Source organism: Arachis stenosperma, chromosome 2 (assembly GCF_014773155.1).
Source record: "Arachis stenosperma cultivar V10309 chromosome 2, arast.V10309.gnm1.PFL2, whole genome shotgun sequence".
NCBI lineage: Eukaryota > Viridiplantae > Streptophyta > Magnoliopsida > Fabales > Fabaceae > Arachis > Arachis stenosperma.
Genome location: NC_080378.1, coordinates 114,772,845 through 114,844,933, shown reverse-complemented (window position 1 = coordinate 114,844,933; position 72,089 = coordinate 114,772,845). Strand labels below are relative to the sequence as shown.

Genomic DNA, 72,089 nt, shown 5'->3' with positions numbered 1-72,089 from the left:
AGTTGAAAGATGTATCTAGGAATTAGTCCTTTCAAAGTAAAATCTCCCTAGATACCCAATATATATGAGATTTTAATTCACAAGTGAACCAATTTAAAAGAGATCTAAAGTTAAGAATTTCTCAATACATAATGTTGCTCTAACACCCAACCAAAAAACTACTGCAGTATCAATAAAAAAATGGTTGTTGATACTGGACGACGAAATGGATTTTGAAATTTATTAACATTCTCCAAAAGGATACTGTTAATAATTCCGCGGGTATCGAAACCATTAAAAAAAGCCCACTAACTTATTGGGTACTGTACGAAATATTTAAAATTAAAAAAAAATTATCATTCTGACAATATTTTCAAAGGATTTCCAAATAGATCCACGGGTTCTTAATTATTGATGATTCTAAAACTGCTAAACCTACGTTACAGGCGATAGTACCTAGAATAACTACAGGTTTGACCATGTGGATTCTCCATAATAATTATGACTCATTTCTTTAGCCAATTTCGCTCTTAATATAAGTCAGAATTTTTTTTGTTATTGAAATAAGTGAATTTTTATTGATCCATCATTTGAAAGAGTCTTTTTTTTTGTTTCTATCATCAAATAGAAAGTATCTATTACTACTATTTTTTTTTACTTGTTATTGAATAACTAATTAATTCAACTCTTTCTTCAATAAAAGGAGGGTAATAACAACCAATTTGGGTTAGTCGAGTAGTCAGCTCATTCGTCTGTTTTAGCAAGTGTCGAAAATTTGAATCCCGCCATATGCATGCAGTAACCCATTAGCCAGTAGTAAATCCTTAAACAAAGTTTAGATTTGCGACAGATTAGTCATCGATTTATTAGGTTTTTATTATTAGATTTTTTTTAATATCTTCCACAATCACTTTTTTTAAGGTTGGCATCTAATTTTTATTATTAGATTTTTTATATTTTTTATATTCATTATCTAAATTATTTGATAATTTCATTCCATATTTAAATTTCTATTAATTTTGACATAAACTAATGTAGAAGAGACTTTCATAGTTATCGATCTTATTAGTGGTTTATATATGTTATTAATTCTTATAAAAATGGTTTACGTAATTTTGGTCTTTTCTTCCGTTTACTTTTTTATTTTTTACACAAAATCTTTTGGTGATCTCTGAATTTTGATTAATATAATACGATTTTAGCCTCTTTTTAACTAAGATTGTTTAATTAGGATATTTATAGGACCAATAAAATATTCTTAAAATAGTTATGCTGTAAGAAGCAAAAATTTATAAAAGACTATAAGTATTTTAAAGATATATATACTAAAATGATACAGTAGATAACAAATACATAATATTGAACAGAAATTAAAAAATAAAAAATAAAAAATTACAAAGACCATGAAATAATACCCTATATATTTACGTCGACTAAACAAAATAATCAAGTTATATATATATGCCACGTTTTCATTTATTTCTTTTGATGTGATATCATGTACACCTGTAATTGTGTTGAACGAAATTAATAATTAAATATTATTAGATAATAATTTAATTAAATTTATTAAATTATTTAATAATTTTTAATTATTAACTTTATCCGAAAACAAACTGCACGAGCTTTCATCATTATTTACAATCAAGACTTCTATTAAAGTAAAAACAATAATTGTATACAATTCACAAAAAATTATAGAAATAGTGGACATACACTAAAGTAATGAGCAGTTTCCACTTACTAATATAAACGCACATATGGAAATTCTATAGGGATGTTATAGTCTACTAATTAGTAGGAAAATGCTATTTATTTAGTTAGAATTTGTTCATATTCTGGTTCATTGTTATGGCTAGGTCTAACTATGATAAAAAGGTTTAAGCTAAAGGTTTAGTCTTTATTATTTGACCGATTCTTTTAAAGAGGTCGGATTTAACATAAGTTAACAGAGTTAAATAAATAATTATTCTCTAAAAATTTTCACTCACTTTTAAAAAAGAGATTTTAACAATTTCAAGATAAAAGAGCGATTATTCATCATCAGAAGTGAAACTACCTCAACGATAGTTATTAGTCTATCACCTATAAATACATTGAAGCACTTAAATAAAACTAGGTCCAATACATTTAAAACCTGTTTAATCCCTTACTAACTTAGACATCGGAGTATCTTTGTAAGTATCATCCTCCATTTGTTCACATACACAACTCGAACAGCAATTTCAGACGTAAACCAAATCAAAAACCACCCTCCTCTAACGCTTGAACCTCACAAACAAGCCCAATCACTATCCGATTTTAGATAAACCCCGAAACAAATCTCATCCTATCATCCAACAATAAATTAATAAAATTTATTTATTAAATATAATTAATATTTATAATAATCTAATAATAACTAAAAATACTAAAAATTACTATCCCAATAATTTCTCACAGTAGGAACCTTTTAGGAGCAGACTTCTACATCTTACAAGTACTTCCGGCAAAATTTACCTTAATAATAAATGGCATGGAAGAAAAATAAATAAAGAAATAAAGAAATAATGTTTCTTTTTAATTTGTTAAAGGGTCTTTATCTATGATACAAGGACATTGGTACGAACATAATACGACATGAAATACATCGACACACGAATTTTAAAATTTTATAAGACACGAGGATATGCATATACAACAACAACAATAATAATAAAGTCTTATCCTATTAAGTGGGATCAGCTACATGAATCAAACGATGTTATTGTGCTCTGTCATGTATCATGTCTACAAAGAGACCGTTTACATGTAGATCTCGTTTGACCACCTCATAGATGGTCTTCTTAGGTCTTTCTCTGCCTTTCGCCCTTTGTCTATCTTCCATCCTATCCACCATCCTGACTGGATGTTCTATCGGTCTTCTTCTCACATGTCCAAACCACCTGAAATGCGATTCAACCATCTTTTCTACAATTGGTGCTACTCCAACTCTCTCCCTTATATCTTCGTTCCTTATTTTATCCAATCGCGTATGACTACTCATCCATATCAACATCTTCATCTCTACCACACTCAACTTATGTTCGTGTTCCCCTTTAGCCGCCCAACACTCTGTACCATACAGCATAGCCGGTCTTATAGCGGTGCGATAGAATTTACCTTTAAGTTTTAGATGCACTTTTTTGTCGCAAATAAAATCAGATGCACTCTGCCATTTTGACCAACCTGCTTGGATCCTATGATTTGTATCATGTTCAATCTCTTCATTATCCTGTATGATGTACCCAAGATACTTAAAACTTTTAACTTTTCGTAGGATATATATATATATGAAGTATTTTTTAGATAAATCGTAATGATATTTTAATATTTTTTAGATAAATTGCATATATATATATATATATATATATATATATATATATATCAAGTATTTTTTAGATAAATCGTAATGATATTTTAATATTTTATTAATATTAAAATATAAATTAATTTTTTAATTATATAAAGTATTTAAAATATTTTTTATTTTAATAAATAACAATATATATTATTTTTAAATTTATTTCAAGAATACATGTTAACAATAAGAAAAGACACGTTGATACATACACGATGGTATTTAGATGTGTTTAAGTGTATCCAGCGAATTTTTTTTATTTTTTATTATTAAGACACAGTTAAACACAACAAACACGCGTATCAGACAAATATCAATAAATATAGTGTCCGAAATATATCTGACACGCAAACACCGTAACTCAGCAAAATGTCCATACTTTATATTTAGGTTTTTACCATGAAACTTCTTCAAACTCTAGTAACAACAACATTAATTAATTGAATGTTATTGATGGAGAAATTGATGTGGATTATTTACTTCTTTATAAGTTTGAGTTTGTTGATGATGGGTGTGCCGGCAGAGATAAAGGGTGGGCATGTCACGTCGATGAGCATGATAAGGAAATTGTTATGCACTTATATCACACAGCACGTGACTATGGCTTCCATTGGGGGGCAACCCCTTTGAACCTTCAAAGTTAGTTGTTTCATTTGCATTGAATCATTGTGTTTGTTGTGGAAAAGCATCTTGTGTTTTCTGTCTTCTCAACATCATCAATTCATCAATGTTTCGATCAATTGAATCTGTAGCCATAACTTAATTTTCACTCCACACATTCATTTGACCCTCAAACTTATCTTCCTAATTGATGGGATTTTTTTTTAAAAAAAAAGAAGTTTTTTTGAAGTTATTTTAATGATTTTATCATTGAACATGTTTATAATATAGTTTATTTATTTTTGTTTTCAGAAAATACAAAGTTAAAATGATGATAAACATTCTCTCTATATATATATGGGAGATTGATATATAATATGAATATACGATTTTGTCATGTTCATTTTGAATATGAGAGGTTCAAAATTTTTCGTAAAGTTATAAAGAGATATGTTATGTGTATGTGGAGAAAATATGTCGAATAAATAGACAGAAGATTATTTTTGGATGCATGTGTATTGTCCTATACAAATCTACTAGATAGTTTTGTCCAAGTCTACGTGCTAGTGTTATACACAAATGTATGTATGATATTAATTATTTAATTATCACAAACTCAGTGTCTATTTATACCAATAAAATTTAATGGTAATTAAATAATTAAAGAAATTTTGTTAGAGTAGTGGAATTACAAAAAAATAATCTAATGGCAATAGAATGATCTAGCCATAGATGTAGCTTCTATTAACCAACATATCTATAATCTATTATCTATCTATTATTATATCATATCGTATCATCTATCTTCTATTATATAAAAAAAATATAAAAATAAATTAATATCAGAATTATCTTTTTAAAATATTATTTATTATATATATTTATAAAATAAAACATTTGAATAATTTTAAATTTTTTATTATTATCGGCCTATTAATACACTATCTATATATAACAAGGATTGAAAAAATTATAATACACAAATTTATATTCTTGAAATGTCATTTGTATAACCATATATATATATATATATAACTTAAGATTTTTTTAGTTTGAATTAAAGTATTTACTATCTTGACTAACCTAACATTTGTTATTATTTAATTTTACATATTCAATAGACAAAAAAAGGATTAATATGTCTATTAGGTTAATAGTCTGTTGATCACATTATTGTTTAAATTTGTTTTTTTTTTTAATTAAAGAAATAAAAGGAATTGAAACGTCATATGGAGTTTTAGGTCATTTAGTGTCTTGTAGGTGTGTAAAGGAATTTATGTAACATGACAAAGGGAAATGTCCAAAATCTCCGAGCATCGTGTACATGAGTCAGCTTTCTTCCAATCAGAATAATGTTGGAAGTTTTGTCATGTGATTTATATCAAACCATAACTTCATTCTTGAACTTTCATCATAGTAGAAACTAGAAACTAGAAACCCACTTTCTCCCTAAAAAATGCCACATGTTATTGAAGCTATAGCTCCATTTAGAATTTGTTTTTCAGATTATATTATAAATTTATTTTGATACACTATGAGTATAAAATAATTTTATACGTATATTTAATAACATAATATTAAATTAGTAAAAATAATTATTTTTTATATTGATTGTGTGAATAATCATAAAAAAAACAAATATAATTATATAATTATATAAAACATTTCACATTCTCTGTGTATAAAAAGTAAACTCTTATATTATCATATGATAATGATTATTATTTAGTTCATTTATCCACCTTTTGGTTTGCTATTATTTTATTTGGTCTATAACTAATCACCAATATGATTAGACCCTTTTGCATAACTACCATTACTCCATTAGGATATGTCTTTATTAGCAACCAACTTATGATAATTTTAAACAATGTATACTATTATACATTATCACTTTATTATTGGGCTATTTATTTTTAGTTAAGACGTCCTTTGGTGTATTGATCTAGTCATACTAGAGAGAGAGAAAGGGGGCGGGGGAGAAATATTATAAAAAAATTGTGTTGTTAGAAAGTGATAAACTTTGTTAGAATCTGGTTGATTTTCGTTAAAGACTTTATATATATATATATATATATATATACCTCATTTTTAAAAAAATGAGTGGATTCATAGTTTAATTTTACCCTAAAACTTAGTTTAAAAACTAAAAGTTACTTAACATTTCTAAAGACTATTATGATCATACATTCATACTCTCTAACGATATAAAACTTTTAATAAACTTATAATTAAGAAATTCAATTATTAAACAAATTAAGATTTAATACTAATTTACAATCATATATAGTTTATTATTGTCATTTTTATATCTTGACTACTAATAAAAAATATCACTATGTATTTATATATATTTCGTATTATAACATGTATTTATATTGATAATTGATTTAATGATTTTTTTTTGTGCACAGAGCATATTGGGCTTCAATAATACATATTAAGATTACTTAACAAATGAAGAGAATAGAAAATGGAAGATAAAGATGTATAAAAATAGAAAAATAGGCATAAAAAATGGATAGCATTAAGAATGGTGGAGGAAACAAGGGTAAGGCCCTTAATCAGTAGTAGTGGATGACAAGTCACTCTCAAAGGCGTGTTTGGCAAAGGGGACAACCTTCATGCCTGTGACTTTGTCATCTTAGGTGGACAATGGGACATGTCCAATTTCTCCAAACCATTTGGGCCCCACAACAACAATCTCACACACCACAAATTTTCTTCCTTTATTCATCATATCATATCTTCAACTCTCTTCTTAGTTCCCACTATTATAAATACATTGCCCTAGTACAATTATTATTCATACCATACATACATTATAGCTTCTTCACTCATTCATTCATTCATTCAACTTCTCTCATTTTCTTCACAAAACCAACAATTCAAACAATGGCAGCTAATGTATACTCTGTTAGAAGCTCCAAGATTCGTTCATGGGAGAGGTGTTCCAAACAAGTTAGGCAACAAAGGACAAGGCTTTACATAATTTGGAGATGCACTGTCTTGCTCTTGTGTTGGCATGACTAAACTCTCCCAATCTCGCCGGCTCTGCTCGCGGAATGTCAAGTCCCACATCGGTTAAGTTTGGACTAAGAAAAGAGTACATATTTTAGAATATCTATAATTTTATTCTCTTAGAAATTTAGATCAAGATGTAGAGGTGGATCTATTGATTTAGAATTCTTCAATTTGTGGTGAAGCTGAATTTGGGGTTCCAATTTGTGATTACTAACCATATACTTTGAGATAAGTAGTAGTGATGAAATTGTATTGTTGTATTATTGTACCTTATGGAAATTAAGTATAAGTTTTGGGGGTGGTAGTACTAGTAAGATAATCAATACTAACAAGGTTTTATATATGTTAGGTTGTAGGGTAGGTAAAGAAATTAAAGTAGGAGCTTAAGAGCAAGATTCATAGTGAAATGTGTAAGCTATGAACAAGCATTGTATTGTAAATAATTCAAAATTGAAGATGAAGATTATATTCCTTTATATTATGACTTCATCAACTAAGCCCTTGATTCTCAGTTTTGTTTAGTATTTTTTGTTTAATATTAGCTTTTAATTATTGCTATTGAATCAATAGTTGCAATGTGCAAATTTGGTGGACAAATATGATTGAAATTTGGTGATTTTTCTTTCAAGTTAACAAAGAGTTTGCTCTTAATATATAATTATCTTAATGAAATTAAAGAAACAAAAAAATGAAAACAAAAACCAGTTCCGGAATCAACCATGCATTATTATAAGCAACCTCCAAATTCCAAAGTGAGAGTTTAAAAATTTTAAATCAATGGATCACCAACCATTTCCTGACACTAAAAGTTAAGATATTGGATTGAAGTGCATTTTATCTTACTTCTGGATAGCATGGAATCTTCATTTTGTTGTGTTAAAATTTCAATGTGGCAATGAAAAAGAACAAAAACCATATATTATACAAGCTTTTCAATTCCAAAATGAAGCTAAGAATAGGGCATCACTTTTTCTAGGGTGGGGGGGGGGGGGGGGGGGTAGTTAATGTTAATATTGGTTTACACTTTACAACATATGATGATGCTAACATAATGGGTTTTCAGTCATGTTCCAATTAGGTTCCACAAGTGGGCAGTGTCATTCATTCACTTGGAATATGATGGCATCCAAACATGACATAAAGTAACAATAATAGGAAGACAATAACATTCATCAATGCCTTTGAAAACACCTTCTTGTTCTTTGGACACACAAATCACTTGTAGGGGTCCTTTATTTGGATTAGAGATAATACTAAATTAAATTATTTAGACTCAATATTAATTTGTTTGATTGAACTACATTAATGATAATTCACATTCCTAATAATTCTTATCTTTAGGTATTAATCTGTGTTATCCAATTCAAACTCCTTTAAAGGGAGAAAATGAAAATCTAATTATCTTTAAATTAAATATATAAAATTTATACATGATAAAAATTATAAATTAAACAGTGATTAATTTTTTTTATTACTTTACATATCTCTGAATTTTCCCTAATATCCTACAGAGCATGATGGCATTGAGACTGTTACATCAAGCATCCCAAATTCTACAAAAAAGTTTATTTAGAAAGTGATAATCTTTTGAACACTACAATATATTATAACACTACTCATAATATAAAAAGTGATGATATTTATAGAGGTACCTACATTACTAGCAATCTCATTATTATACAATTTATCAGATGCACTCATGATTACTTCTAATCAAAGATGTTTTAATGTTCATTTACCAAGAAATGTATTGTTATTGACCAATTACATTTCACTATGTTGTTTTGGGGGGAAAAAAAAAAACCGCATCAAGTTTTCCTTTTCCTTTTTAATTAGTATTAATTCGATAGTTAAAATTTTTCAATTCCTGCAATAATATATGTTCAATAAGATAGTAAACAAAAAAATATAAAATTATTGCACATCTGATAAGTGATAACCAAAAGTAAGAAACCGGGTATAAGAAAAATTCACCTAATTATGTTTTCTGTACAAAATTGCAGAAAGATTAAAGAGTTGAACTTTTCAAGTTACTAGCTATTTACTACTACCTACCACCGCTACTCATATTTGAAATAGAAGATATAAGCAAAATACCTAACATAACTACCACTCAAAAATATCCCACCCATCATCAACAAGATCCTTGTTGTCATCATTAGCTTTGAATTTTTCCATCTCCCTCTCCTTCAACTTCAACTTCAGTTTCTCCTTTAACTTTTCATGTTCCTTTTCCTTCTCCATATCCACCTTCTCCTCCTCCTCCTTCTTCCCCTCATCATCATGCCAACTTTTCTTAGAAGAAAGGCTTGCAACTGAGGCAGCTGGACTAGTCTTCAGTAGTTCAGTCGAATCACTGAGCACAGAACCAGCTTCCGATGCCGCCGAGGTTTTGTGGGATGAACCTGAAGATGCTAAGATGCAACTGGTCTCCTTTGAGGTGAAGGATTGGCTCAAAGGAAGATTTGCATCAAATTTCTCTTTTAGAAGCCTAATGTCCTGACAAATAACAGATATTTCTCCTCTGCAGAGTAAACAAGTAAAAGATAAAATAACATCAGGATAGGAAGTTTTTAAGAAAATCATAATTAACAAAGTCAAGAATATGCACACATACCATTGGTTTGAAAATTATCAACTCATAACCAAAACTAAAACAATGTAGAAAAGGTTAACAACCATTTCTAGCATTTTTTTAAAAAAACCAACAGCAAGTTTTTGAGATTAATTGATAATTGACAGCAAAGAGAATAAGATAACGGAAACAAGCAGGAAAATACAAATTTAAAAAAGAAGCCTGAAAACACTTACTGCAAGACATCAACGACCCGCCCACGGTCCATCAGGAACTCCCGTAACTGCCAAGAAGAAAAAGCAAGAAACGAAACACTATAAAGATTAGAAATATATTCCTCAATGAAATAATGAAATAAATGGTATAGCAGGGAAAGCACAAACCTTTGAATTCTCCTCTGCCTCCTTTTGTAGCCTTAAGGACTCCAGTGCTACCTTATTCATCTCCTCTTCCTGTTCAGCAAGAAGCTTTCTTGCAGATTCCTCCTTTTGCAGCTTTTCATGCTCAGCTGCTTTCCTCAATTCCTCTGCTGCAGCTAGTCGTGATTCAAGATTTTGGCACATCTGGAAGCACACCGAGGAGATGAACCAAAATAAGAAGCTAGTAATTTTATTCCTTTGATATCAAGTAAAGTAATCCAATCGATTATTGCATGGACATATGGGGAAAATGTTTGAAGAACAATTTTCAACTAAACAAGTTAAATTGTAAACAACCTCATCAAGAATGGCAAGAGACTTGTCCCTCTCTTCAGACAAACCGAGCAGACGAGATTGAAGTTCCCTAAGTTCAGTTGCAAGAATTGCCTTTTCTCCATAAACTTCTCCTGCATGCTGCAAAAAGAATACTTGGGGTAAAAAATGTGTTAATTAACACAGCAGCATCAAACATTTAGTAACTTTTTAGATCAACAATTATTCTTATTGTGTACAACCATGTCATTTGCTTCTTTGGCATGTTCCAGCATTGTTTGATATTCTTCCACCCTAGCAAGAATATCGCAGCCTCCTGTAGCAGCTTCCATATTCGCCTCCTTTGCAGATTTCTCCTGAAGCTCCACTTCTCTCATTAAGTTCATAAGAGATTCCATTGATGAAAACAAAGTTTTCTGCATCATTATCAATGTCAAATAAAATATTAATATAAAGTAAGAAGTTCTTAACAGATTTCATCTAGCAAATTGTTATTACATTATTCTAAACTCTTAATATTCACATATTACCATATAACTAAACCTTCCATTTAACAATTATAAATTGCTAGACGTCATTCGGTGTAGCAATGACATTACTTTCACAATCCAAGCCATTTATCTTTATGAAGCTACTAGCAATGACTATAACATTCAATATAATATGCAGCGGTTAAAATACCTTGTTAGTTTTTGCTTCATCAATTATCTCCTCAAGCACATCAATCCTGCATATTTGACTAGATTGGACAGTTTTATTATTCTGATGAATTTCATCAACAGCACCATTACTTTCAATTGCAAGAAAATCTTGCTTTGAAGATGCAGAAACATTCTCTAGATCATCATTAACTGTATCTCCTTGAACATGACAAACAGCTTGACCCTCAGCATCTTTGTCAATCAAGGCAGTTTCACATTTGTCCAGCAAGAGGTTTTCAGTAGAAATAGTAGCAGCACTACTAACAAAACCCATCAATTCTCCAGTCAGAATGTTCGCATTTGCATTACCATTATCATCCAAGGAAACTGACTCCTTGATAACGTCACGTTCAATCTGTTGACACACCCCAGCAGAAATCAGATTTTCGCTGTCAGCATCTACATCAACTTGTCCCCACTCCCAATTTTCATAAGCATCCTGCCTAAAACCATTTGATGTATCCTTCTTAGCTGTCTTACTTGAGGTCTCTCCAGTAAAGTTATCTTCACCATTCCAAAGAACATTTAGATCCAGAATTTGATTTCGCCCAAGAACTCTAGCAGTACCATCATTTGAATTGCTGACAACATCCAGAGACACATTCAGATCTGGTGTACTAGAACAATCAACAGTTTTAGTAATTTGTATGGGCATCAATTGTGGAGCAGAAGAAAACCCTGCATCATTAACACAAACATAGTTTCCAGCCGTATTGGTTATTTCTACAGGTATAGAAGGTGAAGCAAAAGAAGGCCCAACATCTTTAACATCAACACGCCGACGATGTTTCAACTTATTCCCTTCCTCCTCCCGTTCAACTGCAAATTGAGCACATCATAAGAAGTTTATTAGGAAACCAGTTCAACTATAGAGAAATGAATGCACATAACAAGTAAATGCACCTTGCAAATTTATTGGCACTCCAGGGCCATTATCCTGTGGAGGAGTAGCAGGAGGGTTGTTGCTTTTTGGAATAAAAGGAATAATTTCAGTAAGAACAATTTCAGCAGCTTGATCGGCATCCTTTGGATGTTCAATAGCCACAGCCCTCAGTATTCTGGAATCAACCTGCATATTGCAAAATGATGAAACAGAACATTCATTTTGGAATCAGGAGAGAGTGATGCTTACATGCTGATCGCATACGGATATTAATACACACAAAAATACTCTGGAATTTGGTAAGTATAGTCTCAAAAAATGCTTTCAAGCTTGTTCTCATGTATATGGAAACTACCAGTGTTGGTTTCTGAAAATTTGAAGACTATATACTTTTTTACCAATCACATAGTGTTAAATAACTAAATATCCGAAATTGTTCAGGTGAAATTAGTAGTGTCCTCTAAGGATTTTTAGGTGAAAACCACAGCATATAACGCTATTCATTCATCCGAAAACACGCAGCTATTTTGTGTTTAATACTCAGCTAGAATCTCCAACACTGAATAATCTTTCTTTTTTTAATTAATTAAATATTTGAATATCGATTCAATCCCACAATTCAAAATTCTCATCTAGAATACAATATAATAACACCAGATCACAGGGTGGCGATTATTATACTTAAATTAAACAATAGATTATCATAATTCAATTACATTCTCAACTTTTAAAAAGGTAAAGAGCAAATACCTGTGGAAATATATCCTGCAAGCTCCTATAGACCGAATTGAAACCCATGATCAACAGATATTATCTGCAAGTTCATGTTATCAGAAAAAGGGGGTTAATAAACACAATGAATAGGATGATCATTTTAAAAACGATAATACACAATTATCTGATCATGCAATTACAGATACAGAAACACAACAAAATATGCGATCAAAACCCCAAACAGCTGCAAGATTACAATTCATGAATTATTCAAATAATCCAGTTGCAAAATTCACTCATAAACCCTAAAAGAATCTCTTCGTCACCCAAAAAACGAACATGTAGACAGAAAAAGCGGCAATCAAATTGAAAAAAAAAAGAGAGAATCTTTTTCCGCCTAAATTGGAAAGTTTTCTTTTTCTCTCTAATTTTTATTTTCAGCTGAACAAAATCGCGTGGCAAAAGTGAAAAAAACCCTTCAATTTTTCATCCATAAGCTCAAATCATAATCCTATAAGCATAATTTAGAACAAAAAACAGAAACAGATTGAAATAAACAAGAATTGAGTGCAAAAAAGGTGAGAATTGAGAAAAAAAAAATAGATAGAGAAATTGGTGAAGAAAACAATGAAGAAGAAGAAGTGACCTAAGAGCAATGGAGAGTGTGAAAGTGAAAAGAAAAAACACGAATTTGGACGATTATTATTGTTACGACGCTTTGTTTCGTAATACGTATTTGTATTTGTAGCTTTATTTTTTTTTAAATGTTTAAAAAAAAAAGGGAAAATTGAAAATGAGGACCCATGCTTGCTTAATGGCTAAGGCCTTCACACTTCATGGTTGACGGCTCTCTTTAGAAGATCAAAAATCAAATTTAATTTAAATTTTGAATTCTTAAATAATTAATATGATTCAATAGTAATACAAAAAAAAAAAACATGATTCAATAGTCACGGAAAAAAAATTAATATGATTCAATATAAAATTAAATTTAATTTAAATTTTGAAATTTTTAAATAATTAATATGATTCAATAGTCACAAAAAAAATTAATATGATTCAATATCCAAATCATAAATAATAATTTTTAATATTTTTTAAAATTATTAGAGGTATACAAATCGAATTTTTTGATTTGTGTTTAAAAAATTAAAAAAATTGAAATACACAAATCATATCCTCTGATTTGTGTTTAAAAAATAAAAAAAATTGGAGTACATAAATCAAATTCTATTTTTTTTAATTTTTAAATACAAATTGAAAACTCTGAGTACATAAGTCAGAGAGTCCAATTTCTGTGACTCTTAGAAATTGGACCGTTCAATTTTTACTTCTTGAACTAAATCATCCCACATTTTAAAAAAAAATCACAACAATTAAAAATAAAAAAAACCATTATTAATCTAATATTAAAAATAAAAAATGTTAATTTAAACATAATTAATTATTATTTTAATATATTATTAATTCTCTTATTTTAAAAAAATTATATCTTTATCATTTAAAGAGAAAAAAATCACTATTTTCTAAAAAAAATCAGTTACTTATCTATACTAGCCAATAACAAACAATTTTCAAGTTTAAAATTTTGTTTTATATTTATTTATTATTTTTCAAACATTATTTGTTTTAGAAAAGTTATATATATTTTAAAAAATTATTAGATGAACAGGTTATTTTTTTTAAACTAAATTCAATCAATTTTTTAACTAAATTTTTTTATTGATTCTTACGTTATTAGACCAACTTAGTTATCAGAGTAATTTAATCGTATAATATTATTAGTCATAAAAAAAAATCATATAATATTATTGATATAATAATCATTATTTTACATTTGCTATTTTTTTTAAACGAGGTTGATTTAGTAAAAAATATAAAGACTGTGTATGTTATATTTTGATATAGAATTTATATAAATATTTTTTTGTGTGTGTAAAACTGTACATACTAAATATATCATATTTGTTTTGAAATGATCATAGCCTACAATGGCATGTTGTTCTGCATTAGGAACGTTCCTTTCTTGTCACTAATGTCTCTTTCTATGTGTACTGCTCTTTGTGAGTGCCTAGCATCTTCTTTTTGGATACAACAATTGAAATCATGAAAGTATATACTTTTAGAGTGTCAAAATTATATCATTCCTCTCTGCTTAGTAGAACATTTTTCCTATAAGTTTTTGGTGTTTTGAAATAGATATTTGATTGCACCAGTATCTTAGCGAAACCTCAAAGGTAGATAATTATGTTCCATATACATAAAAAAAACCCTACTATTTATATACTTAAACATTAGCTTAGATTGATCACCTCATCAATTAAATTATAATGCCATGATGTGTGGTTTAATCATTTTGTTATAAACCATTAATCAATGGTCTGCATTAAAATTATTTATTAAAGTTAGTTATTAATATAAAATATATATTAAATATAAAATATAATAAAATAAATTAAACAATATATATTTATATATAAATATATAATTAATGTTGATAAATATATATTATTTTTTATATTTATTTACCTGATAGAAAACCAACAAGATATAACTCAAATAACATAATCTCCCTATATTTAATTAGAGGTTATGAGTTCGAGTCTTCCTATCTTTGATAAAAAAATATAGAAAATACAATTTAATTCATTATTATATATTTTTATTAATTTAAAATATTAATTTTTTTTAAACTAAGTTGACAATTTTATTTTTCAAAAATGATTTTAACCGTTAATTCAATTTAAAAAAAAACACAGACTTTTTTTTTTGTCGGTGGATTGGACAACCCCCAATCCTAAGTATCCTAATAGATTAGACAACCTCCAATCCTAGGTACACAACACACCCACACACTCCTCACATATTTATCACATTTTTTTCTCAATTGCATCTTCTAAGGTTTGAACCCTAGACCTTGAGGTGGGGAGAGGGGAGAAATGCCACTAGAGTCAAGGCTCATTGGCAAAAAAAAGTAAAAAACACAGACTTTACAACATAGTCTGTCACTATGGGCTACTTTAGTGGACAAAACTTTAACAAAAGCCCATTATCTTTACAGGCCCAATTAAATTTTCTCTTTTTCTTCTTTTGCTGCTGCTTCTCTGCAACTCAGTGCAACAGAGTGAGCAGTGTCACACACCTGAAAGCAATGCTCTTCAAACCCCACACCATCTCTTCCCACATCCTCAGCAACCACCTCAACCAACTAAGATCCATTTCGAGCCTCAAAGTCGTTTGGCGCAAAGACCCAGAACTCGACCGTGCAATCGAAAACGACAAGCGTTTCAAGCTATGCGCCCGCGTCGTTCGCGAAGTCCTCAACGAACCCCGCCACGTCATCCCCCTTCGCTACCTCGAAAAGCGTCGCCAAAGAATGCACCTCAAAGTCAAAATCGAAACCTTCCTCAACCATAACCCTGGTTTGTTCGACGTCTACTTGGACCGCATTAAGCCCAAAACCGAACCTGTCCGGTTCATCCGGTTCAGTGCAAAGCTCCAGAACTTTCTAGAAGAACAAAAGAGAATCTTCCAGAAGAACGAGGACTTGATCGTTGCGAAACTCTGTAAGCTTTTGATGATGTCTAAGAATAAAGTTGTTAGTGCTGATAAGTTGCTTCATGTCAAGAAGGAATTCGGTTTTCCTGATGACTTTTTAGTTGATTTGGTACCTAGGTATTCGAATTATTTTAGGTTAATTGGATCACCTGGTGAAGGGCAATCGTTCCTTGAATTGGTTAACTGGGAACCTAAATTTGCGAAATCTGTGATTGAGCATAGGGCTGAGGAGGAGAGTGAGAGGATTGGGATTAGGGTTAGGCCTAATTTTAGAGTTCAACTTCCTAGTGGTTTTGTGCTGAAGAAGGATATGAGGGACTGGGTTAGGGATTGGATGGAGCTTGATTATGTTTCGCCTTACGCGGATGTTTCGCATTTGGAGCAGAATTCGAGGGAAATGGAGAAGAGGATGGTTGGTGTGTTTCATGAATTGTTGTCACTTTCACTGTATAAGAGGATTCCGGTGCCCATTTTGGGGAAGTTCTGTGATGAGTATAGATTTTCGAATGCCTTTTCGAGTGTTTTTACAAGGCATTCAGGGATATTTTATATGTCACTGAAAGGAGGGATCGAGACGGCGGTGCTAAGAGAAGCATACGAGGGTGATAAGTTGGTTGATTTGGATCCACTGCTGGAGATAAAGGACAAGTTTGTTGAGTTGTTGGAGGAAGGTTGGCGGCAGAGGGCGGAGGAGTTGAGGTTGAAACAAGAGAAGCTTAGGAGGGATATGGAAAATTCGGCCACCAAAGTTGACCAAATGAGTGTGAAAGAGACCAATGTGGATGGTCGAAGACATGTGGACAATGGAAGACGGAGAGCTTTCAAGGTGAGGAGAAAATATTGACCATTGTTGGCCAGAATGTTGCTCCTTAGTTCCCATAACTTCCCTTGAAATGCATGTGTTGTTATTTTATAAAAATTGAATGCTTACATGTCAACAAGTGCCATGTTGAAAGATGGTTTAGTAACATGTTGAGATATGGTTTAGTAAGCTTTTTGGCTTACTAGTTGAGACTTCAGACTAATTTCTTGAATGTAAGGTAGAGATTAGAGAAATCTTTCTTCTTCCATAGTGTTCACTTTCACTAGTTGTGGGGTTAAGTTTTAACCTAGTTTTGAAATGACAGAAATCAATGTATTACTCCATTCCTTGCAAATATTTTAGTTCGCATTGCATAATCTGGCTATCTAACAGTGCATCATATTATTGAACTTAACTATAAGAAAGGGGCTGTGGAAATTGGAAATCTATGATGCATGATAACTTCTGAAATTAAATTATCAAAAAAGGAGGTTCTAATTGAAATTAAGTTAGTGTTTCTCTAACTGATTGTCCTTTGGCATTTAGGATTTCAGTGAAACAGTGCTACAAGAAAATCTTTGTTTTGGTCCCGCACGAAGCCTGCAATATATTGGAGTTGGCGAGCAGTATATTTAAGTTCACAACTTATGAAAAATTCTTAATTTCTGCCAGACATCTGATGTGAGATTTCCTATTATAGTTCCAAGCGAAGGATACACTTTAACATATCTGCTAAGGATGGAAGAAATGAATTGCAATCTTGGATTTTATTAGCAATTTCTGCTACCAAATAACTTTCTCAGAGTAGCAATGAAGTAATTTATATCCTTTCAGGAACAGCTGGAAGTAAGGCGAAAAGGTGTGAAGAACTTAACTTTTGTCATGTTATTATGGTATCATGCATGTTATCTTCAGAGAATTGTCCCCAATTAATAATATCAGATCACCTTGGTTGAGGGATTTATAAATATATATATATATATTTTTTTTTTTTATGTTAATGAGCTGTTAGTATTAGGCTATTAGCACTTTTGTTTTCAAGTCAAGATTGAGTTAGAAGTATTCTTACCTGTCTTTTGGTCTATCTTTGTTATGGTTATGATTATGATTAGATTGTAGTATGAAAAGAAATATTGCTGAGATCATATGGAATCAATGAAAATTTTGAATAGGCTGTGACTTTGATTAAATATTTTATTTCTACCCCTCAATAATATCTCCTTGGTTTGCACTTCATGAGTTCTGCATGCTATTAATTTGCATTATCTCACACACCCAACTTGTCACCATTGTGAGATGAATTGAATAAAATACTGATCAAGAATAAGGTGGGTGGTTTGAACTCCCACTTAGAATAGTATTTGTTGTCACCTACAAAGTCATCACACAATATTGATGAGAAATAGTAACCATTAACCAAAACTCTACCAACATTTATGAATTTGCAAGTATTTAAGCATGTTTACTTAGGGGCCACATGAACATCAAAACATTTCTGGGTTCTTGATGGAGAGAGTCAAGATTCTAAATCTAATTACATTGGCTCTTACATTTTTGGCATTGGTGCCAAAGATGGAGAGCCAGATGAGGTCACCAATTTTTCCACTGCCTGCACTGCCTTCACCACCACAATCTCCTCCACTCCGTCCACTTTGTGCATCGCAATTTGCACTAGCAAACTATGCTTGTGGACAATTGCGTACCCAACCAACACTTCCATCGCTGCCGAATTCATTGCTCCCTGATCGTGATGAAGACGACGATGGGAGTCACCAAAGACACAGCCACAGGCATGGCCATTCACACCGGCACCGGCACGAACTCACTGCTTCGGAGCGGAACTGTTGCCGTTGGGCTAGGGAAATGGACAGCCAATGTGTGTGTGAAGTTCTACTTAGGTTGCCTCTTTCCCTTAGTAGACCTCGGCATAGGTTCACAGTCAGCATTGGAGAATCTTGTGATGTCACTTACACTTGTGGGGGGACACGATGATTGTTATACTTAGGTTTGTGATGCTGGGAAAAGGTTGAGTAGTGAAAAATAACCCAATGCTGCTCTTGGTCTTAAGGTTTAAAACTTGAAATTATATTTATAGTTTATTGTTCTTAGTCTTCTACTTCTTATTCTGTTAATGGTTGCTTTCAATTTACTCTAACATTGTTGGATGCGAAAAAGTTGAGGTTAAGAAAATTAACACTCATCAAAGTTAGTGGTTTGTATGATGATAAAACATAAAAGCATTCATGTAACTTTAATTACTTGCATTTTTATTTGGCTAGTATCATTCTCAAGTTTCAACATACATAATATATTGGCCAGTTGTGCCTATATGATATGCAACTTATGATTTCATTTTGAGAAACTTAGGATAATAATAGTAATATAATAGCACACGGTTGCTAATAGTAATAATTTTGGGTGGTAAAAGCTTGGTTTAACACGCGAAGATGGTGACTCTATATATGATGGAAGCCGCTTTCATCACATAATAATGGCTATTATCTTTCATGGGATGCCAAGACATACATGTGCAAGTCATCTTCGTGTTTTTGTAACTCCTTGCCTATTCACTCTATCTTTTATTTTTTATTATTTATGCCTATGTTTTTTTTTTTTCAAGATTGTTACACAACACACACAATTTGCATTGGATGTCTCATCTTGATTTACACAACTAAAATAGAAAAATCCTAGCCAGCTATAATGCTCTTCCCATTGTGGCATTTGTGTACTCCTTTCACATACTATAGTGACAAGAAGGAAGAAGATATTCACTTGAAAATTGAAATACTTGAGCACTACCTATAGGCTATACTTGGAAATAATTAAATAAATACTTCAAAACGAGAAGATTGGTAAAGTAACAAGACCAGTTAATTATTATTTATCATATTTGAGTTGAGTAATGCTAAATAATCAACCTTTTTCAGTCAGAATTGGTCAATTTTTTTAAAAAATTATTTTATTTATTTTAAATTTTAGATTCTAAATTATAAACTATTAATCATGCATCTTAAATTAATTCTTAAATCTAAATCTTAAAGTTAATTAGTGTTGATTAATGAAAAGTTAGTTCTATACTATGTAATTTTTTATTTGAGATCTACTACTATAATTTTAAAAAAATTAACCCTTTAATTTCTTACTTTAGCAACCTCTTTACTATAGAATATCTTGATTTGTCACACTTCCATTCAATGTGATAATTTCCTACATTCTACCTTAATTGAATATTGTCCTCTGGCTATTCTATTTCTAAGAGCTCCTCACTCTATCAAATAGAGAGAAACATATGAGTTTAATTTTTATACAATATTGATAAGTTTTATAATAATATTTAACTAGGAGATATTATATAAATTAAAGTGATAAACTGTTTTTTTTTAATATCTTATATGACAGTACCTAATTAGATATTAGTATTAAATTTGTTTACAATAGTGAGTGCTAGAAGATCAATAAATTTTGATCAACAATCGATCAATACACCAAGTTTTGACATTAATTTTTATATCTACATGTATGTACATATAAACTAATATAATTTGTATTTAAATTATCTAATGTCTACGTATACATAATTAACAAAAAAAATATATGCATATTTAAATAGAGTTTAAATTAAAGATTAATGTATTACGAATATGAGTTATATTTAAGAGTTAGTTGCTAGCTGACTACTCAATCAACCTAAATCGATTAAAAATATGTATATTTAAATCATTATATCTTACACCCTTTTACATATATTGGCTACATGTTTTGAAAAAAGAAAAAAAAAAGTGTATTCTAAGGGGCTTTTATATTTGTTGTAAAATGTCAACATCAATCGGACAACATATATAGCTTTGAAGATTTTGGGACTCAAATATATATATGCTTTTGACCATATATGCTGAGTTAAGGACGAATGCTGTGAGAATCCGTCCTAACAAAGGACAATGTCCTTTGAGGAAATGGACCATGTTTATTCAATGATGAAAAGTTCCAAAAACCCTTTATAAAAAAATTGGAATCTATGTAATAAGGCATCACTTCTCTCCTTTGGCACACACAAAAAGCCATTGCAAATTCTTCATTGCAAACTTTTGAACCAAACTTAATGGTTGCAAGGCTTTGTAGCAGTGATCCGCAGAAAGTGACATTAGAGTATTAGACAATGTATCCCAAGGTTCTTATGTTAGGACTTAGGAGAATATATAAGAGATGTACTCAATATTAAAAAAGCTATTTTATTTTAAATAATTATCTAGAATTTCAAGCAATATGTTTATTTAAGAAAAAAATTGATGATGTCTAATTGTCTATAGTGTTCCACAATTTCTATTGTTTGTGACAATTTCCGTTTATGTCTATAATTTTATGTTATTTATGAGTTAACTACTAATTTAGCATCTTAAAATTTTTGACAAAAAAAATTATGAAAGATGTTATCGATAAAATAATATTTGAATGTTAAAAATACAATAAAAATAACCACTAAATAGTATATTTTTTATAGGTGAAAAAAATTCATATTTAGCAAATAATTTATTCATTTTGATTCGATGTGGCAATATTTGAATAAATATTTAAAAGATGCACAAAAAAATTAGAGCAACATTTGGTTTCTAATTTTTTTTTTAAAATGTGATCATTCACAATTTTTTTTTTTTAAATCACTTGACATAAAAATACTAAAATTTAAAAGTAAAAAGATATTTTTTTAATAATACTTGCAAAAAATTCTATCAAAATTTGATCTTTAAAGTCATTTTCTAGAATATATATTTAATATTTAGTTTTTTTGTCACATTAAAAAGATGTTAATATTCAATTTGGTCCTTGAACTTGCACGTGAACCTCAATTTAGTTCCTGAAATTTCAATTGCCTTTTTTTTAATTTCCAAACTTTGCAAACGTGACTCACATTAGTTCCTGAAACAATTTCTGGCATAAAAATATTAATGAAGTACTGACATGCACAACAAAATGCCATACTGAAACTTGTAAAAGGACGTTGTTGTTATGGTTTTGGTGTTTAAATAGTCTAAAAATGTCGCTGAATCACTTATTTTAGGAGAAAAGATTTCAATAAATACTACTTGTGATATTTTTTTGAACTATTGGAGTGCTAAAACAAAAACATCGTCATTTTACAGAGTCAACGTGGCATTTGACTGTCCACCTTAGCATTCTGTCAACGTTTGTGCGTCGAAAATTAGCCTAAGGACTAATGTAAGTCATATTTGCAAAATTTGGAGACTAAATAGAGACAATTGAAACTTCATGAATTAAATTGAGGCTCGTATGCAAGTTGAGGAACCAAATTGGGTATTATCTCCGTTTTTAAATATGCCGAAAGTTTATTTGTCGTTAACATCTTTTAAAATTATTTTTGTCAATAATATAAAATTTTGGATATCATTTCACTCTATTTATTCTCTAAGTACCATATTGATTATCCAATTTGTTCGGTAAGGCGGTTACCGGACGGTTCGGGTTGGAATCCTGAGTAGGCATCCATGAAGCTCAGATATCGGTACCCCGTCATTTACGCCAGACGCGAGAGACGGCGTACCACAGACCACAGGGAGGAGGACACTCGTCGGGAGAACGACGAGGGGAGAACAACGGGAACAAGAGTACCCGTCATAATGGGGGCAACCCCGTTCCACCGTTCCATACTCGAGGTCCGGCTGCCGAAGCACTTCGACAAGCCAACGGACATGAGGTACGATGGAACACAAGACCCGCTCGAACACCTAACGGCCTTTGAAACCAGGATGAATCTAGAAGGAGTGAGAGACGAGGTAAAGTGTCGCGCCTTCCCGATCACCCTTGTGGGACCTGCAATACGGTGGTTCAACAACCTCCCGCAGGGCTCGGTGACCCAATTCTTCGACATTAGCCACGCCTTCTTGGCTCAGTTCACGACCAGAATCGCCAAAGCCAAGCACCCGATCAATTTGCTGGGGGTGACCCAAAAAGCCGGGGAGCCGACTAGGAAATACCTAGATCGTTTCAACGACGAATGCCTGAAAATTGACGGGCTGACGGACTCGGTAGCGAGCTTGTGCTTGACGAATGGGCTCCTGAATGAGGATTTTAGAAAGCACCTTACCACAAAGGCGGTATGGACAATGCAGGAGATCCAGTGCGTGGCTAAGGAGTACATCAATGATGAGGAAGTCAGCCGGGCCGTGGCTGCCAATAAACGGCAACCCCCGTACAACCAAACCCGACACTATGAGGGTGGAGAAAGACAAAGGGAACACGCCAGGGACGGCGGCCCGAGCAAGGCACCAAAGCCATTCCCCCTAGTCGGGAAGTTCACCAACTACACCCCCCTCATGGCACCAATCACAGAAGTCTACCAACAGATAGCCGAGAAGGGAATACTGTCAAAGCCGCGACCCCTAAAAGAACGAACAGGGGGGAACAAAAACCTTTACTGCGAATACCACAAGGGATACGGGTACAAGACCCAAGATTGCTTCGACCTAAAGGACGCCCTGGAACAAGCAATCAGGGACGGAAAACTCGCCGATTTCTCCCACCTCATAAGGGAACCGAAGAGACGAAATCGGGATCACGAGGGTGAGGACAGGTTCTGGGCGACAAGACAACGCCAAGAACCAGAGGGAGACGACCACGGCCTCACGGTGGTGAACGTAGTAACTGCAAGGAATTCGGCTCCGAGATCAAAGTTGGCACAGAAGAAAGACGCCAAGGTGATGACAGTCTCCTCCTCATCCACCAGAAGTTCCCGGGGACTCCCATCCATCTCCTTCGGCCCCGAGGACCAATGGTTCGACGAGGTATCGGAAAGTCCTCCCATGGTCATCACGGCCAGAGTCGAAACCGGCCTCATCAAACGGATCCTGGTGGACACAGGCGCGGACTCGAACATCATGTTTCGCAACGTTTTCGATGCCTTGGGGCTGCGCGATGCCGACCTGGCGACCCACCAGCACGGTGTGGTAGGGTTGGGAGACCACTTCATCAAACCAGATGTGATCATTTCGCTCATAACCTCATTAGGACAAGGAGAAAGGCGAAGGACAGTGATGGCCGAGTTTGTTGTCCTACAAGATTCCACGGCTTACAACATCATCCTGGGGAAAAAAACCATCAACGACCTTGGGGCAGCAATTAGTACGAAATTACTCGTGATGAAGTTTGTTACTGACGACGGATCCATAGGGTCTATCAGAGGAGACCTAGAAACGGCAGTCGCTTGCGACCACGCCAGTCTCTCTCTCAGGAAAAAGTCCAAAGAAGCATCGGGGGTTTTTCTTGCCGACCTGGACGCCAGAATAGATGACAAACCCAGACCTGAGCCAGAAGGGGACTTGGAAAAGTTTAGAGTCGGTGAGGGGGAGGAGAAATTCACGTTCATAAACAGAAACCTCCCCCATGAGTTAAAGGAGCCCTTGATGGAGATGATTAGGGCCAATGCTGACCTCTTCGCCTGGACACCAACCGACATGCCAGGGATAGATCCCCAACTCATGTCACACTGTCTAGCCGTCAATCCCGAAGCAAAGCCGGTGGCCCAGAGGAGGAGAAAGATGTCACAGGAAAGGGCGGAGGAAGTGGCCAGGCAGACGGCCAGCCTCCTTGAAGCGGGGTTCATCAGAGAACTGGATTACTCGACGTGGCTGTCAAATGTAGTCTTGGTAAAAAAAGCACAATGGGAGGTGGAGAATGTGTGTAGACTACTCCGACCTCAACAGGGCGTGCCCCAAAGAATGCTATCCCCTTCCCAACATAGACGCACTCATCGACGCGGCGGCGGGGTACCGATATCTGAGCTTCATGGATGCCTACTCAGGATTCCAACCCCAACCGTCTGGTAACCGCCTTACCGAACATTGGCGCCGTTTGTGGGGACACTCGTCCATGGACTTCGTGCTAGTCGAAACCGAGACAGGCCGCGAGGCCACCCCCGGGGGGAACGCCGCTGCGACGGAAGCCCGACAGCACCCGAAGTCACCCCCGAGAAACACAACGCACTCGCGCGAAGGACGCCCCTTTGGGGGAACTGGCGACAACCACGCCATAATAATGCAAGAGTTACGCCATAGAATGCAAGACCTGAAGCGCCGATTAGCAGATAGGGAGCGCGACCAACAGAACTCAGAGCAGAGTCACTCCCGTTCTCGCTCCAGGAGTCACTCCAGACGCACGCCTAGCCCCCAAGCCGAGTCCGAAAGCACCGGAGGGAGGGCGCGAGAAGACGTCACATGTCATATCACCCTTTCCCACCTGCACATTTACTGACAAGAGCGTCGGAGTGTCTTTGCAGGTGGCACCCCCTTCTCCCACACGAAGTGCTCGGGACCTCGCACCTCCTTTGCCGGCAGTCCACGACTTGACGAGCCCCTACCATCTCTCAGGATTCCAACCCGAACCGTCCGATAACCGTCTTACCGAACACAATTTAATTTTAATGTACTGTTTGGTATAAAAATAGTTTTACACGTATATCTAATTAATAACATCCCATCAACAAAACTAATTGTACATCTTTGTAAAATATTTTATACTAAAAATACATTAAAATTAAAGTCTTGATTATCATGATGAACAATTCCACCATGGTCAAGTTCCGAAGACAAAAATTTGTGCCTCCAAAAAAAAAGTTGGATCTGAAATTGATATTGAAATGAAAAATTAATACAAGTTGTGTTTGGATCTGAAAACGTATGATTGATACAAAATATCTTATGGAGAAATGTTTAATTTGTTCGTTTAAAAAATAGTAATTTGCACAAATAAATTAAAGTACTCCTTTTATAAAAAAAAAAAAAAAAAAGGTTTCTAATAATGCTCTATCTTGTGTAATATGTTATATTATTATATATAGCAGGGGAGTGGTGCAACTTGTTCCACGCCCTCACCTTCTATGTTATCTTCTGCATAAGTGATAAACTTCTTATCATGGAATATATATGCAATATAAATATATGTATAGTTGTGTTATGATGTGATTATAATTTCAATAACAATGGCGATCGAGTTCATTACTGTAAGACATTGATGATGCCGGCAATAGGGTGTGGTAGTGCTACAACAAATATAATAAATATATATAAACATTAGTATTTTATTTTTGAAAGAAATAATAATATAGAGTGCGCATGCATGATGCATCACATATATATATATATATATATATATAATGCCCATTATCTTTGAAAAACACTAGATAATTCTTTTCTTAAAAAAATTAAAACCTCCATAAAAAAAATTTCATAAAATTATTGACCATCTAATAACATATCTCAAAAAAAAAAAATTTATGATAAATGTCAAAAATTGAAAGAGTCATTTTCATTTCTATAATTTCTTCCCATTATTAGCACCCTATGTAGTGCTTATTAATTGAATAAAATTTTCCTACTATATTTAATAAATAATCAACCATTTTCATCATATAAATTTATAATTATAAAATGTGTATACTAAATAAATTAATTATCAAATCAGTATCTTTATTGAATATATGTTAAAAATATATAAAATAACATATACATAAATATATAATAACTAACTTAATTTTTTATTTTTTATGTATATATAACATTTTTTAAAAACCTTATTATATATAAATTTTATTATATTTAACTAAGAGATACTAATCATGAATTGTCATTATCAGGGAAGAAGCTGGGACAGCATGGCTTTGGAGATAGTGGGATTCATTCTTTGACTTTAAAGCTTAGTTACGGACGAATAATATGAGAATCCAACCCATAAAAAAAGAGGGGCAATGTAAAAAAAAAAAAAGAAAGAAAAAGAAGAAGAAGAAAGATTATCTTGGTCCTTTTGTTCCATTGTATAACAAACAAAAATCATATCTCACACAGTATATAATTATTAATATAATCAGCCAAATGGAGTGGTCAAAGACTCACACAATAGAGGCTGGATTCCAATTTTTTCATATATAAAAAGAAAAAAAAATCAAAATAATTGTTCATTAATTAGCTTAATGAATATGATTTTCGTTTATAGATTAAATGTGAAATTTAAGCATTACATTTGCAAATAGTTTTATATTTAAGTTTTGGTGAGTATAAAAAGAATATCATTTAAATTATCTCCAATTAAAAAATATTTACAATTTTACTAATTTGAGTTGGTCGAGTAATTAACTCACTTGTCTGTTTAAATAAGTGTCGAAAATTTAAATTTCACCTTATGTATATAATAATTCATTAACTAATCATAAATTTTTAAATGAAGTTTTGATCTGTAATAAATTAATATTTGATTTTCCAAAGACGTGAAAAAAAAAAACAAAAGAATATCCATGATTTTATAAATATATGAGCCCTTAGATATCACATTAAATTAAATATTTTCTAGTTTTCTATGTTGAATATACTATAAACTTCCCTTAAATTAAACCTGCTATTTGCCGTTATTAATTACTACTAACCTAATAATAGTTACAAGAATGAGTTTTTTTCCATCAGTTTAATTTCATGTATAATTTTCTAAATTCATGAGACCTGCCTAACAGATAAATTTTTAAAATTTTTTTAGAAAATTTTCTAATCTTTTTAATTAAAGGTGGTGAGGGCACTTTATAAATGGTAGGACCAATTGACCACAATGCAAATGCAATGGGCATCTTGTACGGAAAACACTGTTATGTTGCTCTTTGCACTCTGCACCTTTTAAGGATCATCCCTTCTCACTTCCCATGGAATCTTTTCCAATTGGTGTATTAATTTAAAAGATTTATATTAATCATATTTAGTGGTTTAGTGGCTCATCACTTAATTTCTTAATTAAGTAGTTGAGCATGTAAATGCTATCTTAACTAATAACTAATTACTTGGTTTTTCAACTAAGTTAAGCATGTAAAATCTATCTTAACTAATAATTCATTATTTAGTTTTTTTTTTTTTAACTAAGTTGAGCGTGTGAATTCTATCTTAATTAATAATTCATTCCATATGTATATTTTTATTAATGAAACTTTGAAATTTGTTATGAGAAGTCTAAATAAAAAATAAATGAAGAATATAATAATGTGTCATTTCCAATTTTTTCTTCCTTTTTTTGCTTGTACCAAATATGTCAATAAGTCTCATCGAATAAAGGAAATAAAGGTTATTTGAGATATAAATTTAATACATAAATTATCATTTAAAATTATATTTAAAGAAATTATGAACTCATCATACACATGAAAAAATACTGTCTATCAATATACTAATTGATAATTTTGTTTTACCAAATATATTATCTATTATCTATTATTTATTTCATAACATTTTTCTTTAATTTGTTATTGTTCAATTATTGTTTTCCCTTATGTAAAATACCCTTTTTTCATATATTAAAATATCATAAAGTATTTTTCTTCTCTAAGACTTTAAACGAAAAGTCAAGACCATTGATTAAGAACTTAAAATATAATTTAGATGTTAACCAATATAACAATTATTGTTAGTAGTATTATTATTATTGTTGTTGTTGTTGAATAAAAAATAGATTAATAGACACAATTAATCTACTAATTAATAATGATAATAATAACCATGGGCAAGATCTTAGGCACGTCTAGTGCATATTATTCTACTAATAACAATGATATTAACGGTTAATAATCATGAGAACTAATTAAGATTTAATTAAGATAGTTATTGTAAAAGTTATATATGATTGCTTCCAGTTCTTTAATATTGTATGTGAATGATTAGATGTTTCATCAGATTTAAATTTTTATAAAAGTAAAGGTGATTGTGGGAACTCTAAAACCTCTTCTAAAATATCTGAAGGTTGACTTAATTAAATTTCTAATAATATATAGGATCCAATAATTTGATTAACTAGTTATTTAAAGAAAAAATCCAAATTAAAATATTTTTATTTGAAGCGAGTACCGGTTAAGAATAGAAAGAAAGAAATCTGGAATATAATGCCTATGTCTATTGTGCCTAGCATGGTTAGAGAGTGATGGAAGAATAATTATTTCTTTCGGAAAAAAGAAAAAAAATTCCTTAATACCCAATATAATAGGTCTATTTTTACATGGTCATTTAATTTAATTTTAATATATCAATGTGTGGTTATATTAAACATGCGCATATTTGTCTTTCTTTTTTTTTTTTGGATAAGATAAGATGGACACATTTTTTATCTATATTATTCAAGTTAAGTGAATGCAGATATAAATTAAACAAATGCATTCTCCCAAAAATATTCTTTACTCATCCTAAAGAATAAACTTACATGTTGATTCTAATTCAGTACGGGGTATAAAAATTGGAGGTCCATCTTAATAATACAAATTAATTTAATTTGAAATAATAAAACCCACTAAAAGAAGGTGAAAAACGAAAGTCTAGAAAGCATTATTCACTAACATGATGCTGCCACACCAACTTGGGTAAGTTGATTTTGACTTATTGTCCTTATTTTACTTAATAATAATGGATGCACTAAAAGTTTATTAATAAAATTATTCAAAGGAATGGTGTTTTTGGGAGGTTAGCCTCATAAATTCTGATAAAAAGAGAAGAGAATAATAAACTCAAGAAATACTACGCTAGAAAAAGGATCTCTCTAGTTATACTATTAGTAAGTAGAGTTCAACTCAAATATTAAGGAAGTTTTTATAGCTTCAAGATATTGAATTATATAGGTTAATTTCAATATTGTTGAATAAAATAATTATGTAATTAATTAAGTTTGTAGAACAATTTGATATTATTTTTCAAGTTGTTCATAGGAATATTTATGCTTTCGCATGTCGCAGTAGTATGAGAGATAATAAATTTGTACACTTATAATTATTGTGTACTTTATTAGTATTTTTGACAAATATTTAAGTCAGTTAAAAATAGATCATTAAATAATAGAAAAATAATTTTTTTATAGCAAAATATTATATATTCACATATATGAAGTCAAAAATTAAAATTAGAGATCATTTAATATTTATATTCTGACTTTGTTGGATGTCAAGACAATTTTGATCCATTGTAAATATATTTACATGTTTATTGAAAAAGTTTTTTAAAGATCAGCAATGTTGAGAAAATATTTATTACTCTTTCTACTAAAGCACTTGAATATAAAACACATTTTAAAGATATCTAATTAAGTGACAAACACGTCACAAATTATATATAGATATATATTTGAAAGATCACTTGAGTTATTTTGTAATAACGTGTTAGTAGTATAATATTTTAAATTGATATTAAATAAGAGAGTTTAGAGTGTTTAAGTATCTAATGAGTAAATTAACACAATTGCACAAATTCCATAAATATATGTGTATTTAGTTTATAAAAAACAAATATTCAAGATCTTTTGTCTGGATATTATTTATTTATTTATATAGGTGTCATATTATTTTATGATATATTATTTCAGTAGGAGTGTGCATTTAGATGCTCATATAATTTAGATAAATTTATGAATATGGATATTTCTGTCAAAATAAAGTATTTAGTTTTGTTTTTACTCTAATTCATGATCTCATAAAGTTTATTAAAGTTGGACCAGTTGAAAATAGACATTCATATATAAGATCATTTTCACATATAATTTCTAAATTTTCTCATCTAAATTTGATCAGTGTCGTTGAGTATATTAATATAGTAATCTTCGTGGTAACATCACGACACTGATGTGATTAAAGTTGTGATAATTCCATAATTGATATATGAGATGGAGCAGATTATTAAAGTAATCAAGGAAATAACATTCAAATGTGCGCATAAAGTTTATAAGATGTGATTAACTCAAGAAAATATATATATATATATATATATATATACATAATCCAAGTAAAAAATTGTTAGAAAATTATAATTTTCTAATCTATTTATGGACAATACATATAATTGATCATAACTAAATTAGTTATTTCATATTATATGACTTATATAAGTAATTTTATTTACTGTTATAAATACTAATAAAATAAATTATTATTATTTTTTTATTTGAAATTAAATGAGAATAAAACTAAAGATATTATTTTGTTTAGGTTTTAGGATTTAATTGGTGCTGCACTCAAATATAAATAGTGACTTTAGAATTTTAGTTTTTAACATATCAAAACTGCATTTGTAGCTCTTTTTTTCATAAAAAAGTTTTGATTCAGCCTTATTAAAAATACAGAAGATTTTAATTGAAAAAAATAAAAAAACAAACTCTTCTAATCATGTTGACAAATTTAAATACACTTTCCTATTCAAATATTTTTTTTTCTTAATAATTTGACATGAATGATCTTAGAATTAAGAAATTCTAAAAAAATTTCAACATATAAAACATGACATGTGATTATCGATATATTACGAGAGATTATAATAGTTAAAGATCACATGCTTATCAAGTAAAAAATAAAAATAAGATCGAGGATCAATTTTATGTATGCACCTCTATATATACTAAATGATCTCATTTCATTTTTAGAAAAAAATTATTTGAATCTGTGAAGCCACACATTTAATTAATATTTAGTGATTATTGTTAAAATATGTATTACTTTCCTTCTTAAATAATTCATGTATCTAGACATATATATATAAAACTAGTTTTTATATATGCCACCTAAACTCTTATTACATCATACAATAATGGTCGATTAAAATTAAATTTGTATCATAATATTGTCAAAATTATACAATATACATGCAAACTCCTCAAATTAAATGGAAGGGTATGTACTATATGCAATGATTTCATTCACATGTCATAGTGTATATAAAATATATGATCTATCACAAGTAATAGGAGGTAAACTTTTTGTGTTATTATTATATTATTCTCTCAAAACTCTCTTAATTTTCATCTGTGGCTACAACAATTCCTTTCACCCAAAATGAAAAAAAATAAAATGAACTTTGAAGAAAATCATGATGATCACACACATACAACACTCTCTGATGAAGCTGGAACACTACTACTAAATCCAGAAACAACTCTATTATTGGAAGTGATGGATGATGATGATGATGATGATGAGTTGTTATTATATAAAAACTTTGCAATAATCATAGCACTAGGCTCCAACACAAACTTGTTCCATGCCTTATTTGCTTCTTGTCCATGTTTTTGAAAAACAGGTGTTGCATCCAACCTATGAATCTTCCATCTCTTAACATTCCTTAGCCTTTGGATTTTTCCAAATTGTTTCCTAGCCAAGTTGCAAGTGTTGACCTTGATTTCATTGATTGCTTCATCAAGCAACCTTTGCTTTGTTTCTTCATCAACAACACGTTCTCTTCTAAAATACTCATCAAATTCAGGCACCCCAATTGCTTTTCTAATCCCAATTGAGTAGTCCTTATTATTGGGATTGAAAAAGGGTCTAAGCTCATTGACCATACCATTTAGGTACATTTGGTCAACCCTTTTTTGCACATATGAATCAAGAACATCCATTTTCACATCCACCCAAAGGCAACAAAAATCATACCTTGATCTGAATTTGTAATCATCATCATCAATTAGGGCTTCAAGGTATGAATTGGATCCACCAACTATGATTGGAAGCTGTTCCCTCCTAGTGATTGAGTCAATGGCACCTAGTGACATGTCACAAAAATCATAGGATGTGAAATCAATGTTGGGATTTTGTGTCCCTAGTAAGTGATGTGGCACCCCTTTTTGCTCTTCTTTGGAGATTTTGTTTGTGACTATGTCAAGTCCTTCATACACTTGGATTTTGTCTGAGTTGATGATTTCTGAAGGAAAACATGTTGCAAGGTCAACAGAAAGCTTTGACTTTCCAGCTCCTGTGGCTCCCATGATCAAAACTACTTTCTCTTTCTGAATTTGCCTCACATTCAATTTTGGGACATTGCTAGTAGGAACATTTATTAAGGGTTGTGTTAATCTAGACATGAACATTGAAATAGTGGTGGTCATGGTTTAATTTGAACAAACAAAGATTTGGGTCTAATGGGATAGATATATAATAAGATAGAAGAAGTTTTGGAAGGGTGAGAAAAAAAAAAATTAAACTTTGGGGTTTAATTAGGAAGTGTGACACATTGACACATTTAATTTGTTCAAAGGTTGTCACATACACAAGATAGAGAGAAGTGTATAATTAGTAAATTGATGATGAGAAAAATGGGTTGTTGAATATTTATAGGCTAAGGGAAAGTAGAAAGAGGTCAAAAGTGTCACAATCTGCCTCTCTGTTCAAGAATATGTTATTGGAAAATGAATTATTTAATTGTCAACTATAATGGAAGCTAGTGGATGGCCTTGACAAATATTCCTCCAATATTTATATTAACTTTATGCCATATACAAAAATAATGTTTGATGCATGGTCCACTGTGTAGGCTCAAGGAAGGTCCTTTTATTAAGGTCCCATGTTGTTTTATGAGAAACCAATGGGCACTACAGTGGGTTTTGGCTTTGATTTGAGAGTGCCAAATTGCATCAAGAATAATAATATTGATATATGATGATGATAAGGTCATTCTCAATTCTTATTATTCCTTTTTTGGTTTTTTGTTTCTTATGAATTTTGTCTATATATAAAATATATTATATTATTTTATATTCTAATGCTTAGTTTTGAAATTAGTGATTAAAACAGCTTTCCCACTAATCCTACATCACTAGATAGGGTAAAATATTCTTTAACTTTATATAATTAATGAGAAATAATTTAAATGAAAGAAAACAAAAAAAAGCCTTATTAAGTGGATTAGTATACAAGAAGGTCAAATTATATTTAAATGGAAGACCTCATCTTTTTTATTTTTTTATATGTACTAATCATACATATATTTTTATAGTCTCTAGCTAATTAATTAAGTATATATGTTAATTAAATTCTCTTAGTTAATTTGAGTGTGGGTTCTACTAGCTAGCAGTACCAAACAGCATCAACAAAAACGTATAGGTTCTATGCATGTTGAATAATGGGCACCTTCTTTGCTTCTTACAAATGTTGGGCCAGAATTTAATTAATAGAAGATTAGTGTATAAAGAAATGCCAATTAATTATTAATTGTTACTTACTTGAACTTTGACAACTACTTTGTTAATAGTCCTATATATATTGCTTTCTTAACATTAATTGTCTAGTTTGTATGCTTACTTAGACTCTTTAAACCATCATTAAGCAGCTAATTAAGTGATGAATAACAAATTAAATCTCCTTAATATTTTCAATAAATTATGAGCAACAATGCAAGGGGTTGACTTAATTATTAGGGTTAGACAGGGTCTCATAATTTGAGATTTTACTTATTTAATTTCTTTAAACTTAAAATAAATTTTTAGTCTTTCGGAAGGCATTTTCTACTTGGGTTCCGATTAAAATACCATGCTGTCACCATTGATTTTTGTTTATGAAAAAAAAAATATGTTATAGGTATTATATATTTATAACAAGGGAAATTGCATCAGGTAATTAATATCAATATATAATAATAATAATCGGTGGGTTGTTGTTGTACTTATATTATCAACTTATCTTTAAGAGAAAAAAAAAATCATATTTTGTAATATTATTGGAAGTATGAGTATGTTATTGGGTTGTTTAAATTCAAAATTTTGTTTAAGACTAAGCTAATCGAATCAACGAACAAAGTGTTAGCAAAACTTTACCAATTCTAAAATATAACAATGTTACACTAATTAACAATTTTTAAGATTAAGCTAGTTGAATCTTACTTTATGTATATAGTAATTTATTGCATAAACGATAAATTTTTAAACAAATCTTAAATTTGCGATCAATCCGTCCTTAACTTATCGAATTAAAAGATACAGTAAAAAAAATGCAATGCAAATTAAAAATTTTAGCGTTCATTCTTTTAAAATATCACTTTATATATAACTTTTGATAATAAAACAAAAAGTTATTTTTTATATATAATTTTATATAAATAATTAATCGCATATTATTTAAAAAAATATTTTTAAAAATAATTATTTTTAAATTTATTATTTAATCAATTATCTAAACATATCAATTTAATCAGATAATTTTATAAATTGTTTTATATTTTTAATTAATACATTAAAATTAAACTCGTAACACAAGATGAACGATGATGGGTAAATTATAATTTTATAATTTAACCAAAAGAAAGCCACTAATTATACAATGATTGCCATTAAATCTTGTTTCCTTCATGCGCACGTGCATCCCACACAGTGAGAATTGACCAAGTTGCATTGGTTCATTATTAGTGCGGCCATTGGCCATTGCCACCAATTAAATCTTCCAAAAAGCATAGAATTAATGATGGTATAAACGACAATATTTGTGTGAAAAAAGGAACAACCATGACGTAAGGAACACAGCATTTGTTCTCATGAAACAATTAAATTTTCTTTATTAGGGTTTGACAGTGACTCAATCTTGTTCTTAATTTCATGCATGATAACGAAGGTTTTCTATGGCAATACATCTTATTATTATAGAGTATAGATTCTTATGTGATAAACACATATGTGTAATTGATCCTTGTTCGAATTCATCTAACTTAATAGTATATATGTGAATATGAATGAAAAGTCATTTTCCCTACCGTTAATTTTTTCCCCTCAAATCCAACAAGTTGCAATTCAATTTTATGTGCACTACAATTTAAATTCATCTTATTTAATTTGTCCAGTAATATATATCAATAAAAATTTAACTTTAATGTATTAATAATATAAACAATAATTTTATTTATATATGTCACTAATAATTATATATTATGTTAAAAAATATTTTTTTTTATATTAACCGTGTGAATTATAATAAAAAATGGATAGAATTTAAGGACTATTTGATACGGTTAGTATATCAAAAAGTTCAATATATGAGGTTGACATTGATAGAGTAATCTTCCAATAAGAAAATAGATAGCTTATGGTAAGTTTGGAAAATAACATGCATGATTTGAGATTCTTATTGTTGATTGATAAAAACTCGGTTATGAAAGGTACTTTCTTTTATCATCAGGCATTATATTGATTCCTTCACTCAATATATATATATATATATATATATATATATATATATATATATATATATATATATATATATGGTAAATTCTAGCCTACTCTTCTCATAATAACATGTAATTTATCCTCTGTGACATGTCATCTTTTAATTCGTTACTATGTTAACTATGGTTAAATTATTAGTAATTAAATTATAGCAATTATGTAATTAAATACCTCCAAATTTAATTTCAATGCCATCCAGAAATCCCATATCATCATCACCATCACTATCATTATCATCATCATCATCATTATTTTCATCTTCTTTTTCGTCTTCCCCTTCTACACTATCATCATAAAAAGCCATCATAATCGATTTCACGTTCGCAAACTAAACTTAGTCTCACCTGGGCTAGGTTCACAAAACAAAAGCAGTTTTTATAACTAAACACAAAGAACACAAAACACAGAACACGACCTTACTTGAACAGGATCTGTTCTATAGGCTCGTACATCTGTATCCTTGAGTTCTAAGAAGACAGGAACCAAAGTCTGGCGGATGAACTATGACCGTGAGGTCAGAGTGTGATTAATTGTTCCAAAGCGCATGCCATCTGAACGGTGGAGGATCGTTTGCGCTACAACCTTGTGGTCGAGATGGTCTTACAGTGTTCTGACAGACTCAAATCTTTTTTCCTTAGTCATTTAATTAGTTATTTTCTCTAAATACTTATTTCCCGGTTCATCAAAATATGAAACACCCAATGAGTTGATTTTTTCTTTCAATTTCAGAGAGAAATGGGACCGGGGTAAATTGAATTTCTACACAATAATAAAAATATAACTTTATTTTTAATGTTTATAGAAATTATATATTTATCCCTCTTATAAAAATATTTAATTATAAAAGTACCCTACTTTAGTTAACATATTAACTCTTATTGAGTTAAATTAACTCAAACTAAAACTAAGCATCCAATTAAAGCATGTCACGTTACCAGGGGGTAGGGGTGGAAAAAGGCCAGGCGGCCTGCCAGGGGCCTGCAGCCTGGCCTGTGTTTGGCCTGGCCTGGCCTGGCCTGGCCTGTTATAAAATAGGTACAGGCCCAGGCTCTTTTAAAAGCCTTAATACATTAATAGGCCAGGCTCAGGCTTACTAATTAGCCTTATAGGCCTGTCAGGCCTGCCTGGGCCTGTTAAAATATAATTAAATATATAAATAAATAATTATTATTAATAAAATTATGAGATATTTTAAATTTATTATATTTTATTATAAATATTTTTGTATATTTTAAATATGTTAGAAGTTTAAAATTTTTTATAAATATTAAATATATGACATATTATATATAACAATTTTTATTAAAAAATAATTTTTTTAAATTATATTTTTATTTTGTAAAAAAAAAATTATCAGGCCTTTTAACAGGCTTCAGGCCAGGCTACGCCTAGTACTTTATAAAGAGCCTATAACAGGCTGCAGGCCAGGCTCAGGCCAATCAACTGTATGACAGGCCATGCCTGTTAAGAGCAAAGCCTGGCCTAGCCTGGCCTGTTTCCACCTCTACCAGGGGGTAATTTACATGTTGAAATAGAGGGGGTAATATATATTAGAGTGAGACTCGCATAATATCTGAAAAAATAAATTATTTATATTATTATTATTATTATATATTTATTGTATTTAATTTATATTTTATATTTAAATTGAATAATAATAAATAAGAGGTTTTTGTTTTAATTTTTTAAAAATAAATTGTTAAAAATGATTAGTTGATTTTTATCTTTTATAAAGTTATTAGAATTACTGACATAACATTGTTAACAAAAAAAATGACTTAAACTCATAATAAAAGAAAGTTAGTATTAATTTTTATATGTTATAGATAAATAAATAAATAGATGTGCTACTATATGATTTCAAATTCAATATGACTTATTTCTTTAAAACTTGATTATTCGTAAATATGCTGTTATCCTCGCCAAAATAAAGAAACCCAAAAGTATAGTTGTAAAAGAAAAAAAATTAATAAATGAAATTTAACTTTGTATTAAAACTAAGACTTCTTCTTATTGGAAACATAAAAGACATTTGGTTTATTTTTCCAACGTTTGAGACATCTTGTCCTAAAAGATTTTAAATATAATGAATATAATGTGAACATTATTATCAATTTAAATCCTATTATCTTCAAATATGAACATTATTATCTTTTTCATTTCCTCTAAAATTACAATATTAAAACATTTACACATTAAAAGAGGAGAAGATTAGTTAGCTAATAAACGTTATTGCCATTTATCCACATTATAACAACGTTAATTAAATATTTCACACATATTTAACCGTGAGACAATATTAATTTTATTTGAAAATAAAAATAAGATGTTTCAAATATTAAAATATAAGCTAAAAATTAGATCAAATGTTAGGGGGGGGGGGGGGGGACTAAAATGTACTTAAAAAAAATGTTTGGGTTATGTTTATATTTGAGAAATGAAATTAGCATTCATCTTAAAAGTAAAGAAAACGAGTGTTCCACTAATTGTGGTTTAGCTTGTAACGGAGGCACCTTCAACCATAAGGGATATATATATAATTGATGTTCTTCTCCATTAGTGCGATATAACGTTGGAATAGTACATATTCTATCACCAAATTGCCAACGTTATTGAATATAAATGTATTTAGCATGTATCTTTTTAATCTAGTATTCTAAATTATATTTTTAAAATATCTTTATATGATCATTTATAGTAGCTGATAGAATAACTAAAATGATTAAGAGTGTGTTTATAAAGCTTTTAAAGTGAGGAAAAAAAAATTCTATTTCTATTAAAAAGTGAAGTTTAATTCTATTTTAAAATTTAAATTCATAGTTTGGAACAACTAATTGCATCAATAAAATGAATTGTTTTTTACTATTTTATCCTTTTGGTTTCTTTATTTATCTTCTTTTATGATGGAGTTGAAATATTTCTTTAAAAAAAACCTATAAAATCTAAATCTTTACATGGAAAGTAAAGAAAGAAGTGTTTCAAATTTTCACTGGAGGAATGGTAGATTAACAAAAGAAACAAGGAAGAAATAAAGGAAGAGAAAGAAAAGAACTAAGTTAGGGTAAATGTATATTTGGAAAATCAAGTTTTTGATAGAAACAATTTTGATATTTTATTCTTAAATGTTAATTTAATAGTAATAGAATTATACATCAGACCTATTTTAGTGTGTTTTAGTTTGAATTTAATGTGAGAATTATTATTTTTTTTTTTTAAGAATTGAAAACTTACTTTTATTTATGTTGCAAACCAAATAACTCTTTTTTGTGAAAATTTTATTCTCAAGGTGTTTCAAATACACTAAAAAAAAATCAAAATCTACGTATCAATAATCTAACTTAATATGTTTGATCTATGTAATCAACTTCACCTAATAGGATAAGACTTTGTTATTGTTGTATTTTAAACACACTCTAATATAATATGTTAATATTTAATTAAGTAGATAACATTGTACAGAAATATTTATAGTTTTAAAATAAACTAAAATTATATCCTATAAAATATACAATTTTACACTACTCCAAATAATAAAATAACAGAAACCATGGGTGTAAGAAAAATTGACAACATCGCTTGAGAAAAAGAATTGAATTATCCATCATTTCTGTAATAGAAGTGCTTTAGCGGTTGGATACCTGGAATTTCCACTCTCAGTTGTTGAGCAGATGATCAAGTTCATATATCCAATTTCTGTGTTTCAAATGCTATTATGTTTCAATTTTCTCCATTCATAATCTAATTCCTTTCTTTTTTTTGTTCTCATAATTGTGTAGGATGTATGATTTTGATAGGAATGGTACTATGAGCTTTGAAGGTATATGCCAATCCCATTGCACTCTATGCTTAACCCACTATGCTCTAAAAAGAAGCTGAGATTTACATCAATAATCAAATACTATCTTGAAATTTGGAAAGTAGTGTTCTTTCATATATGGGACTTTATTTGTTGGAGTTTGTTTATAGTAGAATTGAAACATGTTCTACCTCACTCTAACTTACTCGTAAATGGTTTGCTCTAGAATTTGTTGCACTCAACAAGTTCCTTATTAAGGTTAGTGTTTCTCTATTATGCATTTGATATGTGAGGTTATTGTCATTAACCTATATTTGATATTAAGTACTTTGATTGTAATAACCACTATAAATGGCTCTTCAGGTTCAACATGCATTTTCTGATCTTGAGAGGTGATTGTTTTATTTATATGCTTTTGTTCCATTCTGTTTATTTGTTTTCAGAACTTCATCTTGCATGTAGTTTCGAGTGATATTATTGTAGGCAATTACATTGTGAATGATCTTATAGGAAAGAAACTAATAACATGAAAGGTTTATAATCAATTAGTTCATGCTTATTTTGGATCGATATTACTGTGGCCTATAGCTTGTTATGTCTAAACTCTAGCTTGTCAGTATAATTGTGCGGTCATATCGCCTTGGATGATCACTTGATTCTGCATTATAACACTTCTTGTTCGGTTCATTGATGCAGGGGTCGTGGCTTTCTTGTCCTTGATGACGTTTTTGAGGTATATTTTAAGAATGATTTCAAAGATGTTCTGTTTATCATGTCACTGGTTTTGCTTAGCCAGACGAGCTTATGGTTCTTATTAGTACTTCCCAAGCTGTATGAAAAAAATGTTGAGTTCCTTAGTTTATGTGTAATGTTGGATGCAACTCTAAATAACTTTGCCGAATCTGTTTCCAGGCATTGGTAAGGATTGGCTTCACGCTGGATTCTCCTGCATTTTACTCTGCCTGTGCGGTAAGACATCTTCGTAGTTTAATTTGTAGTAAATCATCCTGGAGAAGTTGTACATCACATTGACGACTAGTGGTTAAGGCAAAACTATCTCAATTCTCAATGTTTTTTTACACTACTATTATCCATGCCTTAATTTCTGTATGCTCCTTTCTTGGGATAATAAGTTGAAAATGCTTTATTAGTCAGATGGAAAAAGAAATAATGCAATGTGTTTAGCATGTAAATTTATTTAGTCCTTGTTTGATTGCTTTCAACTGCATAGTAGGCCTCTCATCTATGCAATATTGCCATTTAGAAGGCCATGCTCAAATGTTTCTCTTTGATTATTCTCAGAGCTTTGATCAAAGTAAAAGTGGAAAGTTTAGACTGGATGTCTTCATATCACTTTGTATATTCTTACAATCAGCAAGGTATATATATTCAAAGAAAAGCCAGAAAGCAATATTTTTCACGCAATTTTTATTTGACCTAGTGTTGAACTTTCATTTCACTGATAAGGACCTTTTATTATGTCTTTCAGGAATCTGTTTAATTCATTTGATACTGCAAAACAAGGAAGAATTACTCTTGATCTGAACCAGTTTGTATATTGTAGTAAGTACACACTTTGATTGAACGGTGTACTTTATTTTGATTCTGGCTTTCTCGCTCTTAGATATGTTCTACTTCCTTTTCAGCTTCCAATTGTAGAATATGATTCAACTCTAAGAGGACGTATTCTGAAGATGATTATGTATGCTGCACTTTGTAAAATTTCTCAAATGCGTTTCTATAGCCAAGTTAACTTTGTCCTGTATACGCTGAGATAATCATTTTTGAGGTTTAGATATTTCTCCCATTTACATGGAAATTGCTGTAAAATTTTTAATGTTCTTTCTAATGTTATAATCTTAGTTTTACATGATGTCTTGTGAGATGGTCCAGAGGTTGATGACGTAGAATGTACTATACCTTTTATTATGTCTTTCTAATGTTATAATCTTAGTTTTACATGATGTCTTAGGTGGATTAAACAAGTTGTTATATATCAAACACTGCTCTATGCAGCTGAAGATGGGAAAATATGGAATAGGATAGGAGTCCTTAACTGGATATTACTTGCTAAAAGTTAAAGGCAGAACCATTTAAAAGATTCAAAATGGGTATACAATTTTTAGCTAACCTCACCAAGTGTTACAAAACCTAATAAATTGACTATTAACATTACTAGCACCAACTATCCAGTGGTTGATGAACGTAGATGCTCCGAATTCCAACGATTTCCACACTATTTATGTAAGCATTTCCTTTTCCAGTGAAGAAGAGAGGCTACAACCTAAGACCTATCACAATTGATCAAACTTCTTGTTCTGGGGAAGCAAACATGAGACCAAGTCCAACTGTCCAAGACAGCAAGAACTCCCTGTAATGAACACTATAAAAAAAGGTGGATTAGGTGAACCAACAACTACTTCAAGACCATAATAAGAAATATAAAGTAGATACATAAAAGGCAAGCATGTATAACTATGCACAAGTGTTAGTGGCTATATGACTTACATTTTCCTCAGTGTGACTACTTTGTGAATATATATCACTTCCAATGTTCACTCTTCAATTGAGTAAGATGAACAGCATGTTGAGAGTCACAGTTCAAAATGACAACTAACTGCAGAATAAGAGCTGCTCCATTCAAATACATCACCATCCAAAAATTTACAATCAACATAAGTAATTAATAGACATAAAAACTAATTGAAAAGAGACAGTTCTGGTAATAGATTAGCAAGATTACCTTAATTGCTTTAAAGAAAAGTATGAATCAAGTTAAAAAGCATAAATGACTACATTGCCAACAACCATCGGAAGGACTTGCCCCTTACATCCACCAATAGTAAAATCTGAAGCAACATGAATAACAACAGAAGAAGACTGAAGTAGTAATTTCTCGTCCTTCACTGACCCCCAAAATTTACCACATTAGCACATTTATCAGTATGGCATGCTATCAGTGTTGCTAGAATAAAGTTTGTTAAAGTTGAGTGGAGGTGCCAAAATTGTGTATTTTATTAACTGATACTAGCATCAAAGGCAATCAAACATTGTATAGAATTTCCTATTCAATTTAGAATGAAATGCGCCTTACACTTGTTTCAATACCTATCCAATTGTATAGCCTTTGGACGATGATTCCTCTTCGTCTTCTTCGGACGATGATTCTTCTTTTCTTCTTCTTCTTTCTTCGGATTAAAGATCTACCAATTTTCAACCCGGAAGAATCTACAACTGAGCTCATGCTGAAATAAACAGTTGAATCACTCTCATTGAAGTCATCATTAGGCATCATCTTCAACATGATATCAGTTGCAGATTCTCCCAGATTGAAAATTGGTAGATCTTTATATGGAAGAGGTTCAAGTCCTTCCACCATCTCCATCCGCACACAGCTAGAATCTGCCAACAAAATTTCTAGCCAGTTAAGAATTTTTGTTCAACTTGAAATCAACACATTTATATAAACATGTTTAATTCATAAATATACACTTATTACTAGTTGCTTATAATTTCATTGCTAATAAATATTTCAAAAATATTTACAAGAGATTATTGTGCTGACGGAGAATGGTGGTAGTGGCGGAGGCGGTAGAGGGAGGTGGAAGGGGTGCGCCACCACCTTGCCAGTACTTGAGCAAACTAAAAGCTTCCATGGTTGGGAGAGCCAGTCCTACACTATCTCTCTGTGTCTGGGCTTGCTTCTTTAGACTCAAAAAAAGAAAAGAAAAGAAGAGAATGGAATGGTTGGGTGTGTTAAAAGGGGCGAAAAAGAAGAGAGAAAAAATTTCCCAAAGGATGGTTTGGTTTTTGCTTTTGGTTAATGGAGGTTGCAGTTAAAAGAGTGATGAGAGATAGCTGAAGAGAAGAACTTAATTATTACCTTTAAAGAACGGAGGAAAGGGAAGTTGAAGAGAAAGAAGAAGAGGAGAAAATAAAGTGACAAAAGGTGTAAGGGGAATGGTTTGGTTTGGTTTATTTATAACGTCATGGTAAATCTTTGAGCTTGTCTACAAATTAAGCCTAAAGCACTAACCAACTGTTAATTTACGATTAAGATTAGTTTAATTCAAAGTACATAATAAAGTGTGGGAACCATAGAAGACATAGAAGATGCGTGCTAGTTTATGATGATGTTTTTTTTAGCAGAGCATCATCACTTTCAACGAGTGGGGGGACCCTTTTATCCACGTTGCTCATTATTATGATTTCCACTTTTTTGGCTTTTTCATACAAATTATTATTAAGATTGGATCATGGTATTATAATTCGTCGGTTCGCGTCTTAGTATTCTAATATCCACCGAATTAAATTACAAATTGAAACCTTTTAAGGTTTATTATTAGGCAATGATCTTCTAAAATCAATAATCAGCAAATAAATAGTTTTCCTCCATCTAACTCATCAATTCAACTATTACTACTTAGGAACTAACTGAACATACATGCGAACTAATTTGAAGAAGAAAAAGGTTAGGACTTCATGTTATCATTATTATATATAATTGATGTTCTTAGTTTAGGTAATACATGTTAGTTTATTGAGATTATATTATTATTGATGGATCACGTGAATTTGGCTTAGTTAATCTTATATCTTTCACTTTATCTCTATAACTATCTATAAGCAAACGTGACAACAATGGGGATGTGAAATCTTCTAGTGTCTTTATTAAATAAGTTACTTTGAGTGAAACAATATTCAAAACAAATCTCTTTAAACATGATGATTTAATTTTCAGATGTGGACAAAGACAAAAGGCTGAACAAGAGAGCTATAATAAAGGGAAGGGTCCACTTGGAAGAATGACGTGCTCCCTCACACACATGATAAACATGAAAGTGAAACCCTATTCATTATTCAATTCATTATTCAATTATTCAATTCATTTCTGTATCTCTATCCGTACATCTTTCAATCAATAGTCTCTCATTCATTATAATATTGTTATTGACTTGATGTAAAATGATATATGTGCATTGTTCCGAGAATTTATTTACATAAAAGTTTAGAAAAATAACTATGATGGTAGATGTACTAATAAAAATAAAAGTTAAAAGGACCTGTTGACTCTGTAATACTGTCTAATATTACGTAGCTGATGGTGAGTGGGACTAAGTTGAAAACTTGAGAAAGGTGATGAAGGAGAAAAATGTTCATAAGAGTTCTGATTTTAGTTGGCTTGAAAAAATAGGTGAGACTCTTGTCATGTAATATAATATAATAATTTATTGAAATAAAATTGAATTTTATTAAAATAATCTTGATAATTAAATACATTAATACATTATTTGTAAAGTTTTAGATTCATTATAAAGAGAACTAAATATATTTTATGTAAGTGTAAATATTTTTTTATAGATGTATTTTGATAGAATGAATAATTTTTATCTCTTCTTAAAAAAAAGGATGGTGGCATTTTTATAGGCCAAACTTTTGCACTATAGCACCAATTTTATAGAGTGCCAAATTGTTTTTTCTTTCAGTGCCAACTCTTGTTGGTATTATAAAGCCATTAAATTTGACCAATGTGACAAATAGGAAGTCAATAACCATCTAATTCAATCACTAATAAAATGGAAAGATTATATATAAAGAATACACAAAGATAATAAAATTGTAAAAAAATAACGAAAAAAATGAAATTTTAATTTTTATTGTTACAATGCTTATAATAATATTAAGAAAGATATGTGTTAATTAAATTTTTAAATACTATTTTAAAATTGTAATTTTGAAAAATTTAATAAATTTTTTTATACTAATCTTTCACACACCCCCAAAAAATACTAATAATTTAACACGTGCGTTCAATGTATAATTAATTGAGCCTGCCGAAGAGGGACAAATAATGTTTAAACTTTGAAGTGTAGTATTTTTTTTTACGAATTAGAAGGTATGTAAGGACTGATTTATAGATGTCTATGCATCTTTTTTCTAGTTCTTTCTCAACTGCTCTTATAGTCTTACTTATAACAACTTATGATAACGTTGAAAAAGATATATAATAGTTAATAAATAATAATAAATCTAATATTCAACTTAATCGTTGTAATCGTTTATAAAACCAAATCTATATATAATACAACTAAATTCTTTTCATGTATGGACATGCACTTGGGCAATTACAAATTTGGGTTGACTAATTTGTTGAATCAGCCAAAATAAAAAGGTGTTTGTTATGGTGCCTAAAAAATATTGCTTAATTATTAAAATAGGTAAAATAATTAATTTTAAATTTAAAAATATAAAAATTAAAAAATTTTAAATATTTTAAAATTACTATAAAAAATAACTTAGACAAAAATTAAGTACCAAACAAAAAGCACCATAAAATTAGCCAAATAAAAAATGAGTGGGTACCATTTATATCATCACTTTATGAAAACGCACATGGTTGAACCACGCCGAGTGATGATTAATACCAAATATCGTTACTGAAAAAAAAAAAGGGATAATTACTATGTCTTGACAATTGTGGAAAGTATGAGTATGTTATATTTACTTTCTCTCTTTACATGTGAAAATAATTTCTGATCTGAGACTATTGAGCAGATTTAAATAATCAGTTATATATTATTCAAAATTATTATTTGTAAATTTATTTGTAACGTTACTAAATTATTTTAGATCATTTTTTGGAAAGATCTATCATTTCATAAACTAAAAGTGAATAGTTACGATACAAATACAATAATTGTCCTCGACTTTTACATCACTAGCTCAGATACAATCAGGTTGCCATACAAATACAATAATACTCCTACTCCTATTTCTTGTCTTTTTTAAATAGAAATTTGCAAATAATAGAGTTTTTAACTTGTAAAAGATTAAATAGATGCCACACAACAAAGAAAAAGAAGAAAGATATATAATTACAAGAAAAAAATGATATTAACGATTGATAAAAAAGGAACTTCATATTAATAAGAAAAATAATTAATCATATTAAAATTATTATGAAACATCAAATAAAATGCATTTGAGAGAAGGACTATACATCAATTTCGTTAACCGACAATGATACTATTATGATAAAGTAAATTAAGCGTTCGATTTATGATAAAGTAAATTTAAATTTAAGAAAAAATAAGACTGGACATTCGATTTGTGCAGGATAATTTTTTTTATTTTAAAGAAAAAGTCAATTAGTGGATAGGTTTTGTAAAAAAAAAAAATTTAAAAATTCAAAAAATCCAAATCTAAGAGTAGGTTTTGCGAAAAAAATTTTAAAAAAATTCAAAAAATCTAAATTTAAGAGTAGATTTTGTGAAAAAAAAAATTAGAAAACTTAAATATGAGAGTTTGATTTGTGATTTTCTAAATCTTGACATTTTGATTTGTTTGTAGTCATCTTCTACACCTAAGAATAACACACTTAGCTCTAATATTGGTGAAAAACACCATTCCGTCTCTAATACGAAAATTAAAAACTGGAACTATTTTTTTATACATATTATGTATACATTTTTTTTTACATTTTTATTTGTTATTTTTTATTATCTATACATTATTATTATCACAAAATAATCTATTTTTTCCACCAACCATCTCAAACAATAATATCCCATATTTGTATATAGATATTTACTATAGTCTCTAAAAATTTAGTGTTTAATAAACAAAAAAATAAATAATCTAAATTTAAATTCTGAATTTTGATGAAAATGTCCATTGTAATATACTGGGTTGAAGATAATAATAGTTAACTACAACAATGAACTTTAAAGACGTTTCTTTTCATCTTTATTGGAGAAAAAAGAAGGACACACAACAAAACTAAAAAGAAATGATGGAGGGAGAGGATAAGAACTTCTTACTTTAAGAAAGCGAATTAAACAAAGGTTAAATATTTAATTATATTTTTTATTGATTTTATTTTCAACACGCTAAACAAATTAATTATGTTGTGTGTATAAAGAAAGTAATTATTATTTATATAAAATATATATAAAAACGTAAAATATATATTAAAAATATACTAAATAATATATATTTATATATAAATATATAATAATTAATTTAATAATTAATTTTTAATATAGATATCATTTTCTTAAATCAATATATGGTTGTACGTCACACAAAAAGTAATTGAGGACAGTATTAATTAGAGTGAGAACTGAAAAGTGCGAACAATAATTTAACCGACCAAAAAAAGTAGGAAGAGACCTGTCAAACCAGGACCTATGCATGAGAGAATCCCAGAAAGAGAAGATTAGAGGAATAAAGGTAATTACATTGAGATTAACACTTTGTTCGGATGTGGCAAAGAAAATATATAGAAGGAAAGAAAATAAGAGGAAAGGAAAAAAGGGAAAAGAAAATAGAAGGAAAAGTTGAGTTATTTGTATATTGTTTGGATGAATAGAAAATAGATAGAAAGAAAATAGAGAGAAAATTTTTTTTTTGTTTAGATGAAAAGAAAAAGAAGAAGAAAGAAAATCATAATAATATAAAATTACATTAATACCATTATCATAAAATAAAGTATAAATATTTTTATTTATTTATATTTTATTATATTTTATAAATATTATAAAATATTATAATTTTATATATTTAATTTAAATTATTTATCTAATACATATAATGTTTAAATATAAATTTCTATTATAATAATATATTAAAATTAAATTTATATTAATATTTGTCAATAATAATATAACTAAAGGTAGTATTGAAAAAATAAAATTTTAGCACTTTTCTTCTTATTTTTTTGCTTGTGATGAAAAGAAAATTTTTTTAGTAAGACCCACACAAAAATTTTCTTTATTTTTTATTTTTTTTGATAACCAAACAAAGAAAAATATCATTTTTCATCCATTTTCTTTCTATTTATTTTTTTTTTCATTCATTTTCCATCAAACCAAACATAGTGTAAGAGAGTGACATGTGGCACATTTTGGTTATAAAATTAGTAAGAAAGAGATAAGAATTCCTTAATTTTTGAGGAAAAAATTTAATTTTAATTGCAATAAAAAAGTGACGTGTCGTACATTTTTGTTATAAAATTAGAAATAAATAATAGTTTTTGACAAAAAATTTAATAGATAATTTTTTTTAATATGAAAATAAATACAATTTTTCAATGAAGATATATATATATACTTTTATATATTTTCTAAAAATATTAGTAGGAACACTTACCCAATCTTTAAGGTAAATTCGTCATGTGAATTAAGTTAATAATATTAGTTAAAACCATGTAAAATAAGTCTTTTTAGAATGAAAAATGTTGTGTTATATTACTTTAGCTTATAGGAGCATAAAACTTAAGAAATAAGAATCCACAAAATAACAAAGCTTGAGAAAACTAAATAAAAGATGAATATTGTAATATATATAATAGAATTTACATTAATAGTTTATTTCAATTTCAAAATACACTATATCATAATATTGGTTAAAGAGAAAAAGAAAGGCTTGGAGGTCTTCACCACGCTATTAAATATAAGAATTTGCTTAAATTGATTTGTTTAATGTTTTGCAACCAAAGCTAATTTAGTCTTTTCTCAGATACTAGCAGACAAATTAGTATCAGACTACATATTCGTATACGAAACACTATATTCTACTATTTCAGAGTAAAATACGTGATAATTTTCCTATACTATATACTAGTGTACTAGACATCAAATACATTGATGCGTATCAAAATCTTTTTATATTATTAGAAAACGTGCACATTGTAACGGATGAGTCGTATATTGTTGAAAAATAATAATTAATTAATGGTTGTACTATTTTTTATCTCAACAACTCATTGAACAAAATTATAATCAAACAAGCTTGTACAAAGAAAAAGTAAATTTAATATTTTTGGTTACAAATTAATGCAAAATTAATTATTAATAAATAGAAATAAAGTTAAGGGAACAGAGCATGCAAAGCTTGTCGTGCAGTACTTAAGGTAGGACGGAAATATAATTGTACGATGAGATGCTTTGTTTTTCGATCAAATATATATGCCCCCACTTCGTTAATTGCTGTAACTTCTTGTTGGAGTTTTAAATAAAAAAACTTGTACCAGCTCGTACAAAGAGCAATTAACTCTGATCTTAACGTAATTAAATTTAATAATTATTATTATAATTATATCACTTAAGAAGATAAGCGTGTTTAGTATTATACTAATTGAATTGCTGTATAGCATTCATTTGAGAAAGCCCCATATGAGGCTAATGTTAATATGATAAAGTCACTCTCAAGCCAGAGTTGTGTACTGCAACCAAGGAATTAAATGCTTGCATTATCTTACTGCTAAACTTGTCAAAGTTTAGTATTTTTTCTCTTTCTTTAGCCACTTACATTATTAATAATTCTTATTGCTCTCTTGTCTGAGTCAAATTCCATTTGAATACACAAAAATACAAAATAATTAGTAAAAAGAGAATAATAATAATAATAATAATAATAATAATAATAATAATAATAATAATAATAATAATAATGAGGGTGGCACGTACCCACGTGGCATTGCTTGTAGCCACATAAATAAAAGGAAGGGTACAATAACATGTGGGGGCATACTGCATTGTGTCCGAAGCATGCGCAGCATTTAGAAATTAGAACGACCATGCATATAATTACTAATTTTATAAGTTATTACACATGTATGTAGCATTGAATTATATTATAGAAGCATGTAATAACTAATAATACAAAATTTATTCATAATTCATCAATCATATGCATTTTTAAAATTTTTCTTTTATTTGAGTTTCTGCTGTATTAAATTATTTGAGAGAAGCAAGTTTCACATGTGCCAAGTCAGACATACCTAAAGAAGGAAAAAGTTCTTTTTTATATGTTTGGCTCCTTTGGGATATTTGGTTGGTCTAGAGTCTAGACTAGATATTTTTCTCAATTGTGCAGATAATAATAGTGAGTGTTTTAAGCTCGGTTCATTGCATTGTAATATATGATAGATTCTATTATATCTCTGATTAAATATGGTTAAAATTAAAAGAATATTTTTTTAGCAATACTTTTAAAATATCATAGTTACTATAACTATTATAGTATAAACATACTAAAATACATCTATCAATATATATCATGATCTTTTTGACTAATTTATTAATACCTAAACTTAGACCTAGATATACATATTCATAAAACAAAATATTAGGAACTATATGTCATTTAGTAACTATGTAATGACCAAATAACCCTAACTGAACTGTTAATTTTTTTAAAATAACAAACTAAAACACATGATTATTGGCTTGAAGAGTTATGTAGCAAACTAGCAATTCTTTATTTTCTGGGCCACAAACTTACATTCAATATATTGATTTATTTATATTTTTAACATATTAAATATAAAAAAAATAAAAAAATTAGTATTACTACTTAGGAACTAACTGAACATACATGCGAACTAATTTGAAGAAGAAAAGGTTAGGACTTCATGTTATCATTATTGTACATAATTGATGTTCTTAGTTTAGGTAATACACCAATATCAACTAAGTGGTACCTTTTATTATAACTCATCATGTATGTCAATATGGCCAAGTTAGAGAAGGTATATTCACTGTCACGCTAGAAATTAATTTGTATTAAAAATGGAATGAAATATATGCAGAAGAAGAACACACTTAATGTATCATAATAATATAGCTAGAGCTAGCCAGTTCTAAAGCTAAGTGTTTGTAGAGAATATGCAGAATACAGTTATGTTCCATGTGAAATTGTTTCTCTCTTTTTTTAAAATAAATAAATAAATGTGTTTATACTCATGTGCTAAGATACTGTAGTAGCATATACATGTCTTGATTGCATCCTTTGCTTTCGCAACAAGCATTCTATTCTGCCTTCTTAGTTCTCAGGAATTGAGCCTAGATCTTAATTGAGGGAGACAATTATAGAAGTTTAATTTCACATATAAAATTGAAAAATAATTGACTTGCTCCTTTCTTTGATAGTACCTACTCTCTTGCATGTATCATGTATGCATATCTACTCTGATCCCCTTCTTCCTCCATTTCTATAATTCTCAATTATTGAAGGCCCACTTGATTAATTAGGGGAACAAGAAAAAATATATAGTAGGTAATACTTGGCAGTGGCACTTTAGAAGAAAGGGAGAAAAATATCTGTGTGTCTTAGATGTTAGTTTATTGAGATTATATTATTATTGATGGATCACGTGAATTTGGCTTAGTTAATCTTATATCTTTCACTTTATCTCTATAACTATAAGCAAACGTGACAACAATGGGGATGTGAAATCTTCTAGTGTCTTTATTAAATAAGTTACTTTGAGTGAAACAATATTCAAAACAAATCTCTTTAAACATGATGATAGCTCCGGCTTTAATTTTCAGATGTGGACAAAAATAAAAGGCTGAACAAGAGAGCTACAATAAAGGGAAGGGTTACAAAATTTGATCTTTCTGAAAAAATTATGAAAATACATATATTCCAAAAAAAAAAGGGTGTTAAAGCAAAAATTGGGCATGATGCCCAAACTGACCTGAGAACTAAAAAAAGAGAGTACTCCTTTATAAACTTTTCCAAATCCTCATGTGCCAATTACATTGCTTTTGCGGAAATTTTTAGTCGCGTGTTGCAGTTCACGCCATGAAAATCATCTCAGTTGCCAAAAGAAAATTTGGCTCTCATCTTCACCTGCAAATTTCACAAGGTACTTAACTTCTGTTACAAGTTTTTTAGATGCCATCACATTTATGATGCTTTGAAGGTATCTAAAATCATTCATATACATATATGTGCACAAATGTTTTTTTGCATTTTAATTAATAATTAACAGAGGCATGTTATAGGCTGACAATTTAGTTAACAAAATTTTAGTATGTGAAAATTTCATTTCTAATAATGTGGATATGTGAAATTTTACAAAGTGGTGCCTTTCAAGTATCATGTGCTTGTTTCATTCTTTCAGGACGAAATTATCAGCATTTCAAACTTTATTAGCAGATAAATTTGTGGTTTACTTGTTATTAATGTGTGCTATTAGAAAAGAAACTTGCATTGAAGGGAATGCTTTTTTTTTTTCCTTACCTGAAACATCAAAAAAGACATCAGTTTTATGTCTATGCATGTGATTGTATCTATATACAGAGATAGCCCCAAGAATTATCAGTGCAAATAAACCACAACTTGCAAAACCAACAATCTTTACAAATTTTGGTTTGTTGGTTGAACCTGCAATAAGAGGGAAAAATATAAGCATCTCTTCTTCTTTCTTAAACATTAGTTAAAGCTATGTGGACAAAACATAGCAGTTTATGCAAACATTAGTTTATTCTTTTTTTTAAATAAGTATTAAATATTTAAGTTTTGTTTTATGTATATAATAATTTATTGTTTAGTGATGCATATATAATTTTTTTTTGTCATTCAAAAATCAATCAGACAAAAAAAAAATTTAAGATATTCCATACCCTATAATTGCACGGTGGTTACTCCAATGAAGATTTAATGATTGTCATCATGTGAAGATACATTATTTTGATCATTGGATAATAGATTGTATGACTTGATTTTTATTTAAAGTAAAAGTGTTATTTTTATTTAAACTGTTGCTAAACAAATAAGTTATCCTTTTTAAACAAGAATTATCATAAAAAGACATTTTTGATATCTTCACGTAAATAGTTGCCTAATTGTATAATCGATTTTTCCTTGACTATCCTACATATATAATATTTTTTTTTATTGCATGTTAGTATGGTATTAGTGTCGATATCATCATTCTGCTTCCAAAAAAATATAGCAAATGTAATACTGACAAAGTCAAAAAGAAATCAATTAATAAATGACACAACCCAAAGCATAATATATACCCTATATATGCATAGAAAATATAGAAATTCAAAAAGGGGTTTATTCTGTGTATCAGGTTGTAATAAATAAAATAACAAATAATCAACAAAAATATAAAATACAAGATAGCAAGATAACCACTAAATTAAAGATTGTGTGATATAATTTGGGCAAAAAATTAAAGTTATTATTAGTTTAATGTGAAAATTGATTGATAAATTACAGCGGTGCTGTGAATGATTACATAGAAAGAGCCTAAGGAGTAGCATGTGAGATTCTTGATCTTGTGGTAGAGAATTTGGGGGTCCAAGACAAATTTGCACTTAGCACTTGGGAACTCTCGGCTTGACCAGTTTAAGGTTCACCATGACACCCCTTATTAACTGCTTGCTTCTCCATCAAATTTGAAGTAGCACATGGGTCCATGTCCCAATCCCAAGTACTTTGTTTAATTTTGTTCATGCTGGGAGGGTAGTGATTGATCCTCAGCACCGAGTCACTTTGCACGTCTTTGATTAGTTTGCTAAGTGTAAACTTGTCTTGGACTCTCAAACCCTCTATCACAAGATCAAGAATCTCACATGCTATTCTTTTGACTTCTTCTATGTAATCATTCATAGCATCGCTGCAATTTATTAATCAATTTTCACATTAAACCAATAATAACTTTGACTTTTTATCCAAATTATATCACACAACTTTTAATTTAGTGATTATCTTGCTATTTTGTATTTTATATTTTTGTTGGTTATTTGTTACTTTATTTATTACAACGTGAGAGACTGAATAACCCTTTTTGAATTTCTATATTTTCTATGCATATATAATGTATATATTTTGCTTTAGGTTATGTCGTTTATTAATTGATTTCTTCTTAACTTTGTCAGTCCTACATTTGTTCTATTTTTTCGGAAGCAGAATGATGATATCGACACTGATACCATACTAGCATGCAATTAAAAAAATATTATATATGTAGGATAGTCAAGAAGAAATCGATTATGCAATTAGACAACTACTCACGTAAAGATACCAAAAACATTTTTTTATGATAATTCTTGTTTAAAAAGTATAACTTATTTGTTTAGCAATACTTTAAATAAAAATAACACTTTTAATTTAAATAAAAATCAAGTCCTACAATCTATCATCCAAAACACAGAAAAAACACAGAAACACAGATCCAAAACATCTGAAGTGCTTCTCTCTTTAGTCTTCACTCTCTCTCTCTCCTGAAATTTAAACAGAGATAAAAAGGAGAACGTACATGAAAAAAAATACAAACTTTTTGTCCACCAAGATAAGAATAAAATAAAGAGAGAAAGAGCATCTAATCTAATCTAAGTGGCTAACTGGAAGAAAATAAGTAGGAACAAAATATAGGATTCAAATTTCAAATATTTCACTAATTTTCACTAACCTGAATGAGATCCACTTCTTTGAAGAACGAATGAATTCACGTGATTACAAGCATGAAAGCTAATTCCATGAACCCGTTTACTTGTGCAAATACTGCAACAAAGTAAAGCACAAATTTGAAGTTCAAACTTGAGAGAAAGAAAGAGAAGAGTACAAAAAGTGAGGTTTCCCACTATAGAAAAATACGTGAAGAGATAAAATGAAAAAGCACAAAAAAGCAGAAAAGGACGAAATACAGTTAGGAAAAGTCTAGAATGTTAGCAATTTTGTTAAATTTTGGCCAGCATGTAATTAGTAGAAAAAGATGAGTTATTGGATAAAATCTCACACCAATTTCATATCATTAAATTATTATTAATGACTATTTGATGACCACCAATTACAAAAGTTGTTGGTCCTCTAACGTTGCTCATAAAGTTATCATCTTGTCAACAATGAACAAAAAAAAGAGCATAGTGTAGCGTAGGGGCATCAAGTAATTATCATTACCGAATAAAATATTAATTATTAATTAGTAATGTAACAAAAATTAAATAAATATAACTGAAGTAGTTGAAGGTGGTTACTCCATGAAGAGACATCTCGGTGTGAACTGTGAAGTTAATATTATAAATTATTAGATAATTTGACATATTTTTCTGTATATATTTGACTAAATTATTTAATTATTTATAATATTATCTTCGAGTAACTACCGTATCGTAGCTGAAAGCCTAACACATAATGCAAGTAGAAACATTTCACAACTAAAAAAATATAAGAAAGTAAATATAAGAATAAAAAAAATAGTTGTGAGAAAGAAGAGAAACATACACAACATGCAAATCTGCAATTAGCAATGGTGCTAAAAGAGAGGAAAGAAAAAGATGCTAGTGTTAAATGAAGGCAGTTGCAACATTAACCACCAAATTAACCAAGTAAAGAAATGTGTTGAGGAAAAAGAGGAATGGTAACCTTAGATGCAGGGAAAGTGCTATTATATGGATAGCTGCTGCTATAGTAGGAGTAGCTATATGTATGTATGTTGTTGGAGGAAAATTAAGAGTATAGTGCTATTATATGGATAATCGAGATAGCTCTGGTGATCAGAAGGGATTTAAAAAAGAATAATAAAAAAAATTGGTTTGAGTAGAAGGTGATTGATGAAAATTGTGAGTAGCTAACTGGAGTTTAGTTTCTGGAATGGGGCTATCCGGCTATGGCAGCATATGCACCCTCACCTTCCTCTATTTATACACTCACCTTCTATGGCCCACCATATATATATAATTATAATTATATAATAGTAATAATAAGAAAAAAATTGACAAAAATTGGAAATTCATATTAGTGTCTGTGTTTGGAGAAGGCACTACCATATATATATAATTTAAAATCATATTAAGTTGGTTAGGCAATTAATTTGGATCTAAAAAGTTAGATGATTGATTTTTGTTAGAATATAATTAGAATCGATTAGAATCAATTAGAGAGTTTATGCATTTTTTTTTCTTTATTTAGTTGTTTTAAATAAGTTTTAAACTCAAGTTGTTGAGGAGATGTTAGAATATAATTAGAATCAATTATGATCAATTAGTATTATTTAGTATATCTGAATATTTATTATAGGAGATTACATTTTTATTATTACAATTCTCTTAGTACATATAAATATCTTTTTATATTGTATCATTCCAGACAACTTAAATACATTCAATAATACACAAATTCTTTTTTTAGTTTAATCTCTTGTTTCCAGCAATTTTATAATCCTGGTCCTGTAACTCTGTAAACACCCGGTGAGAATATTCGAAATTAATGGTCTTTTTGTATTGGTATGATGAAGCTTTCTATAGGAGACTCTGTCCTAATATTTTTTATATTAGTGCTGAGTTGGCTTTGTTAATTATAAATGACGTTGGATTAGATAAATGATCTCTTATTTAGGCTTCTATTTAAAAATGAACTGAGATGAGACTGGGACACTGGATAAGTGGGTATAACAAAATTGGAAAAGACCAATATAGTTGGTTTTATGAGATAGAGAAAGTCCAATATTAATACTTTGTTTGATTGAGATAGATTTTATGGACATAACATAGTATTAAACCTTTTTAGAGTAGATATTGAGTCGTATATCACATACAGATGACAATAATATGAATAAGTTTTGACATAAAATAATAATGAATATAACAATAATATTAATAATTCAATAATAATGAATAACTCTAAACCCTAGTAACATGTTTGGCTTGCATGAACCCTCTTTGATTGAAATAGAATTATCAATGTAAGGCTCCAAATAAGTTATTATAATTAGTATAAATTTATATGATTTATAGATTAGATATATAATTAGCTATATGTATTTAACTATTTAAAAATTTGAAATAAATAATTCTATTACATAATATTATTTTATATTTACCTAATGAGATTACTTGGATTAGGTCTAATTATAAGAATAAAATTAATTTTAAGTATAAATAGGATAAATAAGAATAAAAACTAGTGTAATAGATTATTCAATATATAAAATGTCAATATGATTTTTGTGACAAATACTAATAGTGCTCAAATGCAAATTAATGTTACTACTACATAAAAAGTGCTATTTAAATTATAAAATTGTGCGTCATTAATCAATGAAAGGAGCTATTTTAATTATAATTCACTTATGCAATGTAATTTTAATTTGGAATTAGATATATTAAAAAAGTCAAAAAAATAAAAAAACTGGGAGATAAATTAGATATATAAATATAATAGAAATTTATTTATGTACAGGGTGAAATGGTCATTTAAATGGTCAAAGGAGTCAAATGTGGTGTGCCACATGTGCAAATGAGCAAAAACATGCTCCCTAATTTTAGATCAATTTCGCTACGTTACCAACATCGTTTCTGTCAACATCTGTCAATTCTTATTTATAATTATGTTTAATGAAAATATATTTGTGGATGTGTCTAATAAAAATATTTTTTTTATAACTGTGTTTTAATAGAAGTGTCTCTATAAATATATTTTTAGATGTGTCTCTTTATATATGTGTTTAAAATATAATAACTAATCATTATTGACAATAAATTGGCAGATAATATGTTGGTACCCTATACTTTTCCATTTTAGATTGATTTAATATCAAATGAGCCTCAAATATAAAAAAAAAATTGCCTTAATGATCCTGGTTCTTTAAAGACCTTAATAATCTTTCACCATTATAAAACTCTCCTTTCTTAAAGACATAAAGTATCTTCTTAATTTCTTTTTGCCCCGAATATCATTAACAAATTAAAAGATACATGTATTCATACAGGATAATCTCAAGAAATGGAAAATGCACAAAACCCTATAAAAAAAAGTTTTACCAAATAACCATATGGATAATACAAGATATCAAAACGAGAGGTTCTACACTGTCATTTTTAGTACTGACAATACTATATATGCAAGAACGCAATTTATAAAAATTAGACATGCACCCATTACAAAAGTAGTGTTTATCACAAACTCTACTAATTGAACGAAATTTCATCAGTATTAATTCCAACCTCATCAATGTTTGGCAGTGTGTCAATAGTCTCCAAAACTGTGAGACTATTTAATTCATATATGTATATGCCTTGTCTTGTAAAATGAGAACGAGTCTGCAATGAATGAAAAGAAACAGAAGAGAGATGGGATTATTCTTAACAATGACAGTGAATATTGAGAAAATAGCATGATGGTGTAATCAAATATTCATAAAATAGATCAGAGTCCAAGCAACTTCACTAGTACCCAACTTCGTTGAAAACCACCACCAACCATTTTTGATGAGCACTCGATACCCAAGAATTGTCCAATAACATTTTAGCAACAGTAAATCATGAGTGCACACAAAACAAAACATAACAAAATAGGAAAAAAGTTGAAAAAGTTGAAATTTTTAGCTTTCTCTATTCGTACAAACAGCAAGTATTGAAGTTAGAAAGTTTAATTCCCTAAGAACAATAGAAATTGTTGAATTAAACAGCGGCATCTTGGGAACAAAGATAGCTGTATCACTCAGAACAATAAAGACAATCAGATCATAGAGAAAGCTCAATCCAAACTCACACACAACACAATGAAGAAAAGCAACTACCTTATCACCAACACCAACAATAGCAAGAAGACTTGAGCTGAACAACATCTCAACAATAATAAAACCTCCAACACCTACGAGATGGAAAAGTTATTAAATATTTAAGAAGATAGCAGGGCATGTGAAAAATTGAAATATTCATAGAGTTTGAGTTATACATGTTTGGTGACAAAGCCTTCCTGTATTGGTATTAAATATTCTGAATCCATCCCTGATGCCAATGGTGAGGCAACTGTAGCAAAGAATAATAAAATTAGTGAGAGGAAGGGTTTAATTGAGAATGAAAGAACATGAAAAACAGAGTAAATATTTTTATTACTCAAGTCAACCAATATCCTTTTCCTTTTGATGTTTACAAGTTTTCTTTTATTTTATTCATTTTATCTAAAATAGTTGTTTAGAACTCATGGTCAGACTTTCAGTTCCAAAAGGCATTTGTTTGGCAGCATTGGTAATATTAGACTAACAATTGGTTTCCACCAATTTTTTATGCTAATATCTCAAAACAAGCTAGACTACTACAATCCAATAAACTCCAATCAGAACAGGCTTTTCTTTCAATAAGGAGGCTTTTTATTTCAATAAGGAGCGCAAAATTCTTTGAAACATAGTCATTGCTCAGCGGTAGCTGAGGTGAAAGGGGAACATATGCCTTAGAAAACAACCAAAATCCATGACATGTATGTTAGTCATATTACTTGCAGTCTACTCAGTTAGCAAAGACAGCAAAACAAGCAGTATCTCAACCCAACAAGTAGAAATCACAAATCAAACAAAAATTACCAACATCCAGATTTTCTTTGGGGAGTAAGACATTACATCATTCAACTCCAGGGACACATAAGTATAATTACTACCCAAAATTTTAATTATTCAACTTTCGCATTAATACGGATTAAAATAAGCTTATAAACAGAAACTTCCTATATCTATTTAAACAACTTCACTAACAAACATTTTTGCAATCCTGATACTACAAGTCTACAAACAACTTCCTATATTTGCCCATTTTACTATTTTACCCTTCTTTCACGCTGCACTTTTCACTTCTTCCGGAATTGACTTGATCGTTTCTGGTCTTATCACCCATAGAAACTGTTCATACCCTGGCCCAATAATGAAGGCCCAGGTCCAAATAAAAGGCCTAGTCCAGAGGATTGAGCCTTACTAAGCACCAACCTTCACACTAAGAAGTCGGTGCCAAACCCGACTTACTCCTAAGAAGTCGGGACGGAGAATAGTTGGCAGATAAGCACTCATTCAAATGAGTAACTGCCCCTAAAATCTTTCTAACTACTTCATCGAGACATATCTTAACCTCCCTAAGATAATGGGACGGTTAACACCCTAAAAATATGGCACTACTCCAACGGTGGTTATTGGTTCACCACTATAAATACACTGACACCCCTCAGGTATCTCTAAGCCCCAATACTCTCTAGACCTGCTCACACCCTTGCTAACTTAGGCATCGGAGTGTCTTTGCAGGTACCACCCCCTATTTATCCACGGGCACAAGTCGGAAGGAGGCTCCCACGTGCAAACTAGCTCAGAGGCCACCACCCGTGGACGATCGGGCCATTCAATTCCATCCAGTCCATCAATCTCCGGTTACCCACCATAACATTGGCGCTGTTGCCGGGGAGCCGAGAAATCATCCATCGATGGCGGACAGATCCCACGAAGAAGGCCATGTGGAGACAGATTCTGAACAAGAGAATCTGGACACAGGCAACAATGATGCGGATCTCACCCTCCACCAAGAAATCGATAATCAACACAGGGAAGGCACTTCCGAAATAAAGAATCCGAAGGTAAACTCCTCAGAAGGGCACGAGTCAGAAAAAGAAGGACCACCCCATGTAACTGAACTCATGGGATTAGTCCACAGCCGCTTGGAACAATTAGAGCAGGAGCAAGAACGACAAAAAGAAACTGAAAAGAGCCTAAAAGAGGAGATGGAGCGACGAAAAGAGTTAGAAAGAAAGCTCTTACAGTTGGAATCCTCCCTCAAAAGTCGCAACTCCCGCGACGAACAAGAAGAACCACCCTTAGGAGGGGAGGATCCCTTCAGCGAGGACATCATGAGGGCTAAAGTTCCGAGAAACTTCAAAAGCCCTGACATAGACCTCTACGACGGGACCACGGATCCAAAGCATCACCTGAGCAACTTCAAAAGTCGGATGTACCTAGCTGACGCTTCCGACGCTACACGATGCAAAGCCTTCCCGACTACTCTGTCGAAGGCAGCGATGAAGTAGTTCGATAGCCTCCCCCCAAGGTCGGTTACTAGTTTTGAAGACATCTCAAGGAAGTTTTTGATGAGGTTCTCAATCCACAAAGACAAAGTGAAGCATGCACCGAGCCTCCTGGGGATAAAACAGGAGGTCGGAGAATCTTTACGAGCCTACATGGAAAGGTTCAACAAAGCATGTTTGGAGATTCAAGACCTGCCCACCGAGGCAGTCATAATGGGATTAGTCAATGGCCTCAGAGAAGGTTCCTTCTCGCAGTCCATATCAAAAAGACATCCCGTTTCTCTAAGTGATGTACAGGAAAGAGCTGAAAAGTACATCAACATGGAGGAAAACGCCAAACTAAGAGACCTGAGTTGGCGACCTGGGCCCCCTCCCTCAACAAAAGAGAGGGAAAGGGAAACCAAGAAAAAGGAAGAACTCGGTCTCGAAAGGCCAAGAAAATATCACTCTTATACTCCTCTGAAAGTCTCTATAGTGGACGTATATAGAGAGATTTGTAACACTGAAAGATTGCCACCCCCTAGACCCATTAAAAATAAAAAAGGGGGAAGTCGCAACGATTACTGCGAGTACCATAAGATATATGGTCACTCCACAAACGACTGTTACGACCTTAAAAATGTGATAGAAAAGCTGGCTAGAGAAGGTCGGCTTGATAGATATCTCATAGAAAGGTTGGACGGTCACAGAAAGAGAAAGCGAGACGACATGGATAGAAGAGACCCACCGCCGCAGACACCAGAGAGACATATCCATATGATCTCAGGAGGGTTCGCGGGAGGGGGACTTACCAAATCCTCTCGCAAAAGACATCTCAAAAGAGTTTATCAGGTCGGAGAAGAGTCATACGACCTCCCTACCATTTCATTCACAAAGGAAGATGGGCAAGGAATCATCCCTGGACATGATGATCCAGTAGTGATAACTATGATCCTAGCAAATGCCCATCTCCACAGTACCCTGGTAGATCAAGGAAGCTCGGCAGACATCCTTTTTAAGCCCGCTTTCGACAAGCTAGGGTTAGATGAGAAAGAACTAAGAGCCTACCCCGACACCCTATATGGATTAGGGGACACGCCAATAAAACCACTAGGCTTTTTGCCCCTTCACACTACTTTTGGAAAAGGGAAAAAATCAAAGACTCTGAGTATAGACTTCATAGTCATCGATGTGGGGTCAGCATACAATGCTTTAATCGGCAGAGCTACCCTCAATCGACTCGGAGCAGTGGTATCCACTCCTCACCTCTGCATGAAATTCCCGACCTCAGCGGGAATAGCAACGGTAAGGGGAGACCAAAAATTGGCAAGGAAATGCTACAATAAAAGCCTGAATCTAAGAGGAAAAGACAGAGAAGTTCACACGATAGAACTCGGGGGTGCAAGGGCCAAGGAAGAGCTCCGACCACAACCGGGAGGAAAAACCGAGGAAATACAGGTCGGTAAAGAGGAAGGGAAAAATACTCATATAGGAGCCAATTTAGAAGAAACCCTAAAACAAGGGTTGGCTAAGCTCCTAAGAGACAACTCCGACCTCTTCGCTTGGAAAGCTTCGGACATGCCTGGGATAGATCCCGAGCTCATGTCCCACAAACTCTCGGTTTATCCAGGATCCCGACCTGTGCAGCAAAGAAGACGGAAGCTCGGCCCAGAACGAGCCCTAATAGTAGAAGAACAAGTACAGGCACTCCTGGAAGCTGGCTTCATTAGAAAAATCAAGTACCCAACATGGCTAGCCAATGTAGTGCTAGTCAAAAAACAGAATGGCAAATGGAGAATGTGTGTCGACTACACCGACTTAAATAAGGCATGTCCTAAGGACCCTTATCCCCTACCAAATATTGATACCCTAGTGGATTCCAGCTCGGGGTATCAATACTTATCGTTCATGGATGCCTATTCGGGATATAATCAAATCCCGATGTACGAGCCCGACCAGGAGAAAATATCATTCATCACACCCAGAGCTAATTTCTGCTATGCGGTCATGCCATTCGGATTAAAGAATGCAGAGGCCACATATCAAAGGTTGATGAATAAAGTGTTTTCCCCTCATCTGGGGAGTCTAATGGAAGTATACGTCGACGACATGCTGGTAAAGACCAAGAAAGAAGTCGACCTCTTATCAGACCTCTCTCAAGTCTTTGACACCATAAGGCTGCACGGGATGAGACTAAACCCCGCAAAATGCGCCTTCGCGGTGGAAGCAGGGAAATTTCTAGGGTTTATGCTAACACAAAGAGGGATCGAAGCTAATCCCGACAAGTGTAGAGCCATCCTAGAAATGAAAAGCCCGACTTGTTTGAGAGAAGTCCAGCAGCTAAACGGCCGACTTGCAGCTCTCTCCAGATTTTTGGCAGGTTCGGCATTGAAATCCCTGCCACTATTCTCCTTATTAAGAAAGGGATGCCAGTTCGAATGGACTCCTGAATGCGAGGAGGCATTCCAGGAGTTCAAAAAGTTTTTAAGCCAACCTCCTATTCTAACCCGACCAGTACCTGGGAAAGACCTCGTCCTGTACTTATCCGTAGCAAACAAGGCTGTCTCATCAGCCCTGATAAAAGAAGACGAGGTCGGACAACATCCAGTCTATTTCAGCAGTAAAGTTCTACAAGGCCCTGAACTAAGGTACCACAAACTAGAAAAGTTTGCCTACTCCTTAGTAATAGCCTCACGAAGGCTACGACCCTACTTTCAGGCCCATACAATAAGAGTCTGTACGAACCAACCCATGAAGCAAATCCTCCAAAAGACGGATGTTTCAGGGAGAATGGTCCAATGGGCAATAGAGCTTTCCGAGTTCGACTTGAGATATGAAACTCGGACAGCAATCAAAGCTCAATGCCTCGCCGACTTCGTTGCAGAATACGTAGGGGATCAAGAGGAAAAACCAACTACATGGGAACTCTATGTAGATGGATCCTCCAACAAAACGGGAAGCGACGCTGGCATCATATTGGTAGATGAAAGAGGAACCCAGATAGAGGTTTCTCTAAAATTTGAATTTCCAGCCTCAAATAACCAGGCAGAATATGAAGCCTTGATTGCTGGGCTAAAACTAGCAGAAGAAGTCGGTGCAACAAAGGTGATGATATACAGCGACTCGCAAGTGGGGACCTCCCAAATAAGTGGAGAGTATCAGGCAAAGGACCCAAATATGAAGAGGTACTTGGAAAAAACTTTGGAATACCTTGGGCGCTTTGCAGAAACCGAAGTCAAACACATAACTCGGAATCTAAACAGCAGAGCAGACGCCCTATCCAAGTTAGCAAGTACCAAACCAGGAGGGAACAATAGAAGCCTGATCCAAGAAACCCTCCAGGAACCCTCAGTAATAAAAGATAAACAAGAAGTACTTGAGGTAGTCGGTTTAAACCTCGGATGGATGAACCCCTTAGTTGAATACATGAAATTCGACATCCTCCCTAACGAGGAGAAAGAAGCTAAAAAGATCCGAAGGGAAGCACAACACTACACCTTGGTGAGAAATATCCTCTACAGAAGGGGGATATCAACACCATTGTTAAAGTGCGTACCGACCTCAAGAACCACCGAGGTATTGGAGGAAGTACATAGTGGGATCTGCGGAAACCATCTCGGAGCAAGGTCACTAGCCAGAAAAGTAATCCGAGCTGGATTCTACTGGCCGACCTTACAGAAAGATGCCACAGAATTTGTGAAAAAGTGCCAATAATGTCAGATGCATGCAAATTTCCACGTAGCTCCACCAGAAGAGCTCATCAGTATCACTTCTCCATGGCCTTTTGCAAAATGGGGAATGGATTTGTTAGGTCCTTTTCCCCAAGCGCCAGGACAAGTCAAATACCTGATCGTGGGGATAGACTACTTCACAAAGTGGATAGAAGCAGAAGCATTGGCCACTATCACCGCTCAAAGAAGTCGGAGGTTCCTCTACAAAAATATCATCACAAGATACGGGATACCTTATTCCATCACTACGGATAATGGAACCCAGTTCACCGATGCTACCTTCAGAAGCTTAGTAGCCAGTATGAAAATCAAACATCAGTTCACCTCGGTGGAGCACCCACAAGCCAATGGGCAAGCCGAGGCAGCCAACAAAGTCATACTGGCAGGACTAAAGAAGAGACTACAAGAAGCAAAAGGAGCTTGGGCTGAAGAGCTCCCTCAAGTGCTATGGGCTTACAGGACAACACCCCAGTCCGCCACTGAAGAAACACCCTTCCGACTAGTCTATGGTGTGGAGGCAATAATACCAATAGAAATCAATGAGCAAAGCCCAAGGGTAATTCTCCACGACGAGATCGGGAACATACAGGGGCACAAAGAGGAGCTCGACTTGCTCCCCGAAGTCCGAGAAGATGCCCAGATAAGAGAAGCAGCGTTAAAGTAAAGGATGACTACAAGGTACAACAAGAAAGTCATTCGAAGAACATTTGCTCCAGATGATTTGGTCTTAATCAGAAACGACATTGGAGTCAACAAATCAGGAGAAGGCAAGCTCGCCGCAAATTGGAAGGGACCATACAAAGTCAATGAAGTTTTAGGAAAAGGTTATTATAAAATAATCGACCTGAACGGCACCTTGCTCCCGAGGTCGTGGCATGCTTGTAACATGAAAAGATACTATAACTAAGAGAAAACTCTACTCCCTGATGTACTCTTTTCCCAACTTCATGATTTTTTCCCCAAAAAAGGGTTTTTTCTGGAGAAGGGTTTTTAACGAGGCATCATAGTAGAGGCTAAGGGAAATAGACTATCAAAACCCTTAGTAGCAAAAAGGTACCTCCCCGATTAATAAAGATATTTTTTCATCTACGATATCTCTTATAAAATCCTTTTCATTTTTTATTTTTTGTCTTTCTACGAAACGCGCTGACTTAAGCTCGACAAAACGTGAAAATCCCATGAACCGACCTAAATGGTCATCAGGATAAAACGACGAGGTACAAGTCGGTGTAAAGAGGTTATGAGAAGTCGATCGTAAAAACTCGGGAACAAATCCGACTCATAAGTCGAAACGAGATCCCGAGTAAAAAAGCTCGGGAATACTACGGTCCATAGATCGGAGTGAAGAACCGAGTAGAAGAAAAACGCATTGCAAAAATAACCTAAGTCATAAGAGCTCACTAAAACTAAGTTGAGTATGAGGGATAACGAAAAGAGATAGGGAAACCTAGAAAGAAGTTTAAAGGCTGTCCCAAAAGTCCTTAAACAAAAAAGCCCAGAAAAACAAACAAGCCAAAGGTTTTCAAGAAAAGGTCAAGGGGAATTCAGAAAATCAAAAAGGCATACACGCATAAGGTAACTTAAACCCTTATCCAAAAAAGGGTATTTATTTTTGTTAAGTTAGAAACCCTTATTAAAAAGGGCACGCATAAAATATTTTGTTTACGGCCTTAAAAGGCCAAAAGAAATTGTTCAACCAACTAACAAGAAATAAAAGTTTAAAAAAGGGGGGACTCACAGGCCGAGCCCCCATATAGCCATAAAAAGTCATTTTTTCAGAGGAGTAGACGGATCACCACCACCAGAGCCAGGAAGAGCGCCATCAGGACCAGGAAGAGAGGCAGCCACAGGAGATGAAGAGGAAATCGGAGAAACAACTGAAGAACTCGGAGCGTCCTTAGAACGAGGAGGGGACTCAATGATCCTCTGCCCCCGAGTCTTCAATTCTGACTCGGAAACGATCACGGGGGCAGGAGGATCCACGATAGCACCATCAATAACAACTTTGTCAGGATGTAAAGGAGAAAGATCCAAGTCGGGAGCAATGACTCTGACTTGCTCCAGAAAAATCCTCCAAGACTCCTCGGCACCATCAGCGATAGAGTCCTCCAACTCGGCGTACGCATTCCGATAATTCAGCAAATCCTTCTTCACAGACACAAGATCTTGAAATAAACTCTGATAACTCTCCTATGCTGTCTTCCTCAAGTTCGCCTCCATGTTGCATTGGGCCCGCAGCTTGCTCTCCTTCTCCCGAAGGCTATCTCTCTCCGCCCTCAGTTTAGCTACCTCCTCCTTCAACTCCCTCTCGTGGTCCTGGTAAGAAAGAAGCCTCCCCTCCAACTCTTCAACCTTCGAGGTTACCCCCAAAGAGCTGAGAGGAGTCTTCTCAAAAATGTCCAAAAGCTTCCCACAAACACCCGCCGCCCTAAAACTCTCCTCAGCCAGAGCGGTGAGGTGGTTTCGAACAGAAGCATCATCCATACTTATATGAGGATAGATGTTCTTTCGGACGAATGCGAGAGCATCCGCCTTAACCCCACCATCAAAAGAAGAGCCAGACTCTAAAGTATTGCGCTTCTTCTTCTCCAGCTCAGGAAGAAGTCGGGCGAAAGGGAGCGGCCGAGACAAAGTTGAAGAAATCACAATGGGCTGAGAGGGAGTCCCCACATTTTGAGGAGGAGGAGGAGGAGGAGGAGGAGAGATGATGGCCCTGGCACCACCTGCCCTGGCCCGGGACTTTGCCTTAGCCTCCTGAACTCTTTGGTAAGATTCCTGAGCATTCTTCTTTGCCATGTCTGCAAAAAAGGCAAATAGCAAAGATTACAAGTTGGCAAACCAAAAGTCGGCAGATACAAGTCAAAAGAAAGGAATACGTATACTACCTAGTTGCGACTGAACAAAGGTCGGCGACCCTTGGAGGAATTTCCTAGTGTCCAAGTATGGGGCCCTCCCCCACACTTCTCGGAAAAACCCCACAATGGCCGCCTCCACCTCGTCCAGATCGTCTAGGCTGTACTTTTCACAAGGAGAAGCCTCCAGCCAGTATAAGGGAAAGCGAGGAGAGGAGTTGTCGTCCAGAAAAAAGGGGTGGTGACCCTCTACAGCTTGCACTTTGAAAAAGTAATTTTTAAAGTCATGGAAGGACTCGTCAAAAAGGGTAAAAATTCTCCGACCTTGTATGGCTCGAAAGGAAACCCATTGTTGTTTATTGTTCAACCCACTAAAGGGCTTAGTCATGTGAAAAAGAAAGAAGAAAATCCTCAAAGAGGTCGGGAAGTCCAAAGCATGGCTAATAAACTGATAAATTTTCAAGAAACCCCAAGAGTTGGGGTGAAGTTGGGTAGGGGCAACTCGACAGTGGTGTAAACAGATATTTCAAAATCTGAAAAAGGAAGAAAAACACCCAAACGGGTGATCATACACTCGTACATAAAGAAAAAATGAGGGGCCGCCTCATTGGCCCTCCCAAAACAAACCCGGTCTTCCGGACCCGGGATCACCAACTCATATTTTGGCTCGTCCTCCACCGAAGTGCAAACCCTGTGGTGAGTACGAAGATGAGTAATAAACTCAGCATCGACCAAGGGTTCCTCCCCCAGGACCGTAACATCAACCCACTGAGAAAGAACATCTACAGAAGCCATTTTCTTTTTCTTATAAAAGGTGACAGAAACCTACAAAAAGAAAAAAGAAAAGAAAAATAAAAAAAAATACGGTCTCTAAAGGGAGGAGACACGAAGCCAAAACCTACAAACCAACCTATCTACCCGCAAAATAAAAGCATACAAACACAAGGCGTATCATAAAGGGAGAAAAGCTAACCTTTATCTGAAAAGGTGGAGGTTGAAGGAAGCAGAAGTCTTCAAACGCAAGAATACAGCACGAACGAAGAACAAAGCAAATTTGAAAAATTGCAGAAACGAAAAAATGAAAGAGAGGGAAAGTATTTATGAACATGCTAAGGGGCATAATGGTAAAAACAGAGCAGTCATTAATGAGAGTGCACCGTTACCAAAGCCATCAATCCCTAAGTGCATCCCTAACGGACACGACGCTTGAATAGACGTAATTGTCATAAACAAAAGGTCGCGAAAATCACGTCGGTTTAAAAACCCGTGTTTCCTCCGAGAAAGTCGGCCACGAACCCGAGTTAAATACTTAAACCCAAGCACTAAAGGAATCTTGGGCTCAAGTAGGGGCACTATTCATACCCTGGCCCAATAATGAAGGCCCAGGTCCAAATAAAAGGCCTAGTCCAGAGGATTGAGCCTTACTAAGCACCAACCTTCACACTAAGAAGTCGGTGCCAAACCCGACTTACTCCCAAGAAGTCGGGACGGAGAATAGTTGGCAGATAAGCACTCATTCAAATGAGTAACTGCCCCTAAAATCTCTCTAACTACTTCATCGAGCCATATCTTAACCTCCCTAAGATAATGGGACGGTTAACACCCTAAAAATATGGCACTACTCCAACGGTGGTTATTGGTTCACCACTATAAATACACTGACACCCCTCAGGTATCTCTAAGCCCCAATACTCTCTAGACCTGCTCACACCCTTGCTAACTTAGGTATCGGAGTGTCTTTGCAGGTACCACCCCCCATTTATCCACGGACACAAGTCAAAAGGAGGCTCCCACGTGCAAACTAGCTCAGAGGCCACCACCCGTGGACGATCGGGCCATTCAATTCCATCCAGTCCATCAATCTCCGGTTACCCACCGTAACAGAAACCTTTGTTCGCTGTTTGCTAAGTCGTACGCTACTTACATTAATTCCTTCTCTTCCCAGCTCGCTATGCTTCCTAAACTCACGAAGTGAACGCGGCACTTATTCGTTCAACCATGTTATACAACTATAGTCTTTTTCTACGAGACTTGTTAAACAATTATTACTATTCTCTTGCGTTTCTAATGATGTCATGCACATGTGTAAGAGTCATATGGGAACACACTAACTTTGTAGAGGTTTTGGAGTTTTTAGAGCGACGAAGATTCGAAAAATTCGATAGTGTTAAAGATACGGAGTAGTTTTCACTCACCATGTCCTCTTTAGTAGCTTTTGCAACATACAAGATCTTTGCTAGACTCTTGTTTTTTCTTTTCTTGTTCTGTATTTTCGTTTTGCTTTGCTTTTCTTTTATTTTTCTCCATGTGTTATTTTGAATAACTAATTGTTTAATTTTATAATATAACAAAAATGTATATTCTAAATGTTTTAATTAAGAAAATATTTATATTTTAAATATAAATATTTAATTTAATTTAAGATAATTTTTTATAGCGTATATATATATATATATATCTGTGGTGAGTACGAAGATGAGTAATAAACTCAGCATCGACCAAGGGTTCCTCCCCCAGGACCGTAACATTAACCCACTGAGAAAGAACATTTACAGAAGCCATTTTCTTTTTCTTATAAAAGGTGACAGAAACCTACAAAAAGAAAAAAGAAAAGAAAAATAAAAAAAAACACGGTCTCTAAAGGGAGGAGACACGAAGCCAAAACCTACAAACCAACCTATCTACCCGCAAAATAAAAGCATACAAACACAACGCTATATGTATATATATATATATATAATAGTAGAGTGTTAGTTTGTTAAATTTGTTTTTTTTTAATTGTAAAAATAGATTTGAATAAAAATTTATTAAAAATATTAATAGTAAGAAATTTTCAGGGCAATTTACATATTTAAATAAAACTAGAGAAATCTTTACCCAAATACATAAATCTAAAAGTTGTTACGTACTTGTGCAAGATGCATTATTATGTAAACCGTGGGAGCTAACCACGGTTTCTGATTTGTACATAAACCGTGGCTGGCAATGAGGTTTTATGGAAGGAAAAGTTTGGCTATAAACTGTGGCCACCAACCACGGATTAGGAAGGAAAAGTGTTAGGCATAAACCGTGGGTGGCTACCACGGTTTATGAGGAATTTTGCATTAAACCTAAAACCTCCTAGGCTCCCACAGTTTACCTTTATATGTATATATATACATAATCCGTTGATGCTCAACACGGATCATTTGGAAGCAATAAAAATTTTTGAAACCTTCATAGTTGAGAGAGTTTGAGAGAGAGGGTGGGAGGATTTGCTCAGGTTTGAGTGGTGGAGTCATGGAGGATTTTACATATATTTTTAAAATATAATATAGATACATTTTTAATTATATTAATAAGACGATTAATTTACGTCTAAATTCACAATATAAGAGTAACTTTTGTGAAACACGTTGAAGAGGATAAAAGTGTGTTTCAATACTTTGAACGATATTCTTTGATGTTTGACAACTTTTTTTTTTAACGCCAATTTGATTCTGCATCCCAAAAACTCGTTCATTATAAGCAAAAAATTATAGCTTCTGCATTTACTCAACCCACGATTAAGTTGTTGCTTGTTATTATTGGTTTTTCCATAATTTTTTCTAAATAAATGCTAAGAATATTAAAATAATTATAGCTTCTTGCATTTACTCAACCCACGTTTGCATTAAAAATATTTTCAAAATGCATTAAAATTTGTTTCTGACTTACTCCGAATCCATTTACTTTCATCAAAAATATTTTTGGATCAACAGTAACTTTTAAGTGTGTGTTTGGATTCACGTTGGAGAAACTCGAATTTGAATGGAAGTGATTTTGTAGAATTGATTTTGGGTAGAAGTGAGTTTGTGCCAACATGATTTATGTTTGGCAAATTTTAATAAAATTGATTTTGATAAAATAAATATTGTTTGGATAATATTAGTTAAAATCACTTCTAGATAAATAATTAATTAATTACTAAAAAAATATAATATTAAATTATAATGTTATTTTTTTAAATATATTTAATTTTTTTTATATTTTTTAGTATCCTTATATAGTATTTTTTTATAGTACTCTATTTTAGTATATTATAATTTTTTATTCTTATAATAAAAATTAATATTTATTGATAAAATTAAAAAATAACATATAAAAATGGACAACTTTTTAAGTATTTTTTTATAGTAAAAAGTAATATTTATTTATTAAATTAAAAATAATATATAAAATAATATATTTTAGTATTTTTTTAAATAATCTTAATAATTTTATTTTTATT

At 31.8% G+C, this 72,089-nt stretch overlaps 5 protein-coding genes, 1 long non-coding RNA gene and 1 pseudogene across 8 annotated transcripts; 4 read left to right on the top strand and 3 right to left on the bottom strand.

Annotated features, from left to right (window-relative positions):
• Positions 1-8,911: 8,911 nt before the first annotated feature.
• Positions 8,912-13,359, bottom strand: LOC130961370 (uncharacterized). Of its 2 annotated transcripts, XM_057887217.1 has the most exons (9): positions 13,194-13,359; positions 12,584-12,647; positions 11,854-12,019; positions 10,931-11,769; positions 10,492-10,665; positions 10,274-10,390; positions 9,941-10,120; positions 9,794-9,840; positions 8,912-9,506 (listed from the first exon to the last, which is right to left on the bottom strand). In XM_057887217.1, the coding sequence occupies exons 2-9, from the start codon at positions 12,629-12,631 to the stop codon at positions 9,089-9,091; spliced, it is 1,989 nt and encodes a 662-aa protein (XP_057743200.1). In that variant the 5' UTR covers positions 12,632-12,647; positions 13,194-13,359; the 3' UTR covers positions 8,912-9,088. The 2 variants fall into 2 exon arrangements, with proteins under 2 accessions (XP_057743200.1, XP_057743201.1); XM_057887218.1 differs by lacking the exon at positions 13,194-13,359 and having other exon boundaries at positions 12,584-13,145.
• A 2,311-nt stretch (positions 13,360-15,670) lies between these two features.
• LOC130960387 (protein WHAT'S THIS FACTOR 1 homolog, chloroplastic) lies at positions 15,671-18,552 on the top strand. Of its 2 annotated transcripts, none has more exons than XM_057885768.1 (2): positions 15,671-16,931; positions 17,462-18,552. In XM_057885768.1, the coding sequence occupies exons 1-2, from the start codon at positions 15,699-15,701 to the stop codon at positions 17,462-17,464; spliced, it is 1,236 nt and encodes a 411-aa protein (XP_057741751.1). In that variant the 5' UTR covers positions 15,671-15,698; the 3' UTR covers positions 17,465-18,552. The 2 variants fall into 2 exon arrangements, with proteins under 2 accessions (XP_057741751.1, XP_057741750.1); XM_057885767.1 differs by having other exon boundaries at positions 17,454-18,552.
• On the top strand, positions 18,480-18,899 carry LOC130963502 (uncharacterized). The gene has a single exon (XM_057889611.1). It carries the CDS (start codon positions 18,480-18,482, stop codon positions 18,897-18,899), a length of 420 nt encoding a protein of 139 aa, XP_057745594.1.
• Positions 18,900-31,566: 12,667 nt separating this feature from the next.
• Positions 31,567-32,969, bottom strand: LOC130962009 (adenylate isopentenyltransferase 3, chloroplastic-like). The gene has a single exon (XM_057888090.1). The coding sequence runs from the start codon at positions 32,796-32,798 to the stop codon at positions 31,791-31,793; it is 1,008 nt and encodes a 335-aa protein (XP_057744073.1). The 5' UTR covers positions 32,799-32,969; the 3' UTR covers positions 31,567-31,790.
• A 3,341-nt stretch (positions 32,970-36,310) lies between these two features.
• LOC130964697 (small nucleolar RNA U3) lies at positions 36,311-36,520 on the top strand (annotated as a pseudogene).
• Positions 36,521-39,517: 2,997 nt separating this feature from the next.
• LOC130960625 (uncharacterized) lies at positions 39,518-41,611 on the top strand. Its single transcript, XM_057886071.1, has 9 exons — positions 39,518-39,576; positions 39,677-39,717; positions 39,923-39,954; positions 40,060-40,088; positions 40,393-40,429; positions 40,609-40,665; positions 40,999-41,075; positions 41,186-41,259; positions 41,343-41,611. Exons 1-9 carry the CDS (start codon positions 39,569-39,571, stop codon positions 41,360-41,362), a joined length of 375 nt encoding a protein of 124 aa, XP_057742054.1. The 5' UTR covers positions 39,518-39,568; the 3' UTR covers positions 41,363-41,611.
• A 9,817-nt stretch (positions 41,612-51,428) lies between these two features.
• LOC130961686 (uncharacterized) lies at positions 51,429-56,095 on the bottom strand. Its single transcript, XR_009079605.1, has 5 exons — positions 55,867-56,095; positions 54,914-55,005; positions 53,112-54,725; positions 52,729-52,872; positions 51,429-52,335 (listed from the first exon to the last, which is right to left on the bottom strand). It is a non-coding gene; the product is annotated as an uncharacterized LOC130961686 (long non-coding RNA).
• Between the last annotated feature and the right edge of the window lie 15,994 nt (positions 56,096-72,089).

Bases quoted from the DNA above. Each gene is read 5' to 3' on its own strand.
- LOC130961370 (XM_057887217.1), bottom strand. From the start codon at position 12,631: ATGGGTTTCAATTCGGTCTATAGGAGCTTGCAGGATATATTTCCACAG. The intron at 9,841-9,940 runs GTTTGTGCTTTC...TCTTCTTGGCAG, and splicing joins AGGCAGAGGAGAATTCAAAG to TTACGGGAGTTCCTGATGGA. The intron at 9,507-9,793 runs GTAAGTGTTTTC...TTTACTCTGCAG, and splicing joins CGGGTCGTTGATGTCTTGCA to AGGAGAAATATCTGTTATTT.
- LOC130960387 (XM_057885767.1), top strand. From the start codon at position 15,699: ATGCTCTTCAAACCCCACACCATCTCTTCCCACATCCTCAGCAACCAC. The intron at 16,932-17,453 runs GTGAGGAGAAAA...TTTGGCATTTAG, and splicing joins GAAGACGGAGAGCTTTCAAG to GATTTCAGTGAAACAGTGCT.
- LOC130963502 (XM_057889611.1), top strand. From the start codon at position 18,480: ATGGAGAGCCAGATGAGGTCACCAATTTTTCCACTGCCTGCACTGCCT.
- LOC130962009 (XM_057888090.1), bottom strand. From the start codon at position 32,798: ATGACCACCACTATTTCAATGTTCATGTCTAGATTAACACAACCCTTA.
- LOC130960625 (XM_057886071.1), top strand. The intron at 40,089-40,392 runs GTGATTGTTTTA...TCATTGATGCAG, and splicing joins GCATTTTCTGATCTTGAGAG to GGGTCGTGGCTTTCTTGTCC. The intron at 41,260-41,342 runs GTAAGTACACAC...CTTCCTTTTCAG, and splicing joins GAACCAGTTTGTATATTGTA to CTTCCAATTGTAGAATATGA.